General features: G+C 30.4%; 5 protein-coding genes across 7 annotated transcripts; all 5 read left to right on the top strand.

The window, feature by feature from the left end:
- The first annotated feature begins 6,503 nt into the window (after positions 1-6,503).
- LOC137834861 (cinnamoyl-CoA reductase CAD2) lies at positions 6,504-9,429 on the top strand. The gene is made up of 6 exons (XM_068643084.1): positions 6,504-6,981; positions 7,080-7,249; positions 7,341-7,532; positions 8,093-8,255; positions 8,673-8,859; positions 9,004-9,429. The coding sequence occupies exons 1-6, from the start codon at positions 6,861-6,863 to the stop codon at positions 9,146-9,148; spliced, it is 978 nt and encodes a 325-aa protein (XP_068499185.1). The 5' UTR covers positions 6,504-6,860; the 3' UTR covers positions 9,149-9,429.
- Positions 9,430-9,571: 142 nt separating this feature from the next.
- Positions 9,572-14,963, top strand: LOC137834862 (cinnamoyl-CoA reductase CAD2). The gene is made up of 6 exons (XM_068643085.1): positions 9,572-10,573; positions 10,671-10,840; positions 10,930-11,121; positions 13,583-13,745; positions 14,213-14,399; positions 14,538-14,963. Exons 1-6 carry the CDS (start codon positions 10,453-10,455, stop codon positions 14,680-14,682), a joined length of 978 nt encoding a protein of 325 aa, XP_068499186.1. The 5' UTR covers positions 9,572-10,452; the 3' UTR covers positions 14,683-14,963.
- A 12,724-nt stretch (positions 14,964-27,687) lies between these two features.
- On the top strand, positions 27,688-30,938 carry LOC137834860 (cinnamoyl-CoA reductase CAD2). The gene is made up of 6 exons (XM_068643083.1): positions 27,688-28,760; positions 28,877-29,046; positions 29,135-29,326; positions 29,541-29,703; positions 29,945-30,131; positions 30,487-30,938. The coding sequence occupies exons 1-6, from the start codon at positions 28,640-28,642 to the stop codon at positions 30,629-30,631; spliced, it is 978 nt and encodes a 325-aa protein (XP_068499184.1). The 5' UTR covers positions 27,688-28,639; the 3' UTR covers positions 30,632-30,938.
- A 9,103-nt stretch (positions 30,939-40,041) lies between these two features.
- On the top strand, positions 40,042-45,314 carry LOC137834859 (cinnamoyl-CoA reductase CAD2). Of its 2 annotated transcripts, XM_068643082.2 has the most exons (6): positions 40,043-40,272; positions 40,385-40,554; positions 40,640-40,831; positions 43,442-43,604; positions 44,417-44,603; positions 44,981-45,314. In XM_068643082.2, the coding sequence occupies exons 1-6, from the start codon at positions 40,152-40,154 to the stop codon at positions 45,135-45,137; spliced, it is 990 nt and encodes a 329-aa protein (XP_068499183.1). In that variant the 5' UTR covers positions 40,043-40,151; the 3' UTR covers positions 45,138-45,314. The 2 variants fall into 2 exon arrangements, with proteins under 2 accessions (XP_090158957.1, XP_068499183.1); XM_090302831.1 differs by lacking the exons at positions 43,442-43,604; positions 44,417-44,603; positions 44,981-45,314 and adding an exon at positions 41,930-42,041 and having other exon boundaries at positions 40,042-40,272.
- Positions 45,315-46,581: 1,267 nt separating this feature from the next.
- LOC137834857 (basic leucine zipper 24) lies at positions 46,582-48,423 on the top strand. 2 transcript variants are annotated; one of them, XM_068643080.1, is made up of 2 exons: positions 46,582-46,815; positions 47,319-48,423. In XM_068643080.1, the coding sequence occupies exon 2, from the start codon at positions 47,407-47,409 to the stop codon at positions 48,187-48,189; it is 783 nt and encodes a 260-aa protein (XP_068499181.1). In that variant the 5' UTR covers positions 46,582-46,815; positions 47,319-47,406; the 3' UTR covers positions 48,190-48,423. The 2 variants fall into 2 exon arrangements, with proteins under 2 accessions (XP_068499181.1, XP_068499180.1); XM_068643079.1 differs by having other exon boundaries at positions 46,603-46,815; positions 47,348-48,423.
- The last annotated feature ends 2,205 nt before the right edge of the window (positions 48,424-50,628 follow it).

The following is a 50,628-nucleotide window of genomic DNA, read 5'->3' as shown; positions in this document are numbered from 1 at the left end:
TAATTTTGTTTCTTTTCTTCTCTACAAATATTTGTGGAGAGGTTTATTGAAAGACAAAATCATGACATTTTGAATAATTTTTAAATTTTATTTACTGTAAATTTTTTATTTAGTATAATATCCAATAATTTAGGATTTATATTTATTTATAATTTTAAATAATTTAGAAATTTTATATATTTAAATTATTTAAAATCTCAATAAACAGAAATTCTAAATTATTTAATGTGCTATGTAAATTAAAATCTGAAATACAATAAAATTTCTAAATTATTCAAAATTTTAAATAAATACAAATCCTTATTTAAATAAAAATCTCAAATAAATAAAATTTTTAAGGTTTTCAAAATTCTAAATAAATATAAAATCTTAAATTATTTTATTTTCTACTTAAATAAAAATCTAAAATAAATGAAATTGGATGTGCAATCCATGTGTCCAACTCTTTTCAACTCAAATTTCAAATTTTAAAATATACATTAAATTAAAATATTAATTTCTGGAATGATAAATGGTGTTCTACTACTTCTTTAGCAAATATTGCAGAGATATTTGATGGTGCTAGCATTTTGGATACAGTTTCTCAATTTTGGACAGGTTGTGATTGAAATATTTCATTGTCTTTATCGTAGATGTCTAATCTTTTTAGCGATATCAGGTCAGGGGAACAAGATATTCCTAATTGGATTCTAGATGAGTCTGATCGTTTCACTTTTAAATCAGCTTGACCTTTCTTCTTGGAACCATGAGTTCTTGTGGTTGGGGTAAATTTATTTGGTTTTTATATATTCTGCCTTCCAAAACTCTTGTACTTTGGAAAGTTTTTCATAGGCGGCTTCCTATTTGTTCTATGCGTACACTTTGTGAAAAGAACAAGGAATTTATTCAACATTTATTTTTTGAATGTTCTAATGTTTTGCATATTTGGAGTTGGGTTCGACAAATTTTTTCTATCATTTATCTAATAAGGATGATCTTCTTTCTTTCATTAAGAGTGATGGTAGTCATTTGGTTAAATTGATTAAACTTGTTGTGATAACTTTTTTTATTTGGATGTTATAACTTTTTCTATTTGGATGTTATAACGTATGAGGAATTATGCTCGTTTTTCAGGATAAGATTGAGATTTTTAGGGCTATTTCGGTTATTAAAGATTTAACTTGTCTAGTGGGAAATTCGTCTAAAACTTCAATAAAGAATGGTATGTTGGATTTCAACGTGATTAAGTTTTTTGGTATTAATACTTGTACTTGTAAAGCTTTGTCATCTTCCTGTTAGATAGGAGTTTCCTTCATCAGGATGGATTAAAATTAACACTGATGGGGTTGCTAGGGGATATCCTAATCTTACTACTTGTGGAGGTATTTTTCGTGAGAGTATGGAGGAATTTATTGGAGTTTTCTCTGCGTTTCTTGAAATTTAGATTGCTCTGGTTGCTGAGTTTTATGAAGTTATAGATGCTATGGAAGAAGCTCAAAAGTTGGGGCTTACTAATGTCAGATTAGAATGTGATTCTGCCTTGATTTATGATGTGTTTACTGCTAGGACAAATGTTCTTTGGATGTTTCGTAATCGATGAAATACTTGTCTTAATTAATGTGGGAAAATCAAGTTTAAGGTTACTTATATCTTTCGTGAAGAGAATGTACGTGCTGATAAGATGACTAATTTACGATTTATTCATAGAGAATAATTTCATTGGTGTAATAGGTTTCCATATAGTTTGTTCTTAGAATTATTTATGAATAGGTATAATATACTTATATATTGTGTTTTTTTAACCTATGCATTTTAATATAGTTTCTCTATATTTTTGTTTTTATTTTTTTTAATAATATTTTTTTATGTGATGACAAATGATTGTTGTTATTTGGAGGTGTCAACCTAACTGAGATGTAAGTTGCATAATAATGTCTAACATAAAAACTTTTATTTAAAAAAAAACATAAAAAACTTTCCGGAATTTCATCTTCGAGAAACCAATCTTCCCAAAAACGAAATTGTACTAAGATTTTAGTAACGAAAACAAGAAAAAAGTAGTTGGGAATTTAATCTCTATATAGTTAGATTCCCTTCTTCTATAATAAATGGTTAAAATTTGCGAAAATAATGTTAAAACTGTTTTTCCATTCCCTACCACTGCCAAAAAAACTCAGCAACCAAATAACTTTTGTCCCTTTCCAATTTTCTTCACATACTCATATTTTCTGAATCTGCATATTTTATGTCATATCACTGTCTTAGTAAAATGTATTAAATTGCATCCTTGGTGCCTTCTTTTATATGTAATTTTATAAAAGAACTTCCCATTTAGCAAGTCTTTTAGTTAAGTTTTTATCCATTCTTTTAATGTAATTGTATAATATATACTACTTTTATATACATTAAAGAGGTTAAAGAGTTGTTTAAATATATGTACAATCATCCATATCATCTTATATTTACTGTCTAATGATTAAAACTTTTATTTATACTTTAACATGATAAAAAAATATTTTATTATTATTATTATTATTATTATTTTATATAATTTTTATATATTTAAATAAAATTTAGATATATGTATGACCAATTTATCTTATTTTTTATATTTTATTATTTCAAAAACAGTTTTAAAATCGGTCATTGATGGTGCTTGAAGGGGCGTTGCAATGGTGTAGAGAAACATGAATGAGAAAAGGACTTGTGTTTTACTTTATACATATGATATTTTATTCTAATATATTAGTGTGTATTAATCATAAAATATATTAAAATTAATATTTTATTATTTTTCTATAATGCGTGTAAAATTAATGAATGATATTAATTATTAAAACAAACTTCACTACTCACAACCTTCTTCGTATGATAAACATATGGTATTTTATTTTATTTTCTATTATTTTATAACTTATAAAATTCAAATATTGAGAGTGTAAAAGTTATAACTTATAACTTATCTGTAAGGTGTAAAAGTTTTGAGAGTTTCTTTGAAAGGGTTAAACATTTCGTTAATACTTCGTTTAATTTAATTAATTTATTATTAATAAAAAAAATAAAAATATTGTTTTAGAAATCTCATTCTAAACATTTTATTCCAGAAATTCTTTTATAAAAATTTGAATTTGAAAAACTCCATTATTAATAATTCAGAAATCTTAAAAACTGGTTGTTGTAAAAGTTGTGGGGAAAAAAATAGGGTGCAGGAAGAAAAATAGTCCTTGTAGATATTATTAGGTTTTGATGATATCCATTATACAAATTAGACCCCACAAGTAGAAAACCAGTTACAATGACTGTTACCTCAAATAAATTTCAAAACTGAATTAACTGATTCCCAATTTATTACATCAAACTAACCAACACATAGACCTCACACATTATAATTGTACAAATTTTACTATAACCATAAGAAACATTCATTTTAAACTTTGCTCATCATTTTTAATTCTTTGTACTTATTTATACACTTTTCATATCTAACAGTCTCTACACGAAGCACCAAATAAGTCATATAGACTAAAAATATCACATTTTATAGTTTATAAATTGGTACAAATTTTATCTTATAAACTAATTTTATAAAATTGAATTAGATTTAAAGTTTTTTTAATATGGTATTAAAATCATTTAAATTCTATCATAATTGACGAATGTTTGTTGGACTTATCATATTACCTATTATTAGATCATCATTGGATTATCCATAATATATAGTCTAAAACAACAATGTGTAGAAGGTGTATTGAAGATTCTACATCCACTAAATATTAGAATATTTTATAATTTATAGATAGATATAAACTTTATACTATAAACTAATTTTATAAGATTAACCTTAAATTTCACATAACTAGAAGCCTAAGATTGTTTGGTTATAAGCATGGGACATTAGCAACAACAAAAGCCAGATCCTTAATCACTGATATTTTGTGTAAGACGGTCTAATTCTGCAGCTGCTAGGAAGCACACAGGATATTCACTACAGATTCATGATTCCTAGTATAAATAAATACTTCACTGAAAAGACACTCCACCTTATTATATTAATGCCACGATTTATGCGGAAATTATATTATATTTATGGAAAATGATACTTTGAGTATAAAATTTTTAATGTGATGAATTTAAAAATAAATATACATAATAAAAGATATAAAAAATTAAATAATATAAAAATTATTAAAATAATAATGTTAGAAAATTGTAAAAAAATTAGTTATCAATATACATACATTTCTTCGTTGACTATTTCTATTCTAGAACCTTCACTAACCGACACTACATCTTACTATATTCATGTCATCATCTATCACATCAATATCTATCAATTTATATATATATATATATATATATATATATATATATATATATTTTGTTGCGTTACTGATGTTAATCTCAAGAAGTACTTCCATAACTTTTTCTCCAATATTAGATTAGTTAAAAAAAACTATTTTATTCTAAAAAAATATATTTTATAATTCGATCATGTATTTATTTTTATTTATACCTCTTTTATTTTCTGAATTTGAAAATATATTTTAAATTTTATAATTCAAAATATATATATTTTAAAAAAAAAATAGATTATGGATTGCAGAATTTAGAATATATATTTAAATATAAAAATACTTTTCAATATGGAAATAGCTGATTCAATAATTTATAATATATTTTCTTTAAAGAAATTTATTATGATTATAGAATTTGAAAAATATTTTCTAAATTTTATAATTTAAATATTTTCTAAAGTACTTATTTTTAAGTAAATGAAAAATATTAATAGGATGAAAGGATTTTTTTTTTGTATTTTAAGAGGTATGTGTTAGACATGAAGTTATGTTATGTTATGGAGGTGGAGTAAAAACAGCCGAATCTCAATAATACAAGAGATATAGAAATACATAATGTATGATCTTGAAGGCTTTGGTTAATTCATAATATCATACATCTGCCTTTTGTTAGGTAAATCAAATTATATTTATAGAAATATAGGAATACAAAGAAAAGAGACTTTTTACCAGGGATTTTGAGAAATGGTAGAGATTTCATTTCATTTTATATACCAGTGAATTACATGTAATATATTTATTTTTTTATATAAAAACGTTTTTGTTAAATATTATTATGCAACTTAAAATTTTAATTAGTCTGGCATATAATATATTTCATTTAACCCTAATTTGTTTCACCATATTTAGTATTGATGAGAAAAGGGAACATGTGGGAAAAAAAGGAGGGGAGTTGGGTCTTGTATCCCCACCTCATATACACAAATGGGGGAAAAGTGAGCTTGGTGACATTTTTTTGTTCTTAGTCCCTTTCAAGAATTTACGTGTTTGAATTGAGTTATCCTTTTAATCTTATCTAAAATTTTAAATTTATACCAACGAAAACAAAATTAATTGATTTATTAAAATTTATTATTGATCTTAATAAATATACTTTAAATTTAATAAATATATTTAAATGTAACTTAACCATACCAAACTAATTAACTTTACAAAAATTAATTTATAAAATAAATTTATATCTACTTATATATTATTAAATATCTTTATTTTTATTTGGTGTGGTACACTAACACACTATTTCATGTCGAGATGCGAGATTATATATTTATGGTTAATTTGATAGTGAGTGATTTTAACTAATTATCACTATGATAAATTCTAAATAACTCTACATTATGAAAAATAACTTTTATAAAACTGACTTATAAGATGATGTTTGTATCTACTTATATATTATGAAATGTTTTTATTAACCGTCTGTCTGAGATCTTCTACCATTGAAAAAATTTTAATAATATTTTTACACAATTAAATTTTGAAATAATATTTTTATACAAATAAATAATGTAGGACGAAAAAATTGAAACAAGTTCAAGTCATTGTTTTTCATCGCTAAACTCAGCATGCATTTCTCTCAATTTCCAAAACTCGAGTTCTAGTACCGCTTTATTAAACAATTAAAAAGAGAACTTAAAAGAAAACAAAAGAGATTCTTTTTCATTTACGTTATCAAATAATAAAATTATTATTTCACAAAAAAAAAAATATTCCAATTAAAAAATAATATAAAAGATAATTATATAAAATTGTATCTATTTATGCAATGGCATTAAAGTCCATTGCACTCTTCATTAATCATATAATAATACTTCGAATATTTAAAAATAAATGTATTTTCTAAAAGTGAAAATTAAAATTCATCCCTCTTTCATAGAAAAAAAAAACTAAAAATAATTACATTATTAGTATAAAAAAGAAATTAAAATGTTGGTGAAAAGAATAAGTTAATCTATCAACAAAGAAACACCTACACAATCGAGATCAAATTGTTCATCAAAAAAAAAACAAGAAAATATAAAAACTCAAGCTTACTGACAAAGAATAAATAATTGGGAACAACATTTTCCTGAACCATCAGAACTTGACCAACCACAACAACTCAACTTATGAGAGGTTGATGGGTTGGTGTAGAGATGAGTTATTTTACTGAGAGAAGAAGAAGCAAGTGAAGAGATTGAAGAAGAAGAAAATCATATTCATCTGATAAGTGGGAATAGTTAGTGATGTTTAAACAATGGAGGTGAGTGAAGTAGCATGATTAAATTCCATTAGAAAAAGAAGGAAAAAACTTGAACATAAACAAAATCTACAAAGTCAACACACCTTACCTAACAATCAACAATATTTCTAATTTAATCAGCCAGGGTTGCGTTATGCACGTGTCTCTTCCATTTATTTATGTCTAACTACCAACCATGTGCCCTTCTCAACACCATTTTGCTTCTTTAAAAACCTCAGTCTGAGAGAGTGACTCAACACAGCACATTTCAACGCTCAACTCAGAGAAGAAGAACATAATCCAGAATGACCACCGGCGCCGGACAAGTAGTGTGTGTTACCGGCGCTTCCGGTTTCATCGCTTCCTGGCTCGTGAAGTTTCTCCTCCAACGCGGGTACACTGTTAAGGCCACTGTTCGCGACCTAAGTATGTGCTTTTCTTCTTCTATATTACTTTTTTCTTTTCCTCTCTCAATATTACTATTTCGAAAATGAATTAAAGATTGGATAATTTGTGATGTGCAGGTGATCCCAAAAAGGTAGATCACTTGCTTAACCTTGATGGTGCCAAGGAGAGGTTGCATCTGGTGAAGGCGAATCTTCTAGAAGAAGGTTCCTTTGACTCTGCCGTTCAAGGTTGTCACGCTGTGTTTCACACTGCTTCTCCCTTTTTTATGGGTGCCAAGGATCCGCAGGTTGTTTGGTTTCGAACTCCATTTAAGCATTTTTTTTTTTTATCTGTGGCTGTTGTATATAAACATTTTGTTTTTACTTAATGTTTTTCAGACTGAGTTGTTGGATCCAGCTGTGAAGGGGACTCTGAATGTTCTGAAATCGTGTGTGAACTCGCCGACGCTGAAACGCGTCGTTTTAACTTCTTCTGTTGCCGCCGTTGTGAACAACGAAAGGCCTAAAACCCCTGATGTGGTGGTTGACGAGACTTGGTTTTCCGACCCTGAATTCTGCAGGAAAAACGGGGTATGTGCCGTTTTCTCTAATCAACTTTCATTTACCTTTGCATTCGTTTTGTTTTGACAGAAGTAAATTTTGAAACGGAGGACTAAGTTAGATAAAACAATATGAGATAGCAAAATTCAGTAAAACAGTGCATGCAACTTCATTGATCTTATTGCTTAGTTTACATAGAAGACTTGCTTTTGGACACTTTCTTGTAGAAAAGTTTCTAACAAATTTTAAATCAATCCAAATTAGTGTTAATTGTTTTTAGGTTTAGCTATTAAATAGTAATTAATGAATCAAACATATATCTTATTTGATAGGTCTAGCAATTTTACCCACAATTTAGTTAAGAATTTGGATCGATTATATATATACATATAATGATGATCTTATTTAGTTAAGAATTTAGTTTAACTTTTTTCTTTCAATTTTTTATATTATACTTTTATTCAGATGATAGTTGTAATTTTTCTATGCATTACACAATAACTAGTTTATGTGTTATAATTTGTAATGTATATTATGTTATATGTTGTTGACATTAATTTGTTGGTATTTGGCATTTATATATGTTATAGGGATGGTATGACCTTTCAAAGACTTTGGCAGAAGAGGCTGCATGGAAATTTGCAAAAGAGCACAATATTGATTTGGTTACAATAAACCCAGCATTGGTTAGTGGACCTCTCTTGCAACCAGTTCTTAACACCAGTGCTGCTGCAGTTCTAAATTTTGTTAATGGTAATTACTATTTTTACATTATTATATATGCTCTCAATTTTCTATTTTTTCCTTTTTCTGCATATCTTCATTATGGAAAGGAGGCTTAATAATATATATTAGGATAAATTTTACACCTAGTGTTTGTAATATAAAAATATTTCAATATAGAATTAGTTTAATTAGTTTAATTTAATATTTCACTTCATCAACCTGTCGAATCAACCTGTCGAAAGTTGGAAATAGTTACAGTAAACAACAATCAACGATCAAAACAACAAATTTTAAAAAAAAACTATCAATTTTAAAAATCTACAATTATTTCACTTACAAAAGTACAAATTTCAATATTTTTATACTAAATGTATTTGATTGTCTAAATGAAAACATAACAATTCTTAGATAATTGAAGAAATTGTTGCATCGCCCTTTGTACAGGTTCACCAACATTTAAAAATATAACTTTGGGATGGATCGACGTGAGAGATGTTGCAATGGCCCATATTCTAGCATATGAGAATGCTTCAGCTAATGGAAGATATTTACTGGTTGAGAGAGTGGAACATCACTCAAATGCTGTCAAGATCTTACGTGATTTGTACCCAACAATACAACTTCCAGAGAAGTGAGTATAACTATTTTCATCATAGTTTCAACATTGCATACCATTCATATAACTTTGTTACGTGTTTGCAAATTATAAATAGTTCTTGTTTTTGTTCTTCTGATTTTTCTAATACCCTTTTACTCTATCAACAACACATTACAGGTGCATAGACGATAAGCCATATCCAGCAATATACCAGGTTTCGAAGGAAAAAGCAAAAAGCTTGGGGCTTGAATATACTCCTTTGGAAGTGAGCCTGAAGGACACTGTGGAAAGCTTGAAGGAAAAGAAGTTTACCCCATTTTAAGTTGTTACCCATCAAGAAATGTGGAAACCTTCTTTACTTATTCACTTACTTCTTATGCTTATGAATAAATTTGTTGTGAAATAAGACTTAAATCAGAACTAGTAAGTACTGAAATAAGTTATTCATAGTGTGGTATGTACGAGTGACAATTAAGTTTTCAAACATGCTTATCAAAGTTTGCATTAGAGATTGTATCTAGAAAGGACCCAAGATATCCAATGTCTTTGAAGCATAAGCGTTTTAAATAATACTAAGAAAAAATATGCACTTTTTGCTATTTACCCTTTTCTTTGCTCCTAATTATACCCCTTTTTTATTTTAATATATCTAAATTTACCTCTTGATTTCCATTCATGGCTTCTATTGTAACATGTTTTATATATCACCTTTGCCATTTTTCCAAAGAATATACAAATAATAATGTTACGTACGTCTCTAAATAATCTTGCATAATGTTTGTTAGATGTTCGACGAAAGTATTTAAGGATGTGTGATGTTTTCATTATGCATACTTCTTTGGTTAGGTCTCTAAATAATTAGGGAACAACATTTTCCTGAACCATCAGAACTTGACCAACCTCAACAACACAACTTACTCCTTCAACTTATGAGAGGTTGATGGGTTGGTGTAGAGATTTTACTGAGAGAAGAAGAAGGAAGTGAAGACATTGAAGAAGAAGAAGAAGAAAATTATATTCATTTGATAAGTGGGGATAGTTAGTGATGTTTAAACAATGGAGGAATGGAAGTGTGTGAAGTAGCATGATTAAATTCCATTAGGGTTGCGTTATGCACGTGTCTCTGTAGTTTATTTAGAGAAATGTTTATTTGAGATAATTATGTTCAACTCTCCACCATATTTTAATTATTTATATTTTTTTTTAATTTTAAAATATATTTTAATATTTTGTATTTTGTTTATATTTTTAATAAAAAAAATTATTTTTTTAAATTTATTTTTATTATAAATATTAATATTTTGTTTGTTATATTCTAATAAGTATTAATATTTTAATTATTTATAATTTTTTTAATTTTAAAAATATTTTAATATTTTGTATTTTGCTTATATTTTTAATAAAGAATTTTTTTTATTTTTTTATTTTTTTTTATTATAAATGTTAATGTTTTGTTGTGGTTGTAAAGTGAAGTTCGTGTCAATATCATCTTCCATTTATTTATGTCTAACTACCAACCATGTGCCCTTCTCTACAACATTTTGCTTCTTTAAAAACCTCAGTCTGAGAGTGACTCAACACAGCACATTTCAGCGCTCAACTCAGAGAAGAAGAAGTTAATCCAGAATGTGCACCGGCGCCGGACAAGTAGTGTGTGTTACCGGCGCTTCCGGTTACATCGCTTCCTGGCTCGTGAAGTTTCTCCTCCAACGCGGTTACACTGTTAAGGCCACTGTTCGCGACCTAAGTATGTGCTTTTCTTCTTCTATATTACTTTTTCTTTTCCTCTCTCAATTTTACTATTTCGAAAATTAATTAAAGATTGAATAATTTGTGATGTGCAGGTGATCCCAAAAAGGTAGATCACTTGCTTAACCTTGATGGTGCCAAACAGAGGTTGCATCTGGTGAAAGCGAATCTTCTAGAAGAAGGTTCTTTTGACTCTGCCGTACAAGGTTGTCACGCTGTGTTTCACACTGCTTCTCCCTTTTTTAGTGGTGCCAAGGATCCGCAGGTTGTTTGGTTACGAATTCCATTTGAGCATTTTTTTTTGTTTATCTGTGGCTGTATATAAACATTTTGTTTTTACTTAATGTTTTTCAGACTGAGTTGTTGGATCCGGCTGTGAAGGGGACTCTGAATGTTCTGAAATCGTGTGTGAACTCGCCGACGCTGAAACGCGTCGTTTTAACTTCTTCGGTTGCCGCCCTATTGAACAACGAAAGGCCTAAAACCCCTGATGTGGTGGTTGACGAGACTTGGTTTTCCGACCCTGAATTCTGCAGGAAAAACGGGGTATGTGCCGTTTCCTCGAATCAACTTTCATAGATGCCATGCATGGACTTTGCCGGAAAATAAAGTTCAATGAAACTCTACCTGGACACTTTCTACCAAATTTTAAATCAATCCAAATTGGTGTTAATTTTCTTTTTTCCAGATTTAGCTCTTAAATAGTAATTAATGAAGCAAACATATTTTATGATAGGTCTAGCAATTTTATATTCACTATTATATTCATGGTTCAATTCCCTATCTAGCATCATTTGCTATTTTATTTTCCTACCTAGTATTCTTTTGTTTTTATTTTTCTATCTAACACCCTTTTGTTTTTATTTCCCTATCTAGCACCCTTTTATTTTTTATTTCTCTATCTAGCACTTTTTCAAAAATAAATAAATAAAAAATTAATTTTATTTTATAATTTTAATTTTGAATACATTAAAAAATAAGTATTTTTAATGTTTAAAATAGTTAGAAATATAATTAATGAATAAATAAATGAGTTTTTACAAAATAAAAATAAAAAATTAATAAATTAAAAATGTTTAGTTTTAAGAATGAAGAAAATAAAAAATTAAACTCTACAACAAAATAAAAGTTGAATCTATAAACATAAATTAGTATTTATTTTTATTATTATTGATGATGTAATCATGTTAATTTCAAGTAAAAAATACAGGACATAATTATAAAAAAATCAAAGTCAATTAGTATTAATTAATATTGAACGCACAAAAAAAACTAATACAATTGCTACACTTAATGCTTAAAAATGAGAAGAAGAAAAATGTAAAAATAAATAAATATAGAAAATAAAAACAGCAACATTGCAACATATCTTTCATGTTACGAAAAACTATTTGATGGAACTAAAAAATAAAGAGTATTGGCCTGCATACACCAGTCAAATACTATGCTCAAGTCCTGACATGAAAATAACCTCAAAGGGAAGACCTAAGTCAAGTCAAATAAGGACTGATATTGACATAAGAGAACAACATGATCGAACACAAAAAAAAACATGTTCCAACATTATTGGATTGTGCTTTTCTCGTCCTTAATCATCTTTCATTTATTTTTCTTTTTATGATCAACATCTACTCATTTAGTATCGTCTTATATCTCTTATTTTTATCTTGTTTGGAATTTTGTATATTAAATGAATAATCATCTTTCATTTATTTTTCTTTTTATGATCAACATCTACTTATTTAGTATCGTCTTATATCTCTTAAAAAAAACATGTCCCAACATCATCAATAATAATAATAAAAATACTAATTTATGTTTATAGATTCAACTTTAAACTAAGCATTTTTAATTTATTACCTTTTTTTTATTTTGTAAAAACTCATTTATTTATTCATTAATTATATTTCTAACTATTTTAAACATTAAAAATACTTATTTTTTAATGCATTCAAAATTAAAATTATAAAAAAAAATTAATTTATTATAAAACTGTAGGTAACAGCCAAAATCCGTAGCAATATATAATAATTTTTATGATTATTTTTGTCAATTATTATATATGATATGAGAATTATAATTAATGTTAGAACTAAACTACAGTAGGTGAAAGTCGAAGCCAAGTCCCTTAAGGAATGTCCATAGAAGCTTTAACCATTACACTAATCAAATTTTATTGTCATGTTATGATTATTATTATACTTATGAGTATAAATATCAATATTAATATAATTAATAAAATAAAAATTAATAACATTATTCATATATTTAATGTCATTATTATTATTAATATTGTTAAATATTCTTAATATTATTAAATAATCTTAAATATTCTTAATATTATTATAAATTCTTAATATTAATAAATATTCTTAAAATTATTATATATTCTTAGTATTATTAACTATTATTAAATATTATTAATATTATTAAATATTAAATATTATTAATATTGTAAATATTAATAATATTATTAAATACTATTAATATTATTAAAATTATTAATATTCTTAAATATTCTTAATATTATTAATATTATTAATATTCTTAAATATTGTTAAATATTTTTAATATTATTAAATATTATTAATTTTATATTAATATTTTTAATATTATGTATATAATTATTATGATAATAGGTGGTAGGTAATAGAGATTCGTGGATGATAGTTCGTAGGTAAAAAGAGATTCGTGAGTAATAATTGGTAGGTAATAGAGATCCGTAGGTAAAAGTTGTTGGTAGAATAAGATTCGCGAGTAATAGTTGGTAGGTAATAGAGATTTGTAGGTAAAAGTTGGTAGATAATGCTGAATTTACCTACAGATTCAGAATCTGTGAGTAATGTCCGTAGGTAATGTTGTTCGTAGGTAATGATGAATTTACCTACGGACTCAGATTCGTGGGTAAAAATCCGTAGATAATACAAATGTTTTTTTTTTGTAGTAATTATATGTTATATGTTGTTGACATTAATTTGTTGGTATTTGACATTTATATATGTTACAGGGATGGTATAACCTTTCAAAGACTTTGGCAGAAGAGGTTGCGTGGAAATTTGCAAAGGAAAACAATATTGATTTGGTTACAATAAACCCAGCATTGGTCACTGGACCTCTCTTACAACCAGTCCTTAACACCAGTGCTGCTGCAGTTTTAAATTTTGTTAATGGTAATTACTATTTTTACATTATTATATATGCTCTCAATTTTCTATTTTTCCCTTTTTCTGCATATCTTCATTATGAAAAGGAAAAGGAGGCTTAATAATATAAGTTAGGGTAAATTTACACCATTCAAGTTCTTCTAGGATAAAAATATTACGATTAAAATTGGTTTAATTTGAGTTTCAATTTATCAATGAAAATTAAAAATAATTACACGGGACATCAATCTGCAATTAAAATAATAATTTTTTTAAAAAAAAACTATCAATTTTTTTAAAAATTAACCACCATTTCACTTACAGAAATACAAAAATTTCAATCATTTTAATACTAGAAGAATTTGGATCGTTTAAAATTTAGACAATGAAAACTAATTTGATATTATAAAACATATTTAATCTTTAAGATTTTAAGATTTTTAGCTGCACGATTCTTACATAATTGAAGAAATTGTTGCATCGCCTTTGTACAGGTTCGCCAACATTTAGAAATGTAACTTTGGGATGGATCGACGTGAGAGATGTTGCAAATGCCCATATTCTAGCATATGAGAATGCTTCAGCTAATGGAAGATATTTACTGGTTGAGAGAGTGGAACATCACTCAAATGCTATCAAGATCTTACGTGATTTGTACCCAACAATACAACTTCCAGAGAAGTGAGTATAACTATTTTCATCATAGTTTCAACATTGCATACCATTCATATAACTTTGTTACGTGTTTGCAAATTATAAATAGTTCTTGTTTTTGTTCTTCTGATTTTTCTAATACCCTTTTACTCCAACACATTACAGGTGTATAGACGATAAGCCATATCCAGCAATATACCAGGTTTCGAAGGAAAAAGCAAAAAGCTTGGGACTTGAATATACTCCTTTGGAAGTGAGCCTGAAGGATACTGTGGAAAGCTTGAAGGAAAAGAAGTTTACCCCATTTTAAGTTGTTACCCATCAAGAAATGTGGAAACCTTCTTTACTTATTCACTTACTTCTTATGCTTATGAATAAATTTGTTGTGAAATAAGACTTAAATCAGAACTAGTAAGAACTGAAATAAGTTATTCATAGTGTGGTATGTACGAGTGACAATTAAGTTTTCAAACATGCTTATCAAAGTTTGCATTAGTGATTGTATCTAGAAAGGACCCAAGATATCCAATGTCTTTGAAGCATAAGCATTTTAAATAATACTAAGAAAAAATATGGACTTTTTGCTCTTTACCCTTTTCTTTGCTCCTAATTATACCCCTTTTTTTTATTTTAATATCTAAATTTACCTCTTGAGAGCATATGCTTTCTTCAACGAAAATGTTATGGAATTTTCTTTAGTTGCATTTTTATAACAATGCATTGGCACATTTCAATACAATTTAGACCCACACTACAAGAAAAAGCTGTTTTACCTATGGATAATTACCCATGAAATTTTTTGGTAGGTAAAATGGGTTTTACCTACGAAAGATCCCGTAGGTAATGTTACTAAAAGTAAAAAAGAAAGAAAAAGCTGAAGTGGCACATTACATACGAAAATGAGGTGGTAGGAAACTTTTTAACACTCAGTACCATGCTTAACCATAAGTAAAATAAAGTATTTTAAAAAAATAAAAGAAAATAATATTATGTTGAATTGTTTTCCTTTCCTCCACCACAGATTACACTCTTAGGTTTTCTTCGAAAATGTGAATGGAGTTCTCAAATCTAAGTCTAAACCGTGTTGTGACAGTCGTTCGTTAGTGATATATGTTCAAGTATGCAACACCAATACATGAATTTTACCATGTAGTATGGTGTAAACGGTTGTGATGTATTCTCAAGGGTTTTTTGGGGGTGGTGGGGTGGCGAGGTTAATCTTGTTGGGGTGCTTCTCAGATTGTTTGTCATCTTAGAGTAAAAGTACTTAACTTTGTTAGGGGTACTTAAATTCTTTTAAAATACACTTGGTAACATATGTAGCCTTTGTTGTAACCTATTTTCCAGATTTCGTTGGAGGGCTTTAAGGCGTTACAGGGCATCTCTGGTCTGCAAAGGTTTCAGATTCACAAAGCATATGTAGCACCTACTTGGTAAGTAGATATTATTATATATATAGTATGTCCTCATCCATGCGTTTAATACAAATACAATGCCTGCATGATGAGTTTCAGCCATCCTAATTGCTTATCACTTTCAACTTCACCTTCAATCAACTTAACCTTCCTGAATATACCTCTAGGGAACAACTTCAAGAACGTTTGTTACTTGCAATCCATGAGGCTAGTGAAGGGTTTGGTTTTGGTTGAGGTGATGGTCCATTTGTCCCGATAAAAAGTTATACTTAGTTAATTTTATAAGTTTTTTAAAAAAATTTCTGAAATTATTATTTTATTTTACGTTACGACTATGAATCTCTCTCTATATACATTTATTTTTTTAATGTAAAGTTATACTTAGTTAATTTTATAAGTTTTTTAAAAAATGTTTATGAAATTATTTATGACTATGAATCTCTCTCTCTATATATATTTATTTATTTATTTATTTATTTATTTATTTATTTATGTACGTGTGTCTTTCATTTGACAAGGGAAAATACTCTTTTGCTTAGTTGGTCCAACTGATCCGAACTCCATATGCTTTTGTTCAAATATCATTGCATTTTCTTGTTTAAAACCACCTAAACTAAACTTAACCATTTCATTTACCGTATAAAAAGAATTAATATAAATTTTTAATGTTAATCTATCTGTGTGCAGTTGAGTAAACAAGATATTGAAGCTAGACTTTTGGTGAAGATCAAAGTTGGAACCAGAAAAGCATGTGAGTATGTTAACAAGTACTGTCACACCGAGAGCCACCAAGGCAAAAGGAACCACCCAAGCAACAAGAAGATGACAATATTGATTATGCAAGCTATTAGGATTATGTTTGTAGTTTTTTAAATTGCGGATTATATAATTAGGTCACTTGACTTTTGAATTAGGGATCTTTAGTTATGTTTGAAGTTTATTTGGATTTTTATAGATATTTCAAGTGGACTTGAGTTTATCTTTCATAAATGTGTTTTCTTTTTCTTTTATGTTAGGTGTATTGGATGATGTTTGGTAATAAATTGTTCATTAGTATATCTTGGATATGAGTTGGATATATTAAATTTATACAAGTGTTAAAAGAGGCATTCATTTAAATACATGAATATACATTTTGATGGATATAGGATTACATACGAATTTACCCATGAAATATAGTTGGTGGGAAATGTGTGTAGATTTTACCTACGGACTGGTGGTCGTGGATATTACCTACGGACTGGTGTCGTGGGTATTACCTACGGACTGGTGGTCGTGGATATTACCTACGGACTGGTGGTCGTGGGTATTACCTACGGACTGGTGGTCGTGGGTATTACCTACGGACTGGTGGTCGTAGGTATTACCTACGGACTGTTATTACCTACGAACTCATAGTTCGTAGGTAAATTACCGACGCCAGTATTACATACGAACTTTTGTCCGTGGGAAATCTGTGGGTAATGCTGATTTACCTACGGATTTTTGCTGTTACATATGGATTTTGTCCGTAGGTAAATCAGTTTTTTTTGTAGTGCCATTCCATTAAGTTTATCAACTTTTTTTGTGTGTATTTGATTTCCATTCATGGCTTCTATTGTAACATGTTTTATATATCACCTTTGCCATTTTTCCAAAGAATATACAAATAATAATGTTTTCATTATGCATGTTTCGTTGGTTAGGCTTGAGGTTTTACTTCTTAGGAGTAAACTCTTACAAATTTTCACTTATTTCAATTACTTATGCGAATTTTTGAAAATATACTTTCACAACTTTTAGAGTTGTATATCTTGGTGTGATAAGTTTAAAAGTAAATATATATAATAAAAACTAAGTTTGAAATTAAATGATATAAAAAATATTAAAATAATAATATTGGAAGTTGTAATGTGATTGTATAAAAAATGTGAGTTGTCAATATATCATTATCTTTATAGATTCCATACTACTAATAAATTATTAAATAAAAATTAATTTTAAAAACTAAATAAAAATTAGTTTTAAAAATTAAAAAATAATTAATTATTATATTAAATAAATTATATATTATTTAATAATTTTTTTTTGTGTGTAGTGAGGATGTAAGTGTTAATGTCATCACTTCACAAAATTATTTATAACGAAATTTGGAAACGTCTAATACTCAGGAGAAGAATGAAGTAAACTTTTATGGTATCTGAGTTTCTTGTGGACATTAAATTTTTTTAATTTCTTCATCACATATCAACCTTTTCATGCTTATTATCTATTATATAATATTCCTTGATGAATTACATAACTACTTCAAATTAAATACCATCTTACTATGCAACATATTATTATATTGTTTAACATAAGTACTATTCTCAACTACATAACAAACAATTATTCTTTAAAATGAGAGAATATGGCAAAGAAAATACTTAGAGTTATCGATAAATAGAAAAAAAAAACATATACTCAAATTAAAATATAGAGGGAGAGGAGAGTGTGAATAGGAAAAGTCGAGTTTAACCCATATTTCAAAAGACTTTTTAAAATCCAGTGTGATCTTATATCGATTCAATGAATCATTTTGATTTAATTTAAAATAGATAAAACATTAAAAATAAAATGAATCTAAAATTTTTTAAAATATAAAATATAAAATTACACATTTAAGTCAGAACAATGAAATTACTTTTTTTAAGTATAATAATTTGATATATAGATTTTAATATTGTATATGTTTTAATAATATAAAATTATTTTATAAAATTATAAAATTGAACCTATATTTGATAGTATCAAACATCAATATTTTTTTTTTCCATTTCAAACATAGTCAAACATCAATAATTAATTAAGATAAAAATCAAATATCAATATTCTTCCATTTCAAAAACATTAAAAATAGCTAATTAAAAAACATTAAACAAAAACACAACTACAATAAACATAGTTAATTAAAAAACATTAATATTCTTCCATTTCAATAACATTGGATCAGGTTTAGACGAACTTTCATCCAATTTTTCATAATTATAATCTTTCCCGTAGCTGTATACATTAAAACAATGACAATGAATTGATTATTTTTTCATAAATTTAATACAATCAAAATAAAGTTGCAGCGTTGGAATGAATAAATATGAATGAAAAAGAAAACCATTTTTTTTTCAATCCAACTTGCCACTGTCAAGTCAACACACAAACATTTTTTTTTCGCGGGCCAGCGGGCTAGGTCAGTGGGTTAAAAAATTGAACCCACCCCGCGTTTTTTACTAGCAGGCCGTGGGCCGATCGTATGGCTCGCCCCGCTTTGCCATCTTTATTAATAATTAAAAGATTACCTTATAAGTTTTGAAGTCATAAATTAGATTATTTTATCAGAATTTGAACTGATAAATAAAATTATTTTATCATAATTATATAAGTTTTATTATATAAATAAAATTTATTTATTTTTGAATGAAATTATATTATATTATTTTATATTTATATTTTTCTATCTTTTGAAAGAATTAAACTTTAATTTTTTTTAGTAATTTTGTTTATTTTTTTAATTTTTATAGACTTTTTTTTTATATTAAAACTCTCATTTTAGGTGTTATTACCAAACTTGACATATCATTTAGGTTAACCATCGTGAAAGTGTGTGACAAGAACGAAATTGCTAAGAGATAGATTGGGACAAAGGAGATAAAGTAATTGCTCAAGTAGGATCACTCATGGATCAAGGTAAGTGTCTATTCCTTCTTTATTGATATAGATATATGCGAGAATCATTATATGATAAGATCTATATGTGAACATGTATGTATGCGTTCATATTCATGTTTAATCATGTTTTAATTTACATGTGGTATCAGAACCTACGTTGCTCATTTTGTGATTCTCCATTGATGTTTTTCCAAAATCAAATAACCCCTAATTTTAAAATATTATCAATTTTAAGAATCCTAATTTAAAATTAGGGTTTATAGATTAAGGTTTCCTATTTATAAAGAAGTGTTAAGAATAGAATTTTATAGATTTTTTTTTATTTGAATAAGTTATTTTATTGAAATGAATTTAGGTAATTGGTATTGATTAAATTAATGTTTTTTTAAATTCACTTTGTTACATTGACTTTGGTTTTTTTTTTTTTCAATCTTCACTATTGTGTAATTTTTATATAACATATGTGATGAAATATTAGTTACTTCAACTTATTATGTTGAATATTTTTAATTTGAAATGTATAAAAAAAAAAGTAATGCTATAAATACTAAAAATAGTATAATAAGTGTCCCTATAAGATTGAAATAAGTAGTCATAAGTGAAAATAAATTAAAGATGATAAGAAATTATATTAAAATATAAGGAGTGGTAATTGAAGAAATTTAAATTATCTACAAGCTAATAGCTAAACCTAAGTGGAGTAACTCCACTCACTAACTTGTAAATTATAAACTAGAAATTTAAAATAAGTTGATTTGATGTATTTACCAAACATTTTTGTATTGGTCAAATGAATTGATAACTTAGTCAAATATATTAATAGTTAGTTTATTGATCTTATCAAATATATTCATAATTTTTTAAATCTTTAAAAAGAATATAAATAAATTAATGATATATTTTTTGTAAAATTGAATGTATATATTTTTACATTAAACAACCAACTAGATAAAAAAAATATAGTTAGAAATCATGTGGGGGAAGGTTAAAACTGGAAAAAAATAGTATAAGAAATATAACTAGTGTTCTTTGCATATACGTCACTCTTTGTGTGAAAACTATATTAAATAGTTTTTAATAATGATTAAAATGGGCCCAATAACACATAATAGAAAAATCAATTTACCATATAATATGTTTTATTTTATGAATACTTAACATAAATTATCATTAATTTAAAATTAAATAATATATTAAAATTTATCGACTTTAATGAAAAATAAAGTTATCTTACTTTTAATTGTGACAAAAGCACCAAAATGGTAAAATTTCTCCCCAAAATTACCTAAATAATTTATTATAAAATAGATAAGTTGTGAGTCAAAAACTCGAGTTTGATCCATTAAAATTGTTTTCTATCCATGTGAGTTATCTCTAAAACAAAATTTGTAAAGAAGTCGTTTAAATACAACACGACTTTAGTATAGTTGAAAAAAAAATCCTAAAATCCGAACATAAGTTTATTTAAGAGCAAAGTTGTCTTTGCTATTCACAAATTCTATAAAATCTAATAAAATTGAAGTCATATATATGATTTTAGGATAAATTTAATAGAAATGAAGTTGGGATTGTATGAAATTTATACAAAAAAATCGTACATACAAAACATTATTCTAATTTTACTGAATTATTTATGAAAAAATTATTTTATTAAAATAGAATAATTATTTTGTTTTATTTATTTAAAAAAATTAGATGTTTTTTATTCTCACGAGAGTCTTTTGTTGTCTCCCATAATGTAACATGTTTATCTTGAAAGTAACATTTTGAATTGGTGCATTAGATGTCACTGTTACCCCAACCTACACCCAAATAATTACAAATATCAAATAAAAAAAAAAAATAATATTAAAATATATATATATATATATATATATATATATTGATTTGAAATTTATATCAGAAGCCTCCAAGCAATGTGTCTTACATCTGTAAAGTTTATACACCTTTTTAAATTCCACATCAAATAAAAATTAAAACATAATATATAAGTCAGCACAAATTTTATTTTATAAATAATTTTTTCAATCTATAACAGAGTTTGAAATCTCTGCAAGTCATCTTTAAAGCTGCTAAATAAAATGAAAATAATTTTTTCATTGTGAACCACTGCATCAGAAAACTGGCCACACTCTCTGCACCTGTGCCATTCAAAATCGAAGACCAATGTGAAGTCGTGAGAGAATGGTAAAAATTTAAATATAATTGTTTTAAAAGAAAAGGCAGATACTTACAGAGAAAATGATGAATTTTAATAAAAAGCACACCATTTAATAAAAGAAAAATTAACATTTGTAGAGTAGTTACTTGGTTTATTTAATAAAATAAAATTTAAAAAATATTATGGTTGAAGTATTAAGAATAATAAAGAATAATGACAAAAAATGTATAGAAAGAGAAAATTTGGCGTGGTCCCCACTTACACTGCACTGAACTCACATGGACCTGGACTTTGAATTGAAGAACACAGGACAGAATTTCATGAATATCCTGACCTGTGTTTTCTTGATGGAGTTTACCAAATTTTGAAAATAATGTTAACATTTCTATTCCTAAATTATACACTATTTAAAAATATTAAAGAGTATCTTAAAAGTCTAACACCTAAAGCAATATATGTTAGTCAATTGAGAAATAATTTCAGAAGTACTTTGGTTGAATATATGACCATGACAATGTGGAGATGCAATTGGCACTACATGATTTCAAAGCACAACATTGAATGGAATTACTATCCTCATTTACATAGGAGGATTATTCTAATGTACATAGGATAATGATATATTAATGACTGATATTTTTTATAAAAACCATATTATAACTTCTAATATTATTATTTATATATATATATATATATAACCTATAAATAAATAGTTTTATAACCATTCAGGAAGAGCACATAATCATAGATATGATTCACGAATTTAGTGAAGACGAAGATGTTGAGGAGTTATCCGATGAAATTGTTTTTTTGACGTCATTAAGCCACCAAGCTCATTTGGATAGTCGATCGGGACGATTAATTCAATATGACCTTTCTGAACGGATGTATTTTTGTAACAAAGAGTCTATATTGACCGCAATAAAAAAAATACAACGTTGATCAAGGTTATAAGTTTTTCGTCGTTGAGTCCAAGACGGATCGATATGTAGCACGTTGCATTCATTACAACAACAACTGCCAATGCTTAGAGCATCCTTTACTGAAATTTGTGATCGGTGGGAGATAAAAAAATTCAAGCTCCCCATACATGTTTGCCAACGACTTTTTTGATAATCACATCAATTTAGACTCAACCCAAATTGCATCTATTGTCATGAACTCTGTGAAGGCAAATCCATCTATCCCGATAAGACGTTTAATTGCAGAAATTAAAAGTCATTATGGATATTCTGTCATGTACAAAAAAGCGTGAATTGCAAAACAAAAGGCGCTTGCCATGAAATTTGATGACTGTGATGAATCATATAATCATCTTCCAAAATGGTTGCAGGTTGTACAAGAAAGTGTCTCGGGCACAATTGTCCAATATGTCACCCGACCTTTTGTTGTAGACGATGTTTAAGACACTTTGTGTTACATCATGGAACGTGTATTTTGGATTTTCAAGTCATGCATTGATGACTTCAATTACTACAAACATATAGTCCAAGTTGATGGAACATTTCTGACTGGAAAATATCATGAGACTTTGCTAACTGCAATTGGTCAAGATGGGAACCGAAACGTCTTCCCTTTAGCTTTTGCAATAGTTGAAGGTGAAACCAAGGAAGCATTTATATGGTTCTTCCGATTGTTGCAGACATATGTGACACCACAACAAAATTTATGCATGATATCTGATAGAAGAATGGTCATAGTATCAACATTACAATCTTTAGAGGTTGGCTGGGAAGTAGATGGTCTCCTTGCATATGCCACATTGCATCAAATTTCAATAAAAAAAATTCAAGAATGTTGAGTTGAAGAGACCGTTGATAAACATGGGTATATATTTTGTTTTCCTTTTATTAATCAATATTCATGAAAGACATGAACTTTAAATCTCATTTTTTTCATTGTCATAGGGTATGAAATGAAACAACCAACTCTATAGGCAAAGTTGTAGACTCTACAATCAAAATTTCACCAAGCTTTTGCCTGAATAAATCAAATACCTTTTGGAAAAATGGACTCAGGCATATGATGGAGGCAGGAGGTATGATCACATGACAACAAATATGGTTGAGTCTATGATCTCTATTCTTAAGGGAGTACGAATCTTACCGATTTGTGCTTTAGTTAAGAAAACTTTTGAAAGAACCAAATCTTGGTTTTTGAATGAGGGACCAAGACACAACACATGTTACGAACTGACCATCAATATCCTGGAGATATTACTATCTTACTATGGAAAAATGAACAACAGTCTATCATGTTTCATGTCCAAAGGTATAATAGAGAAAATTAAGAGTTTGATGTTCAGGAACTTGTCACTCCCCAACTTCGACGTCGACTTATGTCATACACAGTCAAACTAGATGATCAGTGGTGTGACTGTGGAAAATTTCAACCTCTCTGTCTTCCATGTGCTCATGTTATCATTGTTTGTTCGACATGTCATTTACCACTAACGACATTCTTTGACCCAATCTATAGTCTACATTATATTTACAAGACTTATGAAATTAAATTTCATCCCGTTCGGAATAAGGATTAAAGTGGATCGGATTTAATCTCAGACCCCCACATTCGACATAAGAAATCAAGAAGATCAACTATTAATCGTATGCATGACGAAATGTTTAAATAAGGTAAATAAATATTTGTACTGTAAGAATGATGAATGTCAGAATAGGGTAAGAATGAATGTGTACGAATTTATACACATAATTAATAACAAATAACTTAAATTAGTTATAAATAATTACTTAGTATATATTATACAATTTGTTAGCCAATTTTTTATTATATATATATATATATATAAATTACTGAGTTTGATTTCATTCATTTCTTAAATAATTGTAGGCTTTAGACTTTAGCTCTAGGGTTTAGTGTTTGAAATTTTAGGGTTTCACACTTTATGATCAAGGGTTCACACTAGTTTTACATTTTACGGTTTACATTTTATGTTTTAGAGTTTTTATCTTTGAGTTTAAGATTTAAGGTTCACCTCTGACATCTTCTTTAAAGTTTATATTTTATAGTGTATTGTTTAGGATTTTAACATTATTTTTCAATTAATTTTTAAATTAAAAAATAACTAAATCTTTCTCAAATAAATAAATAAAAAATTTGTCAAATTTTTAACAATTTAATTAATAATTTCATTTAAAAAAATATTTCTTTTACAAAACTAAAGTCTTGCTGTACATACCCAACTAAAATCGTTTATGTCAATAACATTTTGTCGTTAATTAAATTCATGTTCAAACTCCACACCACAAATATAGAAAAACATCAATAAAACAAACTTGTGCTTTTGTCTTAACACTTACCTATTTCTACAATGACTTTTTCTTTTTCCATTCTAATAATTTTGAACAGGAATTGCAGCATTTTGGTGCTTTTGCCTTAAATTGCACCCAAATACATTCCCCATATACTTATTGGTTATCAGAAATAAGGAATAGATCTGATGCAATTTTACAATTAAAACGTTGCTTTCAATAAAGGAGTAAAAGACATGCAATGTGACGTGGAAAGTTGATAATCCAATAGTTTCATTGTACGTGAATCACGTGTACTCTTACAATTGTTTCGTCCCTATTGGACCCTCTTTTTCCGATAACCGACCAAAAAGAAGGACCCAAAGACCACTAACTCAGGCGCAGAATCACCACAAATTAAATACAATTTATTAGCTTCCCGCTTCCCAATAAAAAATACATATATAAATTACATAATTGATTAATTTCAAATAAAGTATAATAAAATATTTCATTTTTATTGTAACATAATAAATAATTAAAATACATAAACGTAAATAATAATTAATTATTTCTAATCATATTATATTATAATAAAATAGTAAAAATAATAATAATATTTTTTAGAACTTTTATATTAGATATCATTATGAACTTGATATCTCAGTTAGGCTAACACTTCAATAAACAACAATCATTTGTGATTATATGGAAAAAAATATTATTAAAAAAAAAAATTAGAAAAATAAAAGAAAATATGAAATATTAGACCAAAACTCATATATTAACAAAAACGGTACATAAGGAATTTATATCTATTAATAAAAAACTAGATGAAAGTTTATTATATCAATGAAAATACTTTTTATGAATAAAGCCTAAGTTAACAACCTTATTAGTATATTGATTCCCTTAACAATAAATGTGAGAAACCTTAAACCTGATTTTTCCATGGTTGTTAAGATAAGTGTTTCACCTATTACAAAACATCCAAGAAACATTAGTCATAGCAGAAAATGCAACACAATGCAGAATCACATAAATTTAATATTTTATTAATATTATTTTATATTAAAAAAACTAATACTTTCGTGAATTTAAACTTTTATTATTTATGTATTTATTTTACGTTCCGTTGGGAAGTTGCATCTCTTACATAAGCTATAAGAACCTTACATGTTATGAAAAGTGCAAATTTTGAATTTAAAAGGGAAGAAGATAAGAGTTGGATGTAATGGTAGGGACGAGTTGTTGATAAGAGGGAGTAGTTGGTAACATTTAAAAAATGGAGAGAGAAGTAATGAAATTATTTTGTGATTTTATTTCATTCAAAGATTTCATTATATAAAACACTATCAATATAATTAAAGGCTATAAAAAAACTTAACTAATTATCTATTCTAATATAAAATATTACAAAAAATATTAAAAATATTGACAAAAATATTTACTTGTTTTATCACACTCCTATAAGGGATTCTTGTAAGATGGACTCAGAATTCATAAAAAAGTATGCTTAGAAACATTTTAGTGTACATGTAAACTATTTTAATAGCGAAAAAGAACATAAAAGAGACAAACTTTTTTATAAGTAATTTTCTCACATTTATGTTTACTTCTATGTGTTTAGATTCGTAATTTGCAAGAAAATATATTTACACATTCTATCAATGAGAAATGATAAACTAGATGAGAATAAGAACTTTAACCATTTAGACAAATTGTTACAAAACTATTTACTTTTAGTATGAATACATTTTTAATTCTTACATTATTAAGCTTTTTTTATAGTATTTTTCTATAAATTTTAAAACCAATATATTTTTATAAAAATATTAGTTTATTTTTCTAATTTGTATTTTTATTTTTATAATTCTTAAATTTAATTCTCAATATTTGCTTCTAAATAAATAAATGATAATTAATCATAGATCTTCTAGATGTGTTTATGTAACTTGATATCATAGTACACTACAATTTTAATACTTTTAAATTTTACCAAACTATGATGTATTGATTTTGATGGTGTTGAACTTATCATCGATGATTCATTTATCAATTGTTCATTATTTTACTATAATAAAATGTAAAAAATAATCCATCTTTAAAATAATCTTTAACAATTTTGAATTTTAAAAAAACTGGTTTTATATTTTTCTAAACATAATAATTAATTATATTAAAATTATAATCAATTACCTAAAGTTAAACCACGCATAAATTTCACTATATTTTGTAGATAATAGATTATAAAAATTTAACAATTAATTATGTTAATTAAATCTAAAATATATGTATATTTTCGTATATAGTCGACGAACAATAAATAACTGATTATATCAATTATATCTAAAATGTTTCTTCTTGCAAATAAACAGTGAATAATTAATTATTTTAACTAAATTTAAAATGTTTGTTTATATATATAATCGATTATAAATAAAAAATAATCTATTATCTCATAAAATATAAGAAAATATTCTTTAAACCAATTCACCTGTGTTTTTAACTATTCATTGTTTAATCGCATAGTTTAGTTTAATACAAATATTAAAAATTTAAAATTAATTATTTTAATGTTAGAGGAATCAAAATATTTTTCTTACAAATCTCTAAACTAAAATTTATTCGTTTATTATTTATTTATTTATAGAAAAATAAAGAAATAGAATACTAAAATTTGAAGGCAGCGCATAAAACATTATAAAATCTTAACGTCAACGAATGCGTCATTCTTACCTAGACTGGACCCGGTCTAAGTATAAATCTTTATAAGTACAATATGATATTTAATATTGTTTTGTAGTTTAGACAGTTGAGACTAAAACGTTATCTGCATACAACGTCACCAAAAAATAAACATAACCAAATCTTGCATGTTACGGCTCAATGTACTCTTCAAATCAACACTATTTTTGCTTCTTCCCAGACTTTTGGGGTCGCATTCTCAATAATATGTTATGGATTTCTATTAATCCACGTCTCTTTCTTTCATTTATGTTTCACAGTTTAATTGCCTTATCTACTTATGATTTTTGTTTTAAGAATTAAATATCTTCTTTTTGTCCCACCAAATTTGTTTTGTTTTAATTTAAATTTTAGAGTATTTATAATAACAACTATTATAATGAATCATTATCACTATTTTGTTATTATAATATTATATCAACCACAACCACGTGAAATAGAATCTAAATGAATCATTTTAAGATTTTAGTTTAACCGTGTTTTTTCTTATTATGATATTAACACGTGTTAGCGTTAAATTAACACAAAATATTCTAACCTCCTAATCTATAATTAAAATCTATTTATCACATTTCAATAGTTTTTTTTTATTAAAAAAAAACTTCTAAAATTTAGATTATAGACTTTTTTTAGAGAAGACGAAAAATATATTTAATTTTATTTTAGTAAAATATTCTTATAATAGCTACATTATGTTTAGTGTTGATAGAAATGTCTTTTATTTTTATGATGAAAAATTTATTTGCAAGTCATAATTTAAAAATTTATATGATGATACGTGTTATGATACTCTGTATTTTAAAATCATGGTTTTGGATATATTTGGAAATGGCCCACGGACACCTATTCAGATGGAAACGCCCCCAGTAAAACCTTTCCAAATTGAAAACGCAAACTTTTTTTGGTTCTTTAAAAAAAGGTGAGTTTGTTTGTGATTGAGTCAACATAACACAGAACAACAACACTCAACAGAGAGAATCATCTCAGAGTAGAAGAACATAATCCAGAATGAGCACCGGAGCTGGACAAGTAGTGTGTGTCACCGGTGCTTCCGGTTACATTGCTTCCTGGGTCGTCAAGTTTCTTCTCGAACGCGGTTACACTGTTAAGGCCACCGTTCGCGATCCAAGTATGTGCTTTCTTTTGTCTTCCATAACTTTTTGTTTTCGTCGGTGATTATTTGTGGTGATGCTGATGCTGATTACTATTTCGAAAATTAAAGTTTGGATAATTTGTGATGTGCAGATAATTCCAGTAAGGTTGATCACTTGCTTAACCTTGATGGTGCCAAGGAGAGGTTGCATCTCGTGAAGGCGAATCTTCTAGAAGAAGGTTCCTTTGACTCTGCCGTTGAAGGTGTTCACGCTGTGTTTCATACTGCTTCTCCGTTTTTTAACAATGCCAAAGATCCGCAGGTTTGTTTCGTTTGCATTGCAATTCGATTTGTGCATTTTGTTTTTATCTGTGGATTGTGATATTTTGATTTTACTTTATGTATTTCAGACTGAGTTGTTGGATCCAGCTTTGAAGGGAACTCTGAATGTTCTGAAATCGTGTGTGAAGTCGCCCACGCTGAAACGCGTCGTTTTAACTTCTTCCGTTGCTGCAGTTTCGTTCAACTACAGGCCTAAAACCCCTGATGTTGTGGTTGACGAGACTTGGTATTCCGATCCTGAATATTGTAAGGAAAATGGGGTATGTGCTGTTTCCCCTAATCAACTTGTTAATCCTTACTACCGAGATTAAACATCATTGGAGAACTACACAAATAGTAGATATGATAATGTTTTGTGCTTCTTAAAAGATAACAATTAATTGTCTCTGAACACTGATTACACAATAACTATTGTACTGTAATACTATGTTACCCTGTTTTTCACATTCCTTGTTTTTCCTATTTATGTTTTAGTTATGGTATAACCTCTCAAAGACTTTGGCCGAAGATGCTGCCTGGAAATTTGCGAAAGAAAACAATATTGACTTGGTTACAATGAACCCGGCATTGGTTGTTGGACCTCTCTTGCAACCAGAACTCAACACTAGTTCTGCTATGGTTTTAAGTCTAGTAGATGGTAATTACTGTTTATACCTTATGCTCTTAAATTTCTATTGTTTGATTTGCCTGCATCTTGATTACACAGTGTCATTTTTTTTAAACTCAAACTATGTTATGGATCAAATAAAACAAAAGGAAATGCCAAATAATGAAACATAAATTAAAATGGAACGTGAAAGGGAGGGCTAATAATATGTTAGGATTTTTCGCTGCACAATTCTTTGATAATTGAAGAAACTGTTCTATCCTTGATACAGGTTCGCCAACATTTGGAAATGTAACTTTGGGATGGGTGGACGTGAGAGATGTTGCAATGGCCCATATTCTAGCATATGAGAGTGCTTCAGCTAATGGAAGATATGTACTAGTTGAGAGAGTCGCACACTTCTCAGACGTTGTGAAGTTTTTACGTGATTTGTACCCTACATTACAACTTCCAGAGAAGTGAGTATAACTATTTTGGTAGTTTCAAGATTGCATACAGTTCATGTGAAACGTGAACATAAGTCCCCATCTGTTGTACGTTACTATTTAGTGCTTTATTTACTTGCTTGAAAACTGAGTTTAGTGTCAGAAATGCATTCAGCATTGGTGATCTGAAACCATATAAAATCTTAGATTATATAGGCTAAAACAACAGAACAACCTTCCTAAAATAAAACCATATACAGCTACTAATTTGTCGTAATTTTAGATTTGTATACAGCTACTGTTTTGCATTTGTATAATTATAAATAATTAAAGTTTTTGTAGTTTTGATTTTTCTAATATGGTTTCACTCTGTGAACAATATTACCAGGTGCGTAGATGATAAGCCATATGATCCAATATTCCAGGTTTCGAAGGAAAAAGCAAAGAGCTTGGGGATTGAATATATTCCTTTGGAAGTGAGCATCAAGGATACTGTGGAGAGCTTGAAGGAAAAGAACTTCGTCAAATTTTAAGTTTGTTACCCTTCAAGAAACGTGGAAACCTTCATTAGTTGTTCACTTGGCTTCTCTTATGATCATGCTTATGAATAAATTTATTGTAAAATAAGACTTAAATCAGAACTGATAAGTGCTGAAATAAGTTATTCTTGGTGTGGTTTTGTACGAGTGAGAAATTAGTTTCAAGTACGCGTGTCCCCTAGGAGAGTTTGCATTATAGTTGTATTGTATCCTCTTTAGAAAATATCTGTTTTACAACTAAGGCATTATATTTGTATCATTTGTGGCTCTAATGGAAAATTCAGTTCGTAAGTTCAACATAGATTGCTGGTTGAATATTGTAAACATAAGAAAGTAGGATATTTCATTTTCTTATTTTAATATCTAACTTTGCAACTAATGCCCTATTGAGTATAGTTATCAAAATCATGTTCTTGAAAGCGCATGCCTTACACGATGAAAATGTTACCATTTATGGAATTTTTTGCATGTACTGATAAATTTTAATACAACTTAGACTCAACTATGAATGTATGGCTTCTATGATAACACGTTTTGTACTGGTAAGGTCAATACCACAGGTTGCATGATCGTCCACCTATGTTAACCACACTTGAAAGGTATTATGTGATCGTCCGTTTCATGACGACGAATCATGCGTTGACCAAGTCAGCGAAGTTAATCTATAATTAAAGATTACTTAGCACAACCCTAAGTGCGGTCTAACCTCCTAATCTGACCCACTAACAAATGTCCGTTAAAATAATATAAATAGCACAGATTTCAAGAATCGGGTACGTCATTATATACAGTACTCTGACAACCGAGAGTCCAATCATTTGCTGACTTGATCGTTGGAGTGCCTTTTGCAGGTACCAAGCCTGTGCTCCTGAACGACCGAGAAGTGGGACGAGAGGAACAAGAGGAGTTTGCGAGAGGGAGATTGAAGATCAGAGCGACCGACCAACAGGTGTATCAGGCAATCGTTCTCTAAACCTCAATACCTTAACGAGAACATGTTTTATATCCACTTTTACCAATTGTCCTCGTTGGAATGATAAAATCAGCATCACTTTGTATTAGACTTGTTTTTTCTAGCCTTAGTGCTCAAATTGGCCATTGAACCATTGTAATGACATCTAAGAGATACATACATTTTGATACGCTACATACATTTTAATAGAAATATTTAGTATGTTTTATAATGAATAGAGAATGACTTTTATAAAAGCCTTACAACCACCGAAACCGAAATCTACATAACAGATAACTAAGAAATAGGCACTACTATTAAAATATACAAATTTGCAACAGATTTATTTAACTCCTAAAAATTAGCTTGACTTATTCTTCAGACTTTGCCAAATATCCAACATAATTCCTCCCCTTAAACTGATACGTTAAGAGCATCAGTTTAACTTTCCATCCTTCGAACTCCAAGCAAATTCCTGAGCTTCCAAACTGATCCAACTTGATAGGCTTAGTCATGATATCTGCAATTTGATCATTTGTTCCAACAAAAACCAGCTTCATGATTTCTTTATTACACAAGTCTCGCAAGTAGTGATACCTGACATCGATGTGTTTTGTCCTCCGATGCATGATTGGATTTTTAGATAACTTAATCGCCGAGCTATTGTTGCACATGATGTCTATACATTCACCATTTATAGCTCCTAGCTCTTGCAACATCCCTTTTAGCCAAACACATTGACACGCAGAGGAACTTGCTGCAACATATTCAGCTTCGATTGAGGAGAGAGTGACTATGTCTTGCTTTCGAGAACTCCAGCTAACTGCAGCCCCATTTAGCAAGAAAACATATCCAGAAGTGCTCTTCCTGTCATCTACATCTCGAGCATAGTCACTATTTGTGTATCCCAACAAATTCATTTTTGACAATCTCCCTTAGAACACTCCAAAATCATGTGTTCCTTTTACGTATCTTAATACTCTTTTGGCAATCAACATATGTTCTTCCTTAGGGTCAGACATAAAACGTGAAATCAAACACACTACAAACATCAAATCAGGTCTTGTTACCGTAAGATACATTAGACAGCCAACAAGTTTCTTGTAAAGCGTTGCATCAGCTCTTTTAATCCCCTCCTTTGAGACAGTAGTTCCGGGAACAATTGGATTTTTGACAGAGTTACAGTTCCCCATATTAAAACGCTCTAACACCTCCTTTGCATACTTCTTTTGACATATGTGTATCCCAGCTTCACTTTGATGAACTTCCACTCTAAGGAAAAACTTCATTTTTCCCATGTCCGTCATTTCGAATTCCTTCTGCATTGAGGACTTGAATTTTGCGCACAATATTTTGTCACTTCCAGTAAAAATCAAGTCATCGACATAGAGACTTACCACCAATAAATTGTTTTCTATTTTCTTGAAGAAAAGGGTGTGATCATAGTCACTTTTCTTGAACCCTTCCTTCGTAAAGTAACTCTTAATTCTGCTGAACCATGCTCTTGGCGCCTGTTTTAAGCCATAGAGGGCCTTTTTTAAACGATAGACTTTGTCTTCCTCCCCTACTTTAAGATATCCTTCAGGCTGATCAACATAGACTTCCTCTTTCAATTCACCGTATAGAAAAGCACTTTTGACGTCTAGTTGATAAACACACCAACCTCGTTGGGCAGCTACTGCAAGAATACTCCTAATTGTATCCCATCTGGCCACTGGTGCAAAAACTTCTGTATAATCCACCCTGTTGTTTGAGAGTAACCTTTCGCCACTAAATGTGCTTTGCATTTTTTGACATTTCCTTCTTCATTCAACTTTGTTTTGTATATCCATTTGACGCCGATTGTCTTTGCTCCTATTGGCAATTCTGTGAGCTCCCAAGTGTTGTTTCTTTCAATGGACTGAATCTCCAACTTCATTGCTTCATTCCACTTTTCTTCCTTTGCCGCTTCAGAGAAGTTTATCGGATCATCATTGCATATGAAAAAAGCAAAGTTTGTCCAATTATCATCTTCTTCTTCTCTGCTTACAAAATCTTGCATCCATCCAGGTGGCTTTCTTGCTCTTTTTGATTGTTTTTCATGTTCACGCACAGGATTTGCTGCTGTAGTGATCTCTTCTGTTTCTTCTCTCGGAGCATGTATTGCTATAGAATTTTCAGGTCCTTCTTCCTCATATTCGTCCTCAGTTTGTTCTTCTTTGAGAACCCCATCATCATCTTCCCATGTGAATATGTTTTGCTCTGGTGTACTCAATGTCCAGTCCCACTGCGCTTCTTCTTCGAAAATAACATCTCTGCTTATTGTGATTTTCTTCGTGATTGGATCATACAGTCGATAAGCCTTGACTCCTCACTAACTCCAAGCATGATACATCTATGACTTCGATCATCAAGCTTGATTCTCTTTTGTATCAGAATATGAACATGAGCAAGTGAACCGAAAACTCTGAAATAGTCAACCTTTGGCTTGATTCCTGTCCATCTCTCTTCAGGCACCTTGTCTTTTATTGCCTTTGTAAAACTTTGATTCAAGACATGATCTGTCCATCTAACTGCTTCTGGCCATAGAAATCTTGGCATTTCTTTCTCGGAGAGCAAGCAACGCACCATGTTCATGATAGTGCGGTTTCTCCTCTCTGCTACTCCGTTTTGTTGAGGAGTATATGATGCCGTCAATTGTCGTTTTATGCCATGCTCTCTGCAAAATTTGTTGAATTTGTCTGAGGTGAATTCGCCTCCTCTGTCTGTCCTCAGACCACGAATGACAGTCTTAGCTTCTTTTTCAACAAAAATTTTGAACGCTTTGAAAGCCTCAAACGTTTCTGCTTTTTCTGCAAGAAAATGAATCCATGTTTTACGAGAAAAAAAATCAACAAGCACGAACAAATACCTTTTTCTACTATGAGACGTTGGGGTGATTGGACCACATAGATCCGCATGAATTAGTTCTAGCTTCTCTGTTGCTCTCCACTTGCTCTTCTTTGGGAATATTTCTCGTTGTTGTTTTCCCATATTGCATATTGTGCACAACTTAACATCCTCCTTCAAGCTAGGTAACCCTTTCACCATTCCTTTCTTTGCCATAATTTGAATGGACTTATTATTTAAATGTCCAAACCTCCTGTGCCAAAGAGATCCCACGTCTTCTTCTTCCACCTTGAGACATTTCTCAGATGTTGGTTTCTTCTCAGCGTAAACCAAAAACATTCGATTCATCGTTATTTGAGTCTCCATGATCAACCCTCTCTTACAATGATATATCTTGCACACATTATTCTTGATCATAATGGTCAGATTCTTCTCTTGAAGTTGTCCAATGCTCATCAAGTTGTTGGTCAGATTCGGGACATAATAAACATCAGTCAAAACAAGTATTATCCCCTCCACTTCAAATCTGATGTTTCCTTTTCCTTGAACCACCATCTTAGAGTTGTTTCCCAATCGAACAGAATGCTTGAAACCTTCATCTAGATCAACAAACCAAGATTTTTCCCCCGTCATATGGTTTGAGCATCCGGAGTCCAAAAACCATATGCCACTTTCTTTGAGATTGCTCACGTCGACATGCGCCATTAGTAAACATTCTTCTTCTTCGTCAAACTCGGCATAGTTGACGTTTTTTTCCTCACTAGTGCACTCGAACTGATAGTGACCTTGTTTTCCACATCGAAAACATTGAATGGCTGCTCTGTTTACAAAGGATCTGCCTCTACCTCTGTAGCTGCTTCTTCCGCGTCCTCGTCCTCTTTCTCTTTGAGCGTTCCTTGACACATTTTCCACTTGCAGAACGTGCTCTTCACTCCTTCTCTCAACCACCTTGCTCTCATGTATTTGTAGTGATGCCTGTAACTCGTCAACAGTAAGGTTATCAATATCCTTTGATTCTTCGATGGAGCAAACCACAAAGTTGAAGTTGTCTGTGAGACTTCTTAAAATCTTTTCAACAATCTTGACATCGTCTAATTCTTCTCCACTATTTCTCATGTCGTTGATGATCTCCATGACTCTTGAAAAATATCCCGTTATTCGTTCTCCAGCCCTCATCTCCAAGGTTTCGAAAGTTTTCCTTAGCCTTTGTAGTTGTGCGCGTTTCACTCTAGCATTTCCTTGGTGCTTGATTTTCATGGACTCCCATAGTTGTTTGGCTGTCTCCTTCCTGGTGATAGTTTTCAACATGGTTTTGTCAATTGATTGAAACAAGTAGTTTTTGGCTTTGAGATCCTTGAGAATAGCTTCTTCAAGCGCCTTTTTTTGAGTCGGAGTAGGTGATTCGATTTTTCTCAGATCATCAAATCCTGGTTCAATGATGCTCCAATACTCCTTGGATCGAAGAAGGTTCTCCATGAGCAAACTCCAGTGGTCATAATCTCCATCGAATTTTGGTATGACAGGTGCAGTGAAACTGGTAGTGTCTGCCATTTTTCAGTACTGTGTTTTTCCTCTCAAACACTCTTGTAATGTGTAGCTCTGATACTAGATAATAAAAATATTTAGTATGTTTTATAATGAATAGAGAATGGCTTTTATAAAAGCCTTACAATCACCGAAATCGAAATCTACGTAACAGATAACTAAGAAATAGGCACTACTATTAAAATATATAAAATCTGCAACAGATTTATTTAACTTCTAAAAACTAGCTTGACTTATTCTTGCCAAATATCCAACACATTTCTCCAAATCTTGCATAATGTCTGTTAGATGTTCGATGCAAGTCTTTAAAGATTTGTAGTTTTCACCATGCATGTTTTGCTAGTTATGTTGAGGTTTTACTTCTAAGCATTGTGTGATACACAAATCATGCAAATTTTTACGTAGTTGAAGTAAACTTTTATGTTTACGTGGTAGTTTTGAGTTTTATGCGAACCTTGGTTTTTTAATTCGTTCATCACATACCAACGTTTTCATGATGATTACCTATTATATAATATTCCTTTATACCTACTTCAAACTAAATATGGTGAAACATACTCTAATTATTGTGCGACATGTTGATTATATTTTTAACATAATTAGTATTTTCAACCATATCAAAATAATTTTTCCTTCAAATTAGGGGGTATGAGATTGCGATACAAGGGAAATAGATATGAAAAAGGAAAAAGAAAATAAAAGAAGGCCATTTACGTGTGTTAAAAAAAGGGGAAGGAGAGTCTGAATAATAACTGATGGTGTGTGAATAGTAAAAGTTGGTTTGGCCCATATCTAAAGGACTTAACATTTTTTCTTTAATTTTAAAAATATATAAAAAAATTCTGAATAAAAAAAATTAAAATAATACTATATAAAATTTTATACTCAAGTCAAAAGAATGGAATTAATTTTGTTTCCGTATGACTTCATTTGCTCCACGGACTGAATATGTATGTTAAAAAGTGTTTTGTTTTAGGCTTCTTCTTCCTGCAACCCTATGTTTTTCTTCCTGCACCCACAATTTTTAAAATCCCAAAAGTGGTTTTGACCTTTTATTTTAAAAAGGGCACTGTTGTGGTTTGTTTGTCATTGTTCATCTTCTTCATTCATCTCATGCACCAGTGGAGGGTCATTTTAGTTGTGTAGAGCAAGGTGGAGGGGTGAGTTACGTTGTCGAAGTGTTGCTTGGGTTCTAGAGGTAAGAATTAAGTATTTTTTTAGCAACATTGGTGGTTATGAAGTTTTTGTGGTTATCATAAATCGGGATCTGGGAGTGTGTTACGAATTCATCAATCCAGAAGTGAATCATTTTGTTTTGCGGATGAGGGGGTGTTCTGGAAGCAAAGTTTTCATAAATTGTTGATTTCCAGATTGTTAAATCCGGAATGCATATTTTGAATTATGGATTGGTGGATCCAAAATGATATTTTTGGATTATGGATTGCTGGATCCATAATGAATTATTTGACTTATGGATTCATGGATCCAGAATGCAATGATTTAGTTTCGTTTTCTTAATTTGTAGAAGTATACCATAGTGAAGAATTTGAACAAGAACTATATGATGATGTTGATGTGTGAGACGGTCTACATGATGATGATATTGAGAATCATTATCTAACAAAGCAGTAGACAATATATCGAAGGGATATGAATGTACAAATGTGTTTACTACATATGAGGTAAAGTTAAGTTTGTAAAGTATGTTTAGGTTGTTTGTTATTTGGTAAATGAAATAATTTGTTGTGATAACTTTTGTAGATATTTCGTACTCGGGATGAGCTCTTGATGTGGGTTAGAAAAGTTACGTTTCACTTTGATTTTGTTATTGTGGTATTGAAATTGGATACTTTAACTGGCCAACGAGGATTTACAGGTTACTAAGAGTTAGGGGTGGCAAAGTGGGGCGGGTTGTGCTGGTCGAACCGTGACCGCTGAAATAAACGCGGGACGAGTTGCTTATTTCAACCCGCTACCCCGCTTAGGCTCGCCCCGCAGCCCGCGCGGGGCGGGGCGGGTTGGCCCGCATAACCCGCATAACTTTAAAATGTATAAATTTTTTTCTGTACCCCCATATTTTCTTCATGTAGCCTCATATTTCACATTCCAAAAATTTTAATAACATCTTACTATGCATGTCTCATGAAAATAATATTGTGAGACCATTTACTTGATGTATCTAAATAAATAAAAAATTAAAATTTGTATGTAATTTTTTTTTTAAATATTTCTTATGCAGAGTGGCTAGAAAAATCAACTTGCAAATTCTATGCGGGACGGGCCAAGTGCGGGGCGGGCCAGCACGCATTGCCACTCCTACTGAGAGTTGAACTAGAAAATGTGATGACAATTTCAGATATGGAATATGTTATTGCGAATCGATATAATGTGATTGTTTTGTGTTTATCTCTTAAAAATTATTAACTATTTTACTATTAAGATCTCAACCTCCAATGGATTTTAATCATCACCGCATCATCTATATTGGACATGTTCATGGAAATCATTTTGTTCATCTTTGTTGAACTTCATTCTTAATGAATTTTATGAATCATTGGAAAACATAATTAATGACATTGCTTACAATTTTTAAGAGGTGGTTCAGTTGTAAGAAGGTTGTCCAATTCCACCAACAGTTATTTTATGGTCTACTCATTCTTATCCAATTGCCCAAGCTTGGTGTTCATATTATACTAGTCAGATGCAAATATTTACACAAATTATGTTCATTAGGTGACATTTGTAGTTGGAATTGCATTGATAAATGGATATGTTAACATTGTGACTATTATAAATGCGGAAGAAGAATTCTCTAATTTCTTAACCAAAGTGTTCCTTCATCAAATTCAAAAGAAAAATGTAAACTAAGTGTTTCTTCATGAAATTACAAAACATAGCAACAACTAAAATGATCACCATCATCATCGTCTGTGTCGTCAGTCTGCGGACATACACAAACATGTTCTTGGTGGCTGATCAGGCTAACATTAAGGTTGTTTGTATCCCTTCCCATTCAGGTGAATCCTTGGTTAGATGACTATCATCTATAATCAACTGCAAGGTGGATGCTATTATTCTACAAAGATCTTACAATGATACAACAAATTATATTAATTACAATTGAGCATGTATTATTTAAATAAACAAGTAATAAGTTCTTACCATTGTGAGATGCTCAAAGATAGTATCATTCCCGTCCTGACGTTGTCTATCAGGGGTAATCATGGGAAGTCGATTATCCTCAGCCATCTGAATGGTATATATGCAAGAACATAGGCTCCAACATTAGTTGCTAATACGACATCATGTACGAGATTAACATTAAAATCTAACCATTGTCGGTGAATTTCAGATGTGGAGGAAATGGAGTTCTGGAGTGTGGCTGTGGAATCTGTGGGAAGAAGAAAAGAATAGTGACAATTTTAGATTTTTTAGAAAAGGAGTCTGTTAATTGCATTATAAGGCTTTTAAAAAATAATAAGGATAATTTTGTTTTTTTATAACATTGTGGGTGGAGGTGTAGAAAGAAAGATATATGGGTGCACAAAGAAACTGCTTTTGTTTTATTTGTCTAACCATTTTTATAATTTGATCAACTCATTCTATAGACTATTTTTATTACATTATTATGTGAGGATTATTTTTATACCTCGAACAATAATGCTAATAAGTTTCACCTAAAAAAAAATGTGTGCAACTCTTACCAACAATTTAGTTTGTGGTTCAATATATTTTTAGTCCTTATAATAATAATAGTAGTAAATTTAATGTTAAAATCGAAAAATATCAATTTATATAAATAGGGTTGCAAATAATATTTCAAACTAAAATGGTTAGACTTTTTAAAAATAAGAGATCAAAATTACATTAAAAAGAAATAAAGCTATGGATTACAAATTGAGGGACCAAAATTGCAAAAAAAAAAAAATATAGGATGAAACTTATGGATTTTGTAATGTGTAAGAACAAAAGTTGCAAATATATATATATATATATATATATATATATATATGTATGTATGTATATATATAGTATCTCTTAAGGATTGGTCAATTATTCCGACAAACATTTCCCCAAATTGAACGCCAGAGTGAACAGAGGACAGCACTGAACAGAGAATCAGCTCAGAGCAGAAGAAGATAATCCAGAATGAGTAGCGGCGCTGGCCAAGTGGTGTGCGTCACCGGCGCTTCCGGTTACATTGCTTCCTGGATCGTCAAGCTTCTTCTCCATCGTGGTTACACTGTTAAGGCCACTGTTCGCGACCCAAGTATGTGTTATTTTTTCTTCTTTAATTTGTTCTTTTCGTGGGTCATGATTTTTCGTCACAGTGATGCATTACTATTTCCAAAATTTAAGATTGGATCACATGTGATGTGCAGATGATCCCAAAAAGGTAAATCACTTGCTTAACCTTGATGGTGCTAAGGAGAGATTGCATCTCGTCAAGGCGAATCTTCTAGAAGAAGGTTCATTTGACTCTGTCGTTCAAGGTTGTCACGCTGTGTTTCACACTGCCTCTCCCTTTTATCACGATGTCAAGGATCCGCAGGTTTGTTTCATTTGCAATTCGATTTGTGCAGTTTTATTTTTATCCGTGGCTGTGTAATGATTTGTTTTTTTTGGATCGTTTTCAGGTTGAATTGTTGGACCCAGCCGTGAAGGGGACTCTTAATGTTCTGAAATCGTGTGTGAACTCGCCGGTGCTGAAACGCGTTGTTTTAACCTCTTCTATTGCTGCAGTTGCGTACAACGGAAAGCCTCGAACTCCTGATGTGGTTGTTGACGAAACGTGGTTTTCCGACCCAGATTTCTGTAGGGAGTCACAGGTATATGCCGTTTCGTCTTTTCTTGGTAGCATGTGAAGATCCAATTACACTTGATGGTTGCTTCCTTTTATTGTTTGCTTTCTCCTTGTATAAATTCTTGGCTCTCCAACACATGAAACTTCATAGATAGATGAGCAATTCAGAGTGGGATCATAAAACCCAACACATTCCCCATCTTCATTGTCATTGTCGTCATCCACTTGTCCCACTAACCACTCATTGCATTCATCAATGCCATTGAGTACAATAGGGTCAATTTCATCCCTAATATTGCATTTTATGAGCAAGGTGTAGGTTATCCTTGATGTAAACCAAATCATGCATTTTTTTATTATCAAGCCTATTTCTTCTTTGATGAATTTGCATTATGAACAAGATGTTAATTAGTTTCATCCTACTTTCTCCAAAAGAAAGTTAATAATGAAACGAGCTATAAACAATAATTATTACTTCCTCAAATACACTCCAATTGTACTCCGATGAGCTACATGTCAAGCTTAAAATCTTGATTGCTAGCTTTTGCAAATATGGAATTGTGTGACCATAATTCTTCCACCATTGAGCTATAAAAACAAAGAAAGTAACTTAAAAATTTAAACATTGTAACTGTTACAATGCTTACAATAGCTTTTATTAATGTGTTTAAGTGCCTCACTAGGAGTTGCGGTCTTCCTTGATTCATTAGCAAAGTCATCATCAAGAGTCTCACTTAAAACTTTTGTTGCACATCTTTACTTGACACCAACCTCTTGATGCAATGTGCGATGGAGTTGGCTAGTCCACTGTTATCAATGATTGTAAATACATCCTTGTATTTATTTACTTTCATTTTTATTGAAAGACTTCATTATTGTTTCCTTGGCCTTCTCCATTGCTTCATAGATATATCCTGTAACTGCCTTTCTTTCCTCAACTATAAAACATGAACAAGAGGAACCATGACTTTAAAGAGTAAAAACCTCATCACTACAAAATGAAGGCATGACCTCCAATGAAACAAAAAAGGGGAACGTTAAGTGTTGCTGAAACTGGAGTACATCTTGGCCTTAATTTGTATTAGAAGTGGGCTGACATTAGTATCTTATTTTTTTTTTTCAGGAAAACACGGTCGAAAATTATAGGTGCTAACATTGTTGGCTGTAAGCTTTTCACGTCAAGGCTTGATTGATTAGTGTGGAATGGGAAAATGTTCTAAGAGCGCTAAAGTAAATTTTATGCCCTTCATATTCCAAGGACAAAATAAAGTTCACATAGTTCAATGGAATATGTTGCCATAGCTTTTGTTTTGACAAAAGTAAATTTTGAAATGGAGGAAAAGAATACCGGTGATAGTTGACATGATTTATTCCCAAACAGACATGCAGACACAACACACAAGGAAATTATGAATGCTATATTGTTGCTCTTTACTTCCACTTGTACGTAAGTCAAATCAATCATACAAACCATTGTCAGATAAATAAAACAAAGTATCTCACAAGGACAACAACCAATAACTTCCAGCTGAAAATGTCTTCTATTCTTTGCTTTCCAAAGCATCTAAGTGCACAAATGCTTTTAACTATATAACTAATGTTTTCCCAATCAAGTTTCAATGTTCTAGCTAATGGTTTAAAATCTCGAATTGTTGTGCGTAGCGGGTAACTCCAAGAATGTTGTAGCTAATGGTTCTAGCTAATGTTTATTTGCAACCTAAAAGAGTTTTTCTTAATCTTGTATTTTACTGAGGATGTTAACTCTTTTAGTGAACCAATCTTGTGATCGTTTAGATCACACCCTTTGTATAATCAAAGAAAGTGCTTAGCCAAGAGTGATTTGATCCAAAGAATACTAAGTATTTATCCAGGAGTGACTGTGTGTTCAAAGAATACTCAGTGTTTAGTTAGGAGTGACTGCAATCCAAATAATACTCTTATGTTTAGTCAGGAGTGGCTAGGTTCACAAAATACTCGTCTTGTATCTTGCGGTGTTAGTTTGCCAGTAGAACTTGATTGTGTTGATCAAGAATTGGACATAGTCGGGGTTTTCAGAAGAGCCAGTGTAAAAAACACCTGGTGTAAATAATTCTCTACCCTTATCATCTGAATTGCATATTATTAATCTGCAACTAACCAATGAAGGAGAGTTTTGAAAAGAGTTTTTGACTTTGCGTCTATTAACTTGAAGTTACGTTTGACGATCTTCATCATACTCTACCCTTGCCAAAAATTGCTTGACAGTTTGTCTGTCCAGTTAAAACTGTCTTATCACCATTTTTAGACGCTCATTTGCGAAAATTTTGAAAAGTTTTAAATACACAATTCAACCCTCCCTTCATGTGTACTTTGCCTCTTTCATAGCTACATATGATTAAATTTAGTTTGTATTATGCACTCATTATTAACTTATTCTCATGTGAAGTTGCACTAATAAAGTAACACATGTTTACTGCTTCTCTCATTTGTTCATATGATATGAGAACAAATTAATAGTTGTAATTTTAAATGCATTAGACAATTGCCACTGAACTATAATTTTTTTTTTCAAAAGTCTACAAAGTGTTATAATTTGTCATCTATGTTATGTTACCATGTTTTTCACATTTCTTGCCATTTTCTATTTATGTTTTAGATGTGGTATACACTTTCGAAGACTTTGGCTGAAGATGCTGCCTGGAAATTTGTAAAAGAAAACAACATTGACTTGGTTACGATTAACCCCGCAATGGTTGTTGGACCTCTCTTGCAACCCGTCCTTAACACCAGTGCTGCTTCAATTTTAAATGTAGTTAATGGTAATTACTATTTATACATTATGCTGAAAAATTTATAGGTTTGCTTTGTCTGCATCTTTACTACACAATGTATTTTTTTTCAACTCAAACTATTTTATGGATCAAATAAAACTAATTTCTGCCCTCAGCCATGTTGGGCTGAAGTGTTTTGGGCCTTTGAGTTTAGACTTGTAATGGTCTACATACTATTAATTGCTGGGTCCTACTAACCTGGAAGAAATTTTATTGAGAAAGAATGAGTGGCCCTTTGAAGGTGCTGTTGGGTGGGATACAAAATTCATCATAGGATATAGTTTAAAATTGTAGGGAAATTTGATTTTTGTTGAAGTAATGTAGAGATAAAATATGGCAAAATTGACTTTATTTGTATAAATAGGATTTATTTATTCTTGTCCAAGTCCCTATAAAGCTATTATGCATCATTTATTCTTTCATCAGCATCCATAACCCAGTTCAAAATTTACATGATATGATGAAGCATATTAACAAATTTCACAAAAATTTATTATAACATATTCAAACCAAGTTGAAGGAAGCATAGATTCGTACTAAAGCTTTGTTGAAGTCAAACATTGATTCTAATGTTAGCATGCTGGGAATGACTGGTGAGATCACCTTGATGGGGTACATTGGAAAGTAATCCCAGAAAAATGATGCATACTGCATCTCACTATCTCTTTGAGTTATTCAGTTGTCATTGTAATGAATATTAGTAGTTCCTATGAATATTAGTGGTTCCAATATATTTTATTTTTGACAACCCAGCACAATTCTTATGTAATTGAAGAAATTGTTCCATCACCTTGATACAGGTATGCAAACATTTCAAAATGCATCTTTTGGATGGGTCAACGTGAAAGATGTTGCAAATGCCCATATTCTAGCATATGAAAATTCTTCAGCTAATGGAAGATATTGTTTGGTTGAGAGAGTCGCACACTACTCAGACGTTTTGAAGATTTTACGTGACTTGTACCCAACATTGCAACTTCCCCAGAAGTGAGTATAATTTATTTTTGATAGTTTCAAGAATGCACACAGTTCATATAAAACATAACAAAAATACCCCCATCTGATGAGTGCTTCATTTATTTGTTTGAAAACTGAATTTAGTGTCAGAAACGCATTCAGCATTGATGATCTGAAACTATACAAACCTTAGATTATATTGGCTAAAACAACATAACCTTCCTAAAAACTTTGCATGTGAAGGTCTTTCAAATGTTCTTTTGTATGAAAAACTCATTAGATTATGGTGCCCAACTGACTCTCCATTCGGTCAAGTTTTGTTTTATATTTGTATAATTATAAATAATTCAAGTTTTACTTGTTTTTATTTTTCTAATACCGTTTCACTGTGTCAACAATATTACCAGGTGTGGAGATGATAAGCCATATGTGCCAATATATCAGGTTTCCAAGGAAAAAGCAAAGAGCTTGGGGATTGAATTTATTCCTTTGGAAGTGAGCCTCAAGGAGACTGTGGAAAGCTTGAAGGAAAAGAAGTTTATAAATTTTAATTTGTCACCTTAAATACACAATTCTGATTTGTTATATCTCCCAGAGAAGAAAACGTGGAAACCTTCTTTAGATGCCAATTGGCTTCTTATGCTCATGCTTATGAATAAACTTGCAGTAAAATAAGATATAAATCAAAACTGGTGTAAAGTTAAGTACTGAAATAAGCCATTTTTGGTCTGGTTTGTGCTAGTGTGACGATTAAGTTCCAAACACGTTAGAGTTTGCATTACAGATTGCATTCTTGTTATTAGAAAATGTCCAATGCAACTATGTTTGTATAATTTGTGGTTCAAATGGAAAATTCATAGGTATGAACGTGGATATTTTGAATCTTGTAAATGGTACGAGCGTTGGATATTTTGAATTCGTGATACAGTGGGTGTGTGCATGTGTGGAGCACAAGCATTTTAAGTAATCCTCTGCATTTTGAGCTTTAGTTTCTTTATAAAGTTCGGACACTCCTCTTAAATGCCGTGTCGGTGTCCGATACCCATGTCGGACACCGACACTCGTATGACACCGGTAGAACATGTATCCGTGAAGTGTCTAATTCAAAAAGTATTTGTTAGATTTTTGACAATTCTAATACGGTTCTAACACAATTTTAAAATAGAAAAATACATTAATTTTCTTAAAATTCAAACTTTAGTGTATAAATTGTTATTATGATTATAAAACTAAGAAACAAATAATTGGAAACCAGTCATGAAAAACATTTTTCCGCTCCAAAAAATAATCTGGAACATACTTATACACATAAATCTTTATTGTCAATTTATGTAATTCATAATTATATAATATATAGATTCGTGTCTCCGTGTTCTATATTTTAAAGATTTTATGTATATCTGTATCTCTGTGTCGTATCAGTGTGTGTGCTACATACTTCTTTACCCATTTCAATGCTTCACTGCCAATTGGTCAGAGTTATCAGAATCAACCAACTAAGAAAAAATATAAAGCTATTACTATTTATATTCCCATGATGTAGTATCTGAATTATCTCAGAAAGTATTTCACAGAAAGTGTGCTCTTGAAAGCGTACATTGTTCATAGAATCTGCTATAGTTGCATTTTTATAGTAACCCATGAATAGACTTCAATATAGATTAGGCGGAATAATCTTATTCCACTGTGGTCACAACTCTTTATGTGCAATGCAATCTCCATTCATGATATCTTTATATATTCTTAATAAATGATGCTTTTTTCTATTTTCTATAACAGGACACTTACCTTTTTTTTTAAAAACAATTTTTTGTTCATAAAAAGCACTTTAATTTTATATTTTAAAATTTAAAGTTTAAATTTGTAATTTTTATAGTTTTAGATGATATAAGCAAATGAAAATAACTATTTATTTAAAAGTTTAAAAAAATATAAATATTATCTTATTTAAAATATTAGAAAAAGATGAATGCGTATTTTAAAATAGGTAATAAATATTATTTAGCATAATTTGGTGAAGATAACAAGCAATTACCATAACAGGAAATGCCCCATCCTCATGGGTGATGTTTGTGAGTGGAAGAACAGTTCCACATTTTGTATCTTACAACACAATCCTATGACTTACCCTTTACGCGGAAATTGAGGCTAAGGAACAATCTGGAGCAACACATGGACTTCCATGGGTTTGTAAGTTACATATGAAAAAAACAGTGATGCTTCTGGTGCCACCAAGGGCCAGGTAACTGAATCCAATCTCTAATCTTTAATCTCTAATTTCTAACACAAAGAAACCACACTCTTGTTCCTTTATTGGCTTTCATATGACTCTTCATCCACTTTTTTGGCTAGTATTATTCTGTGCTATCTTGCCTCCACTACACCTTGGATTCTCTCCCCTTCCATCTTCAATTGTAAAAAGGTTTTTCCTTTATGCTAAGTTCTGTATTATTGGGAAGAGAATCCAACTGGGTAATCTTTACCTTGCTCAAGTAAGCTGCTTTGGGAATCATTGCCACCCCAACATCTAAATTTGAGTATAGTATTTGATTTGACATCATTCCTTGGGAATTGTTTAGTCAAATATATATTCCTTAATCAGGGCCTATCAAAATGAATTCTTTGACTGGTTTTGTTCTAGGTATATGCTGATTTGCATATATTCCATATTAAGTCTGTGTGCATCTGTTTTACATAATATATTGGGAATTTTTGTGTGTGTTCTATTCCATTTTCATGTCACAGTGGTAGTTAATTCCAAATGGATGTCGCAGACACACTTTTTTGTTGAGAGATTGCAGCTGATTATTCGTTTGGGGCGCAGAAAGAAAACATGGATGATGGAAATGCTGAGCTTTCTGATAAGCTTTCGAATAATGTTCTATTTTTGAATCCAGAGTCATCTAGCAGTTTTCAGGCTTCAGCATCCGTGAACACAGTTCCTGAATTATGTAGGAGTAGCAGCAGAACATGCACCCACACTCACACATGCAACCCACCTGGCCCTGATGCTGCTCACACACACACATGCTATCACTCTCACACCCAAATTTTTGGACCTGAAGATGATGACGACAAGGAGCACACCAACTCCAAACCAAAAAGGCCTTCTGGCAACCGAGAAGCAGTTAGGAAGTATAGGGAGAAGAAGAAGGCACACACAGCATACTTGGAGGAGGAAGTTAAGAAATTGCGTTTGGTGAATCAGCAACTAGCGAGGAAACTACAAGGGCAGGCACATCTTGAAGCAGAACTGGCAAGGTTGAGGAGCATTTTGGCACTCCTTAAGGGGAAAATAGACAGTGAATTGGGTGCTTTCCCCTTTCAAAATCAGTGTAGCTCTTACATTCTCAAAGAAGGGGATGCTGGTTTGCTGTCTACTGCAGGGACAATTGGCCTTCGGTGTCAGAACGGCTTGCCATGCTTCCATCCTCATGCAGGATCATCATCCCAGGTCAACATTTGTGCATATGGAAAGTCTGTGAGTCCATGGGAAGGAAACTGCCAACCTGAAATTGTAGATTGTCATGTAGATGCAAATAACTTGATGAGTACTGAAGGACAAACTGTGGAGACAGTGGATAACTTCTTGTCATCTGCATCTCAAGAGGGATAGTCTTTCTAGTGAGTTTTCTTTCCAATTGCTGTCACTGATAGTTAGTAAGATGATGTACATTTAGTTAGTGTTACCATAAAAGGTTTGTTTGTTACATAACTCATAAAGTGAGTCATGAAGTTTGTATTCTGCAATCTATAGGATATGTATATACAGGCAAAGTATATTTAGAGATTTGTACAAAATGTATGCTACCACACATAAATTAAGTGCTTAACTTCTTGATAAACAAAATTTCTTGTGTATTAAGTTTGTCTTGTTAAATAAACTAATACATATTAAAAACTAATATTGTTTCCTATATTTAATGATGTAGACATAAGATATTGGTGTTATTAGGATTGAATATATAAGCCACAATGTACTCATTATCTTGATTTTATCATTTGAGTAAATTCGTAGTTCAGTTTCATCCTTTTTCTATCTTCTGAACTGAATGATTGATATAAAAGATATGTATGTTGAATTTACTTATGCATCATATTATTGGAAACAAGAAAAATGAATATTACCAAATCCTACCTTCAAGAGTAGCAATTTTCTAACCTCAAGCTTTGTTCTCTTATATATTTTTAAGTCTAAGAATAAGATTAGACGTTATTACTGTTCATGTACCATTCTTATGGAAATAGGGACAATGTTTCTTGATTTGTCTCGATATCATTATGTTCTTGGAGTGACTCATTTATATACGTTAAAGATGTATTAGATGATTTCTTTGGAGAGAACTCCACATGTTCTTACACTCTTTCTGACTCTCGAATCATGGCTCTTGGTGTCTCCTCAAACTTCCTCTGCATCATAGAGATTTTATCAGACACAACATTTCTATTGGCAACCACCCTTCCCTTGGAACATACCATACCTATAGCCCATGAACATACCATATTCGTAGCCACTTCACTCCATTCCTATAGCCCATAAACATACCATTCATGGACCTTGGATCATGTTCACCATCACTTACATGATAGTAAGTTGAACATCCAAAGACCTTCAATAGTCAATAAGAGCTTTTCATTCAATGGTGTTGGATGGGGAACAACTTACCAAGTAGCACATTGTCTTCACAACCTCACCCTAATAGTTTCTATCCAAACCAGAGTGAGACAACATGCATTTATTCCTCGTCAACAAGGTCTTGTTCATCCTCTTGGTGATTCATATGTTGTGGAGTATGACAAACAATTAAATATCTTTTGATGTCTTTATCTTTACAAAAGTTGTTAAACTCATTCAAGAATAATTTCAAATTGTTGTCGTTCATTAGACACTCATCCACTAGGTAGCACTGACACGGACACAGACACTGATACGATACAAACACGGATATGGAGATACGTAAAATCTCTAAAATGTAGGACACGGGGATACAGATCTATATATTATATAATTATGAATTATATAAATTGACAATAAAAATTTATGTGCACAAGTATGTTCTAGATTATTTTTTGGAGCAGAAAGATGTTTTTCATGACCGATTCACAAGGATTTGTTTCTTATTTTTATAATCATAATAACAATTTATATAATAAAGTTTGAATTTTTAGAAAATTAATGTATTTTTCCTTTTTAAAATTGTGTTAGAACTGTACTAGAGTTGTCAGAAATCTAACAAATACTTTTTAAATTGGACACTTCACTGATACATGTCCTACAGGTGTCATACAGGTGTCTGTGTCCGATACATCGGATACCGACACGCCATTTAAGAGAAGTGTCCGAGCTTCATAACTCATCCATCTTCCTCGTTTGGTTAAACATTACTATGTTTAAACTTTTCAAAAACCTCTAATTTGTGCTTCACACCCAAAATCCATGTGAACCTTAAGTAGTCATTGAAGCCCTTCCCCTAGAAGGTGCCATATTCTAAAGCCCTTGACTCCATTCTTGTAGCCATAACCACCCACATCTTGGACCATGGTTCAAGTTTATATCATCAACATGATAGTAAGTTGTGGACCCAAAGGTTGTTTAACGTTTAATAGTCAATTGGCTTCCCCAACCACATCTCAACCAAAGTCTTGCATTCTATGGATGTGGATGGAGAACCATTCACCATGTAGCAAGGTGTGCTCACATACCTATAATATGCTTGTTGTTGTGAGGTGACATATAACACCAATTTGTCATTGAATGATTTCAGCTTCTAAACTACAATCGCTACATCCTAATTCCCAAACATTGGACAATCCTCCTATAATCCCTCATATTGTTACAAAACCTGCAAACATCCTTCTAATCAACCTTCGTTTTCTTCTTGGCTTTCTTATATTTTTTGAAGGCCACCAACCCATAAACCAATGCATCCTCAACATTCTCAGATGCTTTGAGGTGAAGCTCCCACGTACAAAGGATTGAATTTAATGTAATTCAATCATTCCTCACACCTATAAAAACTTAACAAATTCTTGTAAGAAGGCTAAAGAGAAGGTG

This window comes from Phaseolus vulgaris, chromosome 5, assembly GCF_051622355.1.
Source record: "Phaseolus vulgaris cultivar YP4 chromosome 5, ASM5162235v1, whole genome shotgun sequence".
In the NCBI taxonomy this organism is placed as follows: Eukaryota; Viridiplantae; Streptophyta; class Magnoliopsida; order Fabales; family Fabaceae; genus Phaseolus; species Phaseolus vulgaris.
The sequence above is the reverse complement of the archived record's forward strand: the minus strand, read 5'-3'. Positions and strand labels throughout refer to the sequence as shown.

Excerpts from the sequence above, each read along its gene's own strand:
- LOC137834861 (XM_068643084.1), top strand. The coding sequence starts at position 6,861 with ATGACCACCGGCGCCGGACAAGTAGTGTGTGTTACCGGCGCTTCCGGT. Across the intron at positions 6,982-7,079 it reads GGCCACTGTTCGCGACCTAA|GTGATCCCAAAAAGGTAGAT; the intron begins GTATGTGCTTTT and ends TGTGATGTGCAG. Across the intron at positions 7,250-7,340 it reads TGGGTGCCAAGGATCCGCAG|ACTGAGTTGTTGGATCCAGC; the intron begins GTTGTTTGGTTT and ends AATGTTTTTCAG.
- LOC137834862 (XM_068643085.1), top strand. The coding sequence starts at position 10,453 with ATGTGCACCGGCGCCGGACAAGTAGTGTGTGTTACCGGCGCTTCCGGT. Across the intron at positions 11,122-13,582 it reads AATTCTGCAGGAAAAACGGG|GGATGGTATAACCTTTCAAA; the intron begins GTATGTGCCGTT and ends TATATGTTACAG. Across the intron at positions 14,400-14,537 it reads ACAATACAACTTCCAGAGAA|GTGTATAGACGATAAGCCAT; the intron begins GTGAGTATAACT and ends AACACATTACAG.
- LOC137834860 (XM_068643083.1), top strand. The coding sequence starts at position 28,640 with ATGAGCACCGGAGCTGGACAAGTAGTGTGTGTCACCGGTGCTTCCGGT. Across the intron at positions 29,047-29,134 it reads ACAATGCCAAAGATCCGCAG|ACTGAGTTGTTGGATCCAGC; the intron begins GTTTGTTTCGTT and ends TATGTATTTCAG. Across the intron at positions 29,704-29,944 it reads GGTTTTAAGTCTAGTAGATG|GTTCGCCAACATTTGGAAAT; the intron begins GTAATTACTGTT and ends TCCTTGATACAG.
- LOC137834859 (XM_068643082.2), top strand. The coding sequence starts at position 40,152 with ATGAGTAGCGGCGCTGGCCAAGTGGTGTGCGTCACCGGCGCTTCCGGT. Across the intron at positions 40,273-40,384 it reads GGCCACTGTTCGCGACCCAA|ATGATCCCAAAAAGGTAAAT; the intron begins GTATGTGTTATT and ends TGTGATGTGCAG. Across the intron at positions 40,832-43,441 it reads ATTTCTGTAGGGAGTCACAG|ATGTGGTATACACTTTCGAA; the intron begins GTATATGCCGTT and ends TTTATGTTTTAG.
- LOC137834857 (XM_068643080.1), top strand. The coding sequence starts at position 47,407 with ATGGATGATGGAAATGCTGAGCTTTCTGATAAGCTTTCGAATAATGTT.